The sequence below is a fragment of the Lissotriton vulgaris genome, chromosome 5, assembly GCF_964263255.1.
Source record: "Lissotriton vulgaris chromosome 5, aLisVul1.2, whole genome shotgun sequence".
Classification (NCBI taxonomy): domain Eukaryota; kingdom Metazoa; phylum Chordata; class Amphibia; order Caudata; family Salamandridae; genus Lissotriton; species Lissotriton vulgaris.
Genome location: NC_141693.1, coordinates 740,473,002 through 740,545,090, shown reverse-complemented (window position 1 = coordinate 740,545,090; position 72,089 = coordinate 740,473,002).

Here is a 72,089-nt window from a genome sequence, read left to right as displayed (position 1 = left end):
TTTTATAAGCATTTAATAAAAGTATTTAAAACATGGAAAAGTTGTTTCATTAAGTTAACTTTAGAAATGTTTAAACATTAAGCATTATTAGTAGTACATGTGTTTTTTATTATATACTTACCAAGTGTTGTTTCTTTGCACTTCAATTTTGATGTTCTTGTAATATGTTTCTGGTTAATTTCTTCAGTTGGCTGTGGAAAGAAAGTAATCTGTATTTTATGTGTTAAATTTTATTTTTAGATACTGTTAGCATTTTTTAAAGACTGGATTTATTTTATGTGTGTTTAAAAAATGTGTTAACATTTTTAGAACATATTAAAAGTCAGAATGGCATTTGTTTGAAAGTTGGAACATTTTAGCTGTTTAGTTGTCTTTTATTTAGTGTTTAAGGCATTGGAATAGTATACTTACTTTTTAAGTTTGTTGTTTTTGTAGGTAGAAAATGTTCATCTGTTTTTTGTAGTTGGGTTTGTTGAGGCTATATAGAGAGATAGAAATATGCATTTTATTTATGTTTTGATGATGAAAGGCAGGTTACAAGTACATTGTTAGTTTATTTATAACGTTTTATTTACTTACTTTTTGATATTTGTAGTTGTCTCGTTTTCACATTAGTCCTTAAAGTTGTAGCAGATGTGGTAGAGTTTCTCCTTGTTTCTTTCCTTGAAGGTGTGAGAGTTTTCAGTTTGGTTCTTTATATAGTGAGTATTTAATTAGTTGTTGATTTTTATTGGTTAGTTACATTTAAATGTGTTTCTATTGGTTAGTTAGAATTTTTTTAAGTTTGTTAATTATGTTAATTGTATGTGAATTTGTAAAGTCGAATTTTGCAGTGTTTTTGTCTTTTTATGAAAGGTTTATTTAAGGTATGTTATTGTTTAAAAGGTATTATATTGTTTATAATTGTTTTATGAATTAAGTGTGTTTATATAAAATGTTTTAGTTTATTTAGTATGTTTTTTTATTTTTATTGTGAATGTTTTCTTTTATTTGTGTTTCTTATGTTTATTTACATTTTTTATGAGTGTATATTTAAGTATTTACAATTATAATGTGTAAACGACGGATTTATTTGTATTTTATAGCTGTCAATATTTATGTATTGTCGATAATATTAATGTCTATATTTTTGTTAACGATACTTTTGATATGTGATATATTTATTTAAGACTGTCTATATAATTGATTTCGAAATGTGTGCTTACGATTTTTTTGTGGTCGATATTAGTGGTTAACGATATTGTTAACTCAATATTTATGTTGTTTGTTAGTTAAATATAGGAGGTTGATTTATTTGTCATCGATATTTAGTACTCGATTATTTAATAGGTCTATTTTTTTGGTTTTGGTATTTTGACATAGATCCGTTTTAGCAGGATAAGTAGTAAGGTATTGGAGCTTCTGAGGTCCCTGTTCTGACCTGCTTTATTGAGTTTGGATGCCAGATAATGGTGTTTGCCTGTGTGGAGGGCTTTTTGGGTGAGGCAGGCCGTTCTGAAGTTCGCCCGCATTTCTATGGATAGCCACTTAAGTTCTTTGAGGGCAGGAGAGATGTGGTCGAATTTCTTCAATCCTGTTACCATTCTAGCTGCCGTATTGAGGGTTGTTTTTAGCGGAGCAAGGTGTGTTTTCGCAATTCCAGATAGGACTGCGTTTCCATAATCCAGTCTTGACAGTACCAATGCTTGAGTGGCTTGTTTGAGGTCATTAGGGGGAATGAAAGGTTTTGTTTTGTTTAATAGCTTTAGATTAAGGAAGGCGCTCTTGGATGAAATCTTAATGTGTTTGGTCATGTCCAGTTTTGAGTCTAGCGTGATGCCTAGTGATTTGACAGAATCGGCTAAGGAGAGGTTCCTGTTGAGCGCATCCATCTCCTTTAGCCACTCCGCTACTTGAGGATTCTCTTCTTTGTTCGAGATGAGGAGTTTTTCGGGTTTGTCCGGGTTCAGTTTCAGATGGTTGCTTGAAAGCCAACGTTGCTCATCTCTGAGTGTTTCATTAAGTCTTTGTATGTCTTTGGCAGAGGAGATTTCCAGGTAGATTTGGGTGTCATCAGCATATAGGTGAAAAGGGATGTTAGCTTTCCTGAGTAAGGTGGCAAGGGGTTCCATATAGATGTTAAAGAGTATGGGGGAGAGCACTGATCCTTGGGGGACTCCTCTCACAACTGGTTGCAGGTCAGATTCAAAGCATTTGATTTTGATTTTCTGGGAGCGATTGAGAAGAAATGAAGAGAAACATTTAAGGACCACCTCGTTTAAACCCGCTCTTTCTTCGAGAGCTTTGATGAGAAGTTTGTGGTCAACTGTGTCGAATGCTGCTGATAGGTCTAGCAGAATAAGGAGGCAGCATTGGTCTGAGTCCAGTGATTTGTGAATATTGTCAATTATGTTGAGGATTGCGGTTTCAGTGCTACATCCTTTCCTGAAGCCTGACTGATGGGAGTCGAGGAGGTTGGTATTGTCAAGGTGTTGAGTTAGTTGATGGAGTACGCATCTTTCCAGGATTTTGGAGAGATGAGGACAGTTGGAGACAGGTCTGAAGTTGTTTAGGTCATTTATGTCAAGGCCTGGTTTTTTTAGCAGTGGGGTGACTTGACCCACTTTCAGACAGTCTAGAATGATTCCCGTTTTTAGGGGGCTATTAATAATCCTGCACCAGAGTGGAGCAAGGGAGAGTTTCAATTTTTTGGTGAGTTGAGCCGGGAGAGGGTCTAGGGTGTGAGATGAAGGTTTAGAGGTGGAAATAAGTTTTACTATCTCTTCCTCTGGAATGGGTTGGAAGAGTGACCAGGATTTGGTGTTGTGAGTGGGAGCGCATCTGAGCACCTCGGCTGGGCTGCTCAGGTGAGGGGAGGAGCAGTTGATGTCTAGTGAGCGCTCGATCTTGGAGATCTTGTCATTGAAGAAGGTTGCAAATTTGTCGCACCGTTCTTTGGAGGCTTGTCCCAGGGACGTATCAGGTTCGGAGGTTTGTTGTCTGATGATCTTGAAGAGCTCCTTGGGTCTGTTTTTTGCACCATCCAGTGCAGAGAGGAAATATACAGATTTTTTGTTATTCATATGTCTGTTATATTTCTAATCTTCCTGATAGATCTGAGTTGATCGTGGTGGGAGGAAGTGGGCATGCTCCTCCAACGTCTTTCTGAGGCCCTTAATTGTCTCCTTTGGTCGTTAATGTCAGAATCGAACCAGGATCAGGACAGGATGGCTCATTTTTTTTTATTTCAGGGGTGCTAGTTGGTCCAGCATGGATGCCATATTTGTGCTGTATAGGGAGGTGAGGTCATTTGTGGAGAGATCCTTGTCACTGGGTAGGATCAGCTTTAGCCTTTCTTCCATGATGTCCAGGGGGTTTGGGTGAGGTTTCTAGACCATTTGGGGGGATTTTGAACAGGCGGCAGGGATAGAGCTTTTTTGTTGATGTGGAACAGGATCATGTGATGATCTGACCAGTCCACTGGAAGAATGTCGTCAATTGTGATTCCGTCCTGATGGGCAATAATGGCATCTAGGGTTGCTCCTTTATTGTGACTTTCTTCTGAGCAGTGTTGGGCCAGGTTATTGTCGCAGAGGAGATTGTTGAGAGATTGAATTAGTGTATTGTTAGCTATGTTCCAGTGAAGGTTGAAATCACCTTCTTATGGATGATGGCCACGCCTCCACCTCGTTGGTTTTCTCTATTCTTGTTGATAATGGAGAAACCTGGGGGTACCTGCATATCCAAGCAGGAAGGGGAGATCTCGTTCAGCCACGTCTCCGTGATGAATGCAATATCTAAATTATGAGAGAGAATGGCTTCTGCTAACTCTGTTGCATGCTTGGGGGCTGATCTACAGTTAATGAGCATGCAGTTGGTGGATAATTTCCTGTTGCTCGGGTACTCCCCTTGTGGGGCCTTTGCAATTGAGGAAAGGGAGGGTGGAGGTCTTGTGCTTTTTGCAGGGGGGTGGTCTCTTCTGAAGCCTGTAATCACTTGCATATTAGAATTCAGGGAAGCTGAGAGAGGAGAGACATAGGAGGCTAGGTAAGACGCCTCTTCATCAGACATAGCTGCTTTCGTTCTGGAAGGTCTTGGTGACTGGTTCTCGGCCTCCTTACTAGGAGAGATCTGTACCTTAGATGTGGGGGCTTTGCTTCTAACGGGAGGCTGAAAATGAACCTCAGAGTCATTCCTGGTAGGATTCTGACGCTGGATCTTGTGAGTGAATGAGGGCCCGAGATGCGAGTTTCGAAGGAAAGGGTATGTTTGAGAGGAGGGCCTGGGTGGGGATTGCTGGGGCCTTCGAACTTTGTCTAGGTTGGATAGGACTTCTTCGAGGCCCCTGACTATTATTCCCAGTTGGCTTTCTAGTCGGGTTAGCCGTGGCACCAAATTTTACGGGTCTAGGGGCGAGCAGTTATGGGTCGGGTCCTCTCTCGGGATAGGAAGCAGGAATGGGATGAGAGGCCTAGGGATACGTTGTTCATCCCAGGTGACTTTACTAGCAACATTCGGTGTGGAGTCTAGTCGAGGGCTCTGTCTCTGTGACTCTGCGGGTGTGGTAGGGAGGTCAGTAAGTCCAGCTCGTGGGATGGAGGAGTGGTGATGACGCGATAGGTTTGAGGGGGTGGAGGGACTAGATTTATCCCGGAAGAATGAAGGTCACCATTCAGGGGGGCAGAGGAGTGGGAGGAGCTTCTGGGGGGGCAGCTGAAGGATCGCATTAGGGGAGCGGGAGTAGGCTCTTGGTTAGCTTGGTGGGGTATGTTGAATGGGGAGGGAGCTTGGAGTAGGGGTGGAGGAGGTTGGGGAGGGGCAGGTCTGGGAGAATGGAGCAGGGCGGCATGAAGCGTAAGAAAGAATGAGTCGAAGGCCTCTAGGAGCTCATTGTTAGCCTGTATCAGAACCGTGCCATTTGAGTAATTGGTCACAGATGTATTCCTTTTCTAGAAGCCTGATTGGGCAAGAGGTCGTCAGTTTACAGCTATGCGAGGTGGTTGTGGTTTTGGATATGTTGAGTTGCATTCTTAAGGTGGTGTTCCAGTTCTCAGGTCTGTTTGTGTGGCATATGAGGTCTATCTTTACCTGCCCTTTGGAGGTGCAGGGGTAAGTGTCCACAAAAAGCATTTCTGGGTGTTGTTTTATTAGATTTTTCTAGCTTTAAGAGAAAGACTAGGGGAGAAGTCAATAGCGAAGGTATTCGCGCCATGTAGTTTCATATGGACCGGCACGAGTGGATTGACGATGGTGGGAGTTCCCGGTGTCATTGTTGCCTACTAAATAGACAGGGGTTACCTAGTTGCTGTTAAAGAGGCAGTACTCCCGTGGTCTGGAAGTGGAGATTATGGGCCACTGAAGACAGCTCGTGATTTTGGCCAGTACGCCGGACACCTTTTTGCTATAGGAGCAGTGGCACTCCCTTGGGTGCTAAGCCGAAGCGTAGCGATGGTGGGAGTGGAACGCTGTGGGAACTGGTTGTCACAAAAGAACTCAGTTCTTTTCAATTGTGTAAATGGTGAATGTGTTTTTATTTTTTTCTAGCTTCGGTGTTATTATGTGCACCCATTGAGAAGCTTGCACAGGTACGTTCTATTTTACGTTATGTAATGTTTTTTTAATGGGTAACTGTTTAATGTTGATTATTTTTTCCATTTACGGATTTATTAAGTGCCCCATTGAGAAGCTTGCACAGGATAGCGGTGGCAGCAATGCAAAGGTATGTTGTATTTTGCGTTATGTTATGTTTGGTAGTGCAGAGTGCTTTTCAATTGTGTAATCGTTGAATGTGTTTTTCTTTTTTCCATTTCTGGTGTTATTAGGTGCCCCATTGAGAAGATTGCAAAAGGATGGCGGTGGCGGAGCGCAGCGATGCAAATGTATGTTCTCTTTTGCGTTATTTAATGTTTTTTGAAATGTATAACTGTTTCATGTTGTTTATTTTTTCCATATCGGGTGTTAGTACTAGCCCCATTGAGAAGCTTGCACAGGATGGTGGTGGCGGAGCGCAGCGATGTCAAGGTATGTTGTATTATGCGTTATGTTATGTTTGGTAGTGCAGAATTCTTTTTAATTGTGTAACTGTTGAATGTGTTTTTCTTTTTTCAATTTCCTGTGTTATTACGTCCCCCATTGAGAAGCTTGCACAGGATGGCGGTGGTGGAGCCCAGCAATGCCAAGGTATGTTGTATTTTGCTTTATGTTATGTTTTGTAGTGCTGAGTTCTTTTCAATTGTGTAACTGTTGCATGTCTTTTTCTTTGGGATTGAAGATGAGATTCTATCACTTTTGAACTCCTCCCTTGAAACTGGAGTGGTCCTGAGAGACTTCAAGGAGGCGCGTGTGATACCTCTCTTGAAAAAACCCGGGGCCAATATTAAAAACCGGAAGAACTTTTGGCCAATATCCCAGCTTCCATTCCTCTCTAAAGTCCTCTAACAGCATGTGCTCGCCTCAGTTGCATACCATCTAGAGACAAATCACCTGTTACAATTCAATCAGGCAGGTTTTCGAGCACACAATAGTACAGAATTATTTATGCTATCTGTACTAGACGGACTGAGACTGAGGGCCGACTCCAAGGAACCCCATGCCCTGATCCTTTTAGACTTATCTGCGGCTTTTGATACCGTAAACCACAAGCTTCTTCTGTCAAGGCTGTCTGGGTTTGGGGTTCAGGGCATGGCTCTGACTTGGCTTAAATCCTTCCTGAAAGACCACTCTCAGAGAGTGCAGCTGGGTGATGTGGTGTCCAGACCAGGCACACTCCCATGTGGAGTCCCGCAGGGATCAGCATTGTCTCCCCTCTTGTTTAATGCATAACTCCAACCCCTGATAGCTGCACTAAACCAGCTGGAGTGTCAAATATATAACTATGCTGATGACACCCAAATTATCATCCAGATCGATAACTCTCCCTCAGCTCACACCAGAGTTCAGAACATTCTTAAATTCAAAATCAATTGGATGTCGGACAACTTTCTTAAAATCAATCCAGACAAGACTAAGGTGCTGGCCGTCACCACGGACACCAACCCTTGGAACAGCCTTTTCTGGCCACAAGAGCTGTGCGAATACCCAGAGCCAGCCACGGCAGTTAAAAGCCTGGCCATCAAGATGGATAATAAACTTACTATGGCCCTACAAGTATCAACAATAGTAGGTGTCTGCTCAAGCCTACTGAGGCAGCTGCGGAAACTGCCCCCCCTCCTCACCTTCGAGACCCTCAAACGAGTGGTAGTTGCACTTATTATATCTAGGCTGGACTATGGAAACTCACTCCACCTAGGACTTCCAGACTACCAACTAGCCAGACTCCAGATCATTATGAATGACTCGGCCCGATTAGTGTTTAAGTTTCCCCGTCGCACCCATGCCTCTCCCCTCCTGCGCCAACTTCACTGACTCCCGATCAGGCAAAGGATAAAATTCAAGGGCCTCTGTATCGCATACAAAGCCATTTTCGGCCAGGCACCGAAATACATAAAAATAGCCTAGTCAAATATGCCCCAACTAGAGAACTCCGATCTTCGGAGGCTAGGATGCTTGTCTGCCCCCGCTCTCGCCTGGTCTCCTTCGGGGGCAGAGCATTCTCCACTATCATCCCACAGATCTGGAACAAACTACCTGATAAAACCCGAAAGGAACACTCCTCGTTTCCTTTCAGGAAACAACTAAAAACCATCCTTTTTAAGGAAGCATGGGGCACACAGTAAAGTACCTTCTCCTCGCCACCTATCCAAAGCAGGTCCCCTCTCTGTCAGCGCTTAGAGACCATTGGTGATAACGCGCTATATAAATATAAATTACAATTACAATTAGTACGTGACCCATTGAGAAGCTTGCACAGGATGGCTGTGGTGGAGCTCAGCGATGCCAATGTACATTGTATTTTGCGTTATGTTTGGTATTGCAGAATTCTTTTCAATTGTGTAACTGTTGAATGTGTTTTTCTTTTTTCCATTTCCGGTGTTATTATGTACCCCATTGAGAAGCTTGCACAGGATGGCGGTGGCAGAGCGCAGCAATGCCAAGGTATGTTTTTTTTGCGTTATGTTATGTTTTGTAGTGCCAAGTTCTATTCAATTGTGTAACTGTTGAATGTGTTTTTCTTTTTTTCTATCTCCGGTGTTTTTACCTGCCCCATTGAGAAGCTTGCACAGAATGGCAGTGGCAGAGCGCAGCAATGCAAAGGTACTTTGTATTTTGTGTTATGTTATATTTGGTAGTGCAGAGTTCTTTTCAATTGTGTAACTGTTGAATGTGTTTTTCCTTTTTCCATTTCGAGTGTTATTACGTCCCACATTGAGAAGCTTGCACGGGATGTTGGTGGCGGAGCGCAGCGATGCTAAGGTACGTTGTATTTTATGTTATGTAATTTTTTTTAAAATGTGTAACTGTTTCATGTTGTTTATTTTTTCCATTTCCGGTGTTATTACATGCCCCATTGAGAAGCGCACACAGGATGGCGGTGGCAGTGCGCAGCAATGCCAAGGTACGTTTTAGTTTGCATTATGTTATGTTTGGTATTGGAGAGTTCTTTTCAAATTGTGTAACTGTTGAATGTGTTTTTTTTTTTCCATTTCCGGTGTTATTACGTGCCCGATTGAGAAGCTTGCACAGGATGGCAGTGGCAAAGTGCAGCAATGCAAAGGTACGTTGTATTTTGTGTTCTGTTCTGTTTTGAGTTCTTTTCAATTGTTTAACTATTTCATGTGTTTTTCTTTTTTCTAGCTCTGGTGTTATTATGTGCCCCATTGAGAAGCTTGCACAGGTACATTATATTTTCTGTTATGTAACATTGTTTGAAATGTGTAACTGTTTAATGTTGTTTATTTTTTCCATTTCCGTTGCTATTATGTTCCCCATTGAGAAGCTTGCACAGGATGGCGGTGGCAGAACGCAGCGATGCAAAGGTACGTTGTATTTTGTGTTATGTGTTGTTTGGAAGTGCAAAATTCTTTTCAAATGTGTAACTGTTGAACGTTTTTTTTTCTTTTTTCCATTTCCGGTGTTATTATGTACCCCATTGAAAAGCTTCCACAGGATTGGGGTGGCGAAGCGCAGCGATGCCAAGATACGTTGTATTTTGCATTATGTTATGTTTTGTAGTGCTGAGTTCTTTTCAATTATGTAACTGTTGAAGGTGTTTTTTTTTCTTCTAGCTCCTGTGCTATTACGTGCCAAATTGAGAACGCTTGCACAGGATGGCGGTGGCGGCGCGCAGCAATGCAAAGGTACGTTCTATATTGTGTTATGTAATGTTTTTTGAAATTTGTAACTGTGTCATGTTGTTTATTTGTTCCATTTCCAGTGTTATTACGTGCCCCCTTGAGAGGTTTGCATAGGGTGGCGGTGGCGGAGCGCAGCGATGCCAAGGTATGTTCTATTTTATGGTATTTTATGTTTGGTAGTGTAGAGCTCTTTTCAATTGTGTAACTGTCGAATGTGTTTTTCTTTTTTCCATTTCCGGTGGTATTACGTGTCCCATTGAGAAGCTTGCACAGGATGGCAGTGGCGGAGCGCATCGATGCAAAGGTACGTTCTATTTTGTGTCATTTCATGTTTTTTGAAATGTGTAACTGTTTCCTGTTGTTTATTTTTTCAATTTCCGGTGTTATTACGTGCCCCATTTAGAAGCTTGCACAGGTACGTTCCATTTTCTGTTATGTAACGTTGTTTGACGTGTGTAACTGTTTAATGTTGTTAATTTTTTCCATTTCCGGTGCTATTACATGCCCCATTGAGAAGCTTCCACAGGATGGGGGTGGCGAACCGCAGCGATGCCAAGGTACGTTGTATTTTGCGTTATGCTATGTTTTGTAGTGCAGAGTTCTTTTCAATTGTGTAACTGTTGAATGTGTTTTTTTCTCTTCTAGCTCCTGTTCTATTACGTGCCAAATTGAGAACGCTTGCACAGGATGGCGGTGGCGGTGCGCAGCAATGCAAAGGTACGTTCTAATTTGAGTTATGTAATGTTTTTTGAAATTTTTAACTGTTTCATGTTTTTATTTGTTCCATTTCGGGTGTTATTATGTTGCCATTAAAAAGTTTGCACAGGGTGGCAGTGGCGGAGCGCAGCGATGCCAAGGTACGTTCTATTTTATGCTATGTTATGTTTGGTATTGTAGAGTTCTTTCAATTGTGAAACTGTCCAATGTGTTTTTCTTTTTTCCATTTCCGGTGTTATTACGTGTCCCATTGAGAAGATTGCACAGGATGGCGGTGGCGGAGCGCAGCGATGCAAAGGTACATTGTATTTTGTTATGTTTTGGAGTGCTGAGTTCTTTTTAATTGTGTAACTGTTGAATGTGTTTTTCTTTTTTTCTACCTCTGGTGTTCTTATGTGCCCCATTGAGAAGCTTGCAGAGGATGGCGGTGGCGGAGTGCAGCGATGCAAAGGTTCATTGTAGTTTGTGTTATGTAATGTTTGGTAGTGCAGAGTTCTTTTCAATTGTGTAACTGTTGAATGTGTTTTTCTTTTTTCCATTCCCGGTGTTATTACGTACCTCATTGAGAAGCTTCCACAGGATGGGGGTGGTGAAGCTCTGCGATGCCAAGATACGTTGTATTTTGCGTTATGTTATGTTTTGTAGTGCTGAGTTCTTTTCAATTGTGTAACTGTTGAATGTGTTTTTTTTCTTCTAGCTCCTGTGTTATTACGTGCCAAATTGAGTATGCTTGCACAGGATGGCGGTGGCGGAGCGCAGCATTAGAAAGGTACGTTCTATTTTGTGTTATGTAATGTTTTTTTCAAATTTGTAACTGTTTCATGTTGTTTCTTTGTTCCATTTCCGGTGTTATTATGTGCCCCATTGAGAAGTTTGCACAGGATAGCAGTGGCGGAGTGCTGCAATGCCAGATACGTTCTATTTTATGTTATGTTATGTTTGGTAGTGTAGAGTTCTTTTCAATTGTGTAACTGTTGAATGTGGTTTTCTTTTTTCCGTTTCCAGTGATATCACGTGCCCCATTGAGAAGCTTGCACAGGATGGCGGTGCCAGAGCGTATCGATGCAAAGGTACGATCTATTTTGTGTTATGTAATGTTTTTTGAATTGTGTAACTGTTTCATGTTGTTTTTTTTTTCCATTTCCGGTGGTATTACGTGCCCCATTGGGAAGCTTGCACAGGTACGTTCTATTTTCTGTTATGTAATGTTGTTTGAAATGTTAACTGTTTCATGTCTTTTATTTTTCCATTTCCGGTGATATTACGAGCCCCATTGGGAAGCTTGCACAGGTACGTTCTATTTTCTGTTATGTAATGTTGTTTGAAATGTTAACTGTTTATTGTTGTTTATTTTTTCTATTTCCTGTGTTATTACTTGCCTCATTGAGAAGCTTGAACAGGATGGCGGTGGCGGAGCGCAGCGATGCAAAGGTACGTTGTATTTTGTGTTATGTTCTGTTTTGTAGTTCAGAGTACTTTTCAATTGTGTAACTGATGAATGTGCATTTCTTTTTTCCATTTCCGGTGTTATTAAGTTCCCCATTGAGAAGCTTGCACAGGATGGCGGTGGCAAAGCGCAGCGATGCCAAGGTACCTTCTATTTTACGTTATGTTATGTTTGGTAGTGTAGAGTTCTTTTCAATTGTGCAACTGTTGAATGTGTTTTTCTTTTTTTCATTTCCGCTGTGATTACGTGCCCCATTGAGAAGCTTGCACAGGATAGCGGTGGCAGAGCGCAGCAATGCAAAAGTACATTGTATTTTGTTTTATGTTCGGTTTTGTAGTTCTGAGTTCTTTTTAATTGGGTAACTGTTGAATGTGGTTTTTTTTCTAGCTCCGGTGTTATTATGTGCCCCATTGAGAAGCTTGCAGAGGATGGCGGTGGCGGAGCGCAGCGATGCAAAGGTACATTGTAGTTTGTGTTATGTAATGTTTGGTAGTGCAGAGTTCTTTTCAATTGTATAACTGTTTGTAATGACTGGATTTTTCATACCAAGTCACAGTTCATCAGTTATAGCAAACCCAGTCACCACGTACCACAACCCTCCTCAGGAGCTACAGAACACGACATCTAAAATACCTACCTGAGAATGGGGAAAATAGCAGTAAACAGGCTTGCACAGATAGAAACACTATTATAATCTGGAGGAATCCTTACTATAATATTACAGTCACCTCAAGGTGACTATACTGTACTTATTTATAGTCTTCCGACTTCCTTATTTAACGTCTTCCGACGGTACTTACTTATTTATTGTCTTCCGACAGTACTTACTTATTTATCGTCTTCCGACTGTCCTTATTTACTGTCTTCCGACGGTACTTACTTATTTATAGTCTTCCGACTGTCCCTATAATTTGAGCATCCCTGATGAGAGCCGATTTCCCTTCTGTGGAGAAAAGGGGCCGACCTTCCCAAGCAAGAGCTGTTAAGCCAAATCACTCCCATCTGCAATTATCTCTAATCATTAGTCATGCATCTTTCTGTCATCAGTTACCTGTAAGAAGGGAATCATGCATCCTTCTATACGTCAGCACCTGGCTAAAAAGACACTGGGGCTCCGTCTTAGAAACAACATACAAATGAAACTAATGCACACTGGGGTTTCTTTATTACATAATGATGGAATGACAAGGAAAAAGAATAATTAGATAGAGATCATTTGCATATACAGATACATATACATAACCAAGAAGCAAAAATAAATGGTTAAATATTATAGGCCAACTTGGAACACCTCACCAATATTCTTCCCATTCCAGCATAGGCAGTTGAGCTGATCCCTCTCTCTCTCTTTGGTTCATTCAGGGCTCTGCTCTGCAATCACTGTCACCCCCCTGCACCGCTCTGCTTTATTAGACTGCCACCACTTGAACTACAACTCGAACTTCCAAAGACAGGCTCACACTCAAGTTCCCTGCTCTTCGTTAATATAGTAGGCTCTGCTCTCATGGTAATTTCCAGCAAGCAACCCGCCTCCCACCAGATTCCTGTACCAAGCTCCGTGCTCCCTACGCACCCCCAGTGGACAGCTGCTGGTGCATCTGGAGCATAGAGAATAAGCACATTCCTCCGATAAGAGCCGGTCCTCATCGGTTTCTATCTAGCGAATAACAAGCCGTAACTAAAACCTTACCCTTCACCTACAAGCGCTTCAGAGTGTCAGGGCAGGAAAAAGGAATGGTGTCTCTCTAGTCTGGGCCTCTAGGCCAGGAGAAAGGCAAAAGAGACATAGAATCATGTCAAAGCAAGTAGATAAGCCTTGCAAATAGGTAAAGTAAAGTTGGAAATAAAGGACTTATCATCATATACTGACATGGCGGTGGACAACGATCACCACCAGCCCAATAGGTACAAATTATCCTTTCACTACACTGTTGAATGTGTTTTTGTAGCTCCGGTGTTATTATATGCCCCCTTGAGAAGCTTGAACAGGTACGTTCTATTTTCTGTTTTGTGATGTTGTTTGAAATGTGTAACTGTTTAATGTTGTTTATTTTTTCCATTTCCGTTGTTATTACGTGCTCCATTGAGAAGCTTGCTCAGGATGGCGGTGGCAGAACGCAGCGATGCAAAGGTACATTGTATTTTGTGTTATGTTATGTTTGGTAGTGCAGAATTCTTTTCAATTGTGTAACTGTTGAATGTGTATTTCTTTTTTTCTAACTCTGGTGTTATTATGCCCCATTGAGAAGCTTGCAGAAGATTGCAGTGGCGGAGTGCAGCGATGGCATGGTACGTTGTATTTTGTGTTATGTTATGTTTTGTAGTGCTGAGTTCTTTTGAATTGTCTATCTGTTGATTTTAGTTTTTCTTTTTTTCTAGCTCCGGTGTTATTATGCGCCACATTGAGAAGCTTGTACAGGTAAGTTCTATTTTCTGTTATGTAACGTTGTTTGAAATGTGTAACTGTTTAATGTTGTTTAGTTTTTTCCATTTCCGTTGTTATTACGTGCCCAATTGAGAAGCTTTCACAGGATGGCGGTGGCAGAATGCAGCGATGCAAAGGTACGTTGTATTTTGCGTTATGTTATGTTTGCTAGTGCAGAATTCTTTTCAATTGTTTAACTGTTAAATGTGTTTTTCTTTTTTCCATTCCTGGTGTTATTACGTAACCCAATGAGAAGCTTCCACAGGATGGGGGTGGCGAAGCGCTGCGATGCCAAGATACGTTGTATTTTGCGTTATGTTATGTTTTGTAGTGCTGAGTTCTTTTCAATTGTGTAACTGTTGAATGTGTTTTTTTTCTTCTAGCTCCTGTGTTATTACGTGCCAAATTGAGTACACTTGCAGAGGATGGCGGTGGCGGAGCGCATCAATACAAAGGTACATTCTTTTTTGTGTTATGTAATGTTTTTTAAAATTTGTAACTGTTTCATGTTGTTTATTTGTTCCATTTCCGGTGTTATTACGTACCCCATTGAGAAGTTTGCACAGGATGGCGGTGGCGGAGCACAGCAATGCCCAAGTACTTTTTATTTTACATTATGTTATGTTTGGTAGTGTAGAGTTTTTTCAATTGTGTAACTGTTGAATGTGTTTTTCTTTTTTACATTTCCGGTGTTATTACGTGCCCCATTGAGAAGCTTGCACAGGATGGCGGTGGTGGAGCGCAGCGATGCCAAGGAACCTTTTTTTGCATTATGGTATGTTTTGTAGTGCTGATTTATTTTTAATCGTGTAACTGTTGAATGTGTTTTTCTTTTTTTTAGCTCCGGTGTTATTCTGTGCCCTATTGAGAAGCTTGCATAGGATGGCGGTGGCGGAGCGCAGCGATGCAAATGTACTTTGTATTTTGCGTTATCTTATGTTTGGTAGTGCGGAGTTCTTTTCAATTCTGTAACTGTTGAATGTGTTTTTCTTTTTTTTTTCTAGCTCCGGTGGTATTAAGTGCCCATTGAGGAGCATGCACAGGTACCTTCTATTTTGCATTATGTAAGGTTTTTTGAAATGTGTGATTGTTTAATGTTGATTATTTCTTCCATTTCCAGTGTTAGTACGTGCCCCATCGAGAAGCATGCACAAGATAGCGGTGGCGGAGCCCAACGATGCGAAGGTATGTTGTATTTTGTGTTATGCTTTGTTTTGTAGTGCTGCGTTCTCTTCAATTGTGTAACTGTTGAATGTGTTTTTCTATTTTTCTAGCTCCGTTGTGTATTACGTGCACAATTGAGAAGCTTCCACAGGATGGCGACCGTCCTGCCCTGTGCAGAAGCGGTCGCTCCCCTCACCTCCTCTGACCCTGGTATTGCATCGCACTGCCTCCTTGGAAGACGCTTTGTGTATTTGGTATTGTAGCGCTTTACCTCCTTTTTATAAGCTTTGTGCCCCATTCAGTAGCGCTTTACCTCCTGTTTATAAGCTCTGTGCCCCATTAAGTAGCGCTTTACCTCCTGTTTATAAGCTCTGTGCAGAGAAGAAAATTATTAGGACGGGTCCTTGGGCTTGTTTAACGACCCACCAGGTACATGCCCTACTGACACTTGAAAAACTAGAAAAAGTACCGGGGAGTCAGAGAGAATACGTAACTACTTTGGAAGCAACAAAACACTATACTGTGTGATATTTAAAGTGACGTGACTATGTGTCATACTGCACTCAAATAGCCTTTTTGGAAAAAAGTGCCCATCAGTTCCCGCCTGATTCCGCCCTACATCATTTGGGCTCTCCTTACCCAGGCATTTAATATGTGGCTAATCAATTAACGATTGCCTTCTTACGTTTCTACTTTGCTTTCCATTTGTGTGTATAATTGTTTTTTTGTTCACCAACAATAGTGGAGAAGATTGAATAAGGTTGAAAAATATACAGGTGATATTTTTCCTTTATTTCTTACACAGTAGCCAATAAAATCTAGGTCCTGATGAAAGCAGTGACATATCAAGTCACAATTGCTGAAACATGTTGACCATACTGAATAACAGATATTATGTTAAATATGTTTGATTTTTCACATTTTAATATTGGGAGTTTTGAGGGAACTGATTAAAATTGTTTGCATCCACTCGATAGCTACCCAATTTTAACATCACAGTTTTTCACTTATTTAATTTGGCACTGTATTTCAGTAACCCACATTAATACTCTGACATCCCTACCAGTGACATTCTTTGAAGTTAATCTATCACTACTACACTGATAGATATACTGCCTCCTCTCCTGGGTAAGGAGAGCCCAAATGATGTAGGGCGGAATCAGGCGGGAACTGATGGGCACTTTGTTCCAAAAAGGCAATTTGAGTGCAGTATGACACATAGTCACGTCACTTTAACTATCACACAGTATAGTGTTTTGTTGCTTCCAAAGTAGTTACGTTTGCCCTCTTAACTCCCCGGTACTTTTCTAGTTTTTCAAGTATAAGCTCTGTGCCCCATTCAGTAGCGCTTGGCCTCCTCCTGATAAGCTTTGTGCCCCATTTTAGCAGCGCTTTGCCTCCTTTAATTCGCCTTATGCCCCATGTTAATTTCGTAGCGCTTTGAATCCTCTAAACACGCTTTGTGCCTGCACCGCTGATCACGCGCTCGACTGCACGTTATCTTATTGCATTGTGGTTGGTTTTGCAGAGTGTTACACTGTTCGACTGCTGCTTTGCTTTTAGCGCGACACCACTGCTGCCTAGAATTAATAGTCACCCATAGCGCTCCATTGTTTGTTTTTGTTGCTGCCATTTTGTTTGTTGTGCCGTCCCAGACCGTCCCTCCACCACGCTCCCGCCTCCCAGCTGCCCCTCCCACGCTCCGCCCCTTCCACTCTCCATTTAGGACAGATGGACCTACGCGCAGCGTCCACGCGCAGCGGTCGCGCCGAAGGTGTGCCAAAGGTAAGCCCGTCTACGCCCGTCCGTGCCTGGACCACGCCCAGCGCAAGACCCCCTGGCCCCCGCAATCCCATCACCTCCCGCATCACATACGACGCCTCTACCCTCTCAGCCCTTAACCCTGGCCGTCCTCCAAAGTGCCACCAAGCCGCCCCAGGTCACACCCATGGACCATTCACCTGCCACTCCTGCAAGTTCAACTCCCTCAGGACCCACACCAAATCCACAAACCCCAAACAGAGCCCCAACACTAACCACCTACAATGCATCCTTCTCAACACCCGCTCGGTTCACAAACACGCCATCGACCTTTGGAATCTACTCGACACCATTTCTCCGGACGTCGCCTTCCTAACAGAAACCTGGATGAATGCCTCATCAGCCCCAGACATCACCATAGCCATCCCGGACAGCTACAAGATCATCCGAAAGGACCGCACCAACCAAACAGGAGGAGGCATCGCCATCGTCCACAAGAACTCCATCCGCGTCACGACCAGTTCAGACGATAACCTCACTATCGCCGAACACCTTCACTTCCAGATCCACACTGACCCCAAGACCACACTCAGAGGCACCCTCCTCTACAGACCACCAGGACCCGCACACAATTCAGTGAAGACATCACTGACTTCATCACCCCACACGCCCTCCCCTCCGAGGAATACATTCTACTGGGAGACCTTAATTTCCACCTGGAAAAGAGCAACGACAGCAACACCACCGCCCTTCTGGACAATCTCGCCAATCTCGGACTCAAACAACTCATGAACACCCCCACCCACTATGCAGGGCACACGCTAGACCCTATCTTCACCTCCAGCAAGCACATCTCCTTCAACCACACCACAACTCTCCACTGGATGGACCACAGCTGCGTTCACTTCAACTACAAAAAGACCACGATCCACAACCACCCTCAACCTGTTCTGCGAAGAAACTGGAACAAAATCACCACGGACCAGATCTTCACATCGCTTCTTCAAAACCCTCCTGCCAAGTCATCGAACCCTAACCAAGCAGCCATCAACCTCACACAATGGATCACCCACAGCGCCGACGAACTAGCACCCATGAAAAACCATCAAACCAAACAAGGCAGCAAAAATGCCCCCTGGTTCAACGATGACCTTAAAGAATCCAAAAAGCTCTGTCGTACCCTTGAGAAAGCCTGGAAAAAAGACCCAAACACTATAACCCGAGCTGCTTTCAAAAACGCCACTCGCAAACACCACCAACTAATCCGGACAACCAAGAAGTCAGCATTCAAAGACCGACTAGACAACAACACCCACAACAGCAAGGAACTATTCAACATCGTCAAAGAATTTACCAACCCCACCGCCAGCACCAACGACATCACTCCCTCCCAAGTCCTCTGTGACTCCCTTGCTTCATTCTTCCACGACAAAATCGCCGACATCCACAACAGCTTTGACAACCAACCCGGAGTCCAACCCACCCCACCCACCTCCGAACCTAAACCCCCCTCGAACATCCTTAACGACTGGAACCCAATCACCACTGATGACACCATTCGCCTGATGAACTCCATCCACTCAGGATCCCCAACAGACCCATGTCCCCACCACATCTTCAACAAAGCAGACTCCATTATCGTACCCCACCTCCGAGACGTCATCAACTGCTCCCTCAACTCCACCACCTTCCGGGAAAGCTGGAAACACGTCGAACTCCGCGCCCTTCTTAAAAAAAACCATAGCAGACCCCACCGAACTCAAAACTACCGCCCCATCTCGCTCCTCCCATTCCCTGCCAAAGTCATTGAGAAAGCAGTCAATAGCCAGCTCCCCGCCTTCCTCGAATCCAACAAATCCCTCGATTCTTCACAGGCTTCCGAGCCAAACACAGCACCAAGACCGCCCTCATCGCAGCAACAGACGACATTCGAACACTTCTAGACAACGGAGACACAGTCGCCCTCATCCTACTTGACCTCTCCGCAGCCTTCGACACAGTCTGTCATAGCACCCTCATACAACGACTCAGCAAAGTCAGAATTCAAGGAAAAGCATTGGACTGGATCATCTCGTTCCTCGCCGGAAGAACGCAAAGAGTCCGCCTTCCCCTTTTTAGATCAGAGGCCACAGAAGTCATCTGCGGCGTACCACAAGGATCTTCACTCAGCCCCACCCTCTTCAACATTTACATGAGTCCCCTCGCATCCATCGCGCGCCAATACAACCTCAACATCATCTCCTACGCAGATGACACACAGTTGATCCTCTCCCTCACCAAAGACCCAAACACCGCCAAAACCAACCTACATGAAGGAATGAAAGAAGTAGCCGAATGGATGAAGAACAGCTGTCTAAAATTGAACTCGGACAAGACAGAAGTCCTCATCTTAGGTACATCCCCCTCCGCCTGGGACGACTCATGGTGGCCACCGGCCCTGGGAAACGCACCCGTACCTACGGACCATGCACGTAACCTGGGCTTCATCCTGGATTCCTCGCTCTCGATGACCAGACAAGTCAATGCCGTATCATCATCATGCTTCAACATCCTACGCATGCTCAAAAAAACATTCCGTTGGATCCCCACCGTAACGAGAAAAACTGTCAGCCACGCACTGGTCACAAGCCGGCTGGACTACGGAAATACCCTGTACGCAGGAACCACTGCCAAACTTCAGAAAAAACTCCAACGCATCCAAAACGCCTCAGCCAGACTCATATTAGACATTCCCCGCAAAGATCACATATCCGGTCACCTGAAAGACCTTCACTGGCTCCCCGTCAACAAGAGGATAACGTTCCGTCTCCTCCCCCACGCACACAAAGCCCTTTACGAACTTAGACCCGAATGCCTCAACACACGCCTATCCTTTTATTCCCCCACCTGCCAGCTGCAATCGTCCAATCAAGCCCTCGCAGCTGTTCCACGCATCCACAAAGCCACCATGGGAGGAAGATCCTTCTCCTACTTAGCGGCCAAAACCTGGAATTCCCTTCCCATTCACCTCCGCCTTACACAAAACCACTTATCCTGCAGAAAACAACTAAAAACTTGTATATTCGATAAATACATTTCCCCCCTCCCTCAAGCGCCTTGAGACCCTCTGGGTATGTAGCGCGCTATATAAATGTTGACTTGACTTGACTTGACTTGATGGAGATGGCAGAGTGCAGGGATGCAAAGGGACATTCTATTTTGCATTATGTAATGGTTTTTTAAATGTGTAACTGTTTAATGTTGTTTATTTTTTCCGTCTCTGATGTGATTACGTGCCCCATTGAGAAGCTTGCACAGGATGGTGGTGGCGGAGCGCAGCGATGTAAAGGTATGTTGTATTTTCAGTTATGTTATGTTTCGCAGTGCTGAGGTCTTTTCAATTGTGTAAATGTTGAATGTGATTTTCTTTTTTTCTAGCTTCTGTGTTATTACGAGCCCCAGTGAGAAACTTGCTCAGGAATGCGGTGGCGGAGCGCAGCAATGCAAAGGTATGTTCTATTTTGGGATATGTAATGTTTTTTAAAATGTGTAACTGGATAATGTTGTTTATTTTTTCCATTTCCGGTGTTATTACGTGCCCCATTGAGAAGCTTGCACAGGATGGCGGTGGCGGAGCGCAGCGATGCAAAGTTATGTGGTATTTTGCGTTATGTTATGTTTCACAGTGCTGAGTTCTTTTCAATTGTGTAAATGTTGAATATGATTTTCTTTTTTTCTAGCTCCCGTGTTATTACGAGCCCCATTGAGAAACTTGCACAGGAATGCGGTGGCGGAGCGCAGAGATGCAAAGGTATGTTCTATTTCGAGTTATGTAATACTTTTTTAAATGTGTAACTGGATAATGTTGTTTATTTTTTCCATTTCCAGTGTTATTACGTGCCCCATTGAGAAGCTTGCACAGGATGGCAGTGACGGAGCGCAGCGATGCCAAGGAACCTTTTTTGCATTATGGTATGTTTTGTAGTGCTGATTTATTTTTAATTGTGTAACTGTTAAATCTTTTTTTATAGCTCCGGTGTCATTATGTGCCCCATTGAGAAGCTTGCATAGGATTGCGGTGGCGTAGCGCAGAAATGCCAAGGTACGGTGTATTTTACTTTATGTTATGTTTTGTATTGCAGAGTTCTTTTCAATTATGTCACTGTTTAATATGTTTTTCTTTCTTCCATTTCCAGTGTTATTACGTGCCCCATTGAGAAGCATGCTCTGGATGTCGGTGGCGGAGCCCAACGATGCCAAGGTACGTTGTATTTTGCTTTGTTTTATTTTTTATAGTGGTGAGTTCTTTTCAATTGTGTACCTGTTGAATGTGTTTTTCTTTTTCTAGCTCCGTTGTTATTACGTGCCCCATTGAGAAGCTTCCAGAGGATGGCGATCGATATTGTAGCACAGCAATGCAAAGGTACGTTCTATTTTGCGTTATGTTATGTTTTTTGAAATGTGTAACTGTTTATTGTTGCTTATTTTTTCCATTTCCGGTGCTTTTACGTGTCCCATTGAGAAGCTTGCACAGGATGGAGGTGGCGGAGCACAGCGATAAAGAGGTATGTTGTATTTTGCATTGTTATTTCTTTTTGTACTGCAGAGTTCTTTTCAATTGTGTAACTGTTGAATGTGTTTTTCTTTTTTTCTAGCTCCCATGTTATTACGAGCCCCATTGAGAAACTTGCACAGGAATGTAGTGGTGGAGCGCAGCATTGCAAAGGTACGTTCTTTTTTGGGTTATTGAATGTTTTTTCAATTGTGTAAATGTTGAATGTGTTTTTCTGTTTTTCTATCTCTGGTGTTATTATGTGCCCCATTGGGAAGCTTGCACAGGATGGCGGTGGCGGAGCACATTGATGCAAAGGTATGTTGTATTTTGCGTTATGTTATGTTTTGCAGTGCAGAGTTCTGGAGAGGTGTGGCTCACTGGTTAGAGGCGGCAGACCCGAGTGCAGAGAACGGCCCGGGACCAGGGTTCGATTCCCGACGCGGCAGGGTCTTGGACCAGGATCAGCGGACTGATAATTCTCGCATCGGTGCCTACTCCGACCAGGGAGCACACTCGGCAACTCTGGGCATTAGCTTGCCTCATCTCCACAACGGCCCCACACAAACGCCGGGGATGCCTGGTTTCACCCTTGGAGACCCCCAGGAGGGACTATCTCACAGGGAAAGCCAGGACGGGTTCCCCAGCGGTCTATAGCGCTACGAGGCCTCCGGGTAGCAGTGCGCTTTACAAGACACAACAATTTACAATTTACAATTTTAAATTGTGTAAATGTTGAATGCCTTTTTCTATCTCCTGTGTTATTACGTGCCCCATTGAGAAGCTTGCACAGGATGGCGGTGGCGAAGCGCAGCGATGCAAAGGAACCATTTTTACTTTATGGTATGTTTTGTAGTGCTGATTTATTTTGAGTTGTGTAACTGTTGAATGTGTTTTTTTTTCTAGCTCTGGTGTTATTATGTGCCCCATTGAGAAGCTTGCATAGGATGGCGGTGGGGAAGCGCAGCGATGCAAAGGTACATTCTATTTTGTGTTATGTAATGGTTTTTAAATGTGTAACTATTTAATATTGTTTATTTTTTCCGCATCCGGAGTTATTACGTGCCGCATTGAGAAGCTTGCACAGGATGGCGGTGCCGGAGCGCTGCGATGCAAAGGTACGTTCTATATTGGGTTATGTAATGTTTTTTAAAATGTGTAACTGTTTAATGTTGTGTATTTTTTCCATCTCCGGTGTTATTACGTGCCCCATTGAGAAGCTTGCACAGGATGGCGGTGGCGGAGCGCAGTGATGCAAAGGTACGTTATTTTTGCGTTATGTTATGTTTCACAGTGCTGAGTTCTTTTCAATTGTGTAAATGTTGAATGCGATTTTCTTTTTTTTTCCAGCTCCCGTGTATTTATTTGCCCCATTGAGTAGCTTGCACAGGATTGTGGTGGCAGGATGCAGCGATGCAAAGGAACCTTTTTTTTGCATTATGGTATTTTTGTAGTGCTGATTTATTTTTAATTGTGTAACTGTTGAATGTGTTTTTCTTTTTTTATAGCTCCGGTGTTATTATGTGCCCCATTGAGAAGCTTGCATAGGATAGCGGTGGCTTAGCGCAGAATTGCCAAGGTACGCTGTATTTTACCTTATGTTACATTTTGTAGTGCAGAGTTATTTTCAATCATGCAACTGTTGAATGTGTTTTTCTTTCTTCCATTTCCGGTGGTATTACGTGCCCCATTGAGAAGCATGCTCAGGATGGCGGTGGCGGAGCCCAACGATGCCAAGGTACGTTGTATTTTGCGTTGTGTGTTTTTTTTATATTGGTGGGTTCTTTTCAATTGTGTACCTGTTGAATGTGTTTTTATTTTTTCTAGCTCTGTTTTTATACCGTGCCCCAATGAGAAGTTCCACAGGATGGCGATCGATGGCGTAGCACAGCGATGCAAAGGTAAGTTCTATTTTGCGTTATGTAAAGTTTTTTGAAATGTTTAACTGTTTATTGTTGTTTATTTTTTCCATTTCCGGTGTTTTTACGTGTCTCATTGAGAAGCTTGCACAGGATGGCGGTGGCAGAGCACAGCGATGCAAAGGTACGTTGTATTTTGCGTTGTTATGTTTTGTAGTGCAGAGTTCTTTTCAATTGTGTAACTGTTGAATGTGTTTTTCTTTTTTTCTAGCTCTCGTGTTATTACGAGCCCCATTGAGAAACTTGCACAGGAATGAAGTGGTGGAGCGCAGCGATGCAAAGGTACATTCTTTTTTAGGTTATGTAATGTTTTTTGAAATGTGTAACTGTTTAATGTTGCTTATTTTTTCCATTTCCGGTGTTATTATGTACTCCATTAAGAAGCTTGCACAGGATGGCGGTGGCAGAGCGCAGCGATGCAAAGGTATGTTGTATTTTGCGTTATGTTATGTTTGGTAGTGCAGAGTTCTTCTTAATTGTGTAACTGTTGAATGTGTTTTTCTTTTTTCTATCTCCGGTGTTATTATGTACCTTATTGAGAAGCTTGCATAGGATGGCGGTGGCGGAGTGCAGCGATGCAAATGTACGTTGTATTTTGCATTATGTAATGTTTGGTAGTACAGAGTTCTTTTCAATTGTGTACATGTTGGATGCCTTTTTCTCTTTTTCTATCTCCTGTGTTATTACGTGCCCCATTGAGTAGCTTGCACAGGATGGGGGTGGCGGAGTGCAGCGATGCCAAGGAACCTTTTTTTTATATTATGTTATGTTTTGTAGTGCTGATTTATTTTTAATTGTGTAACTGTTGAATGTGTTTTTCTTTTTTTCTAGCTCTGGTGTTATTATGTGCCCCATTGAGAAGCTTGCATAGGATGGCGGTGGCGGAATGCAGCTATGCAAAGGTACATTCTATTTTGTGTTATGTAATGGTTTTTAAATGTGTAACTATTTAATATTGTTTATTTTTTCCGCACCCGGAGTTATTACGTGCCCTATTGAGAAGCTTGCACAGGATGGCGGTGCCGGAGCGCTGCGATGCAAAGGTACGTTCTATATTGGGTTATGTAATGTTTTTTAAAATGTGTAACTGTTTTATGTTGTTTATTTTTTTCATCTCCGGTGTTATTACGTGCCCCATTGAGAAGCTTGCACAGGATGGCGGTGGCGGAGCGCAGTGATGCAAAGGTACGTTGGATTTTGCATTCTGTTATGTTTCGCAGTGCTGAGTTCTTTTCAATTGTGTAAATGTCGAATGCGTTTCTTTTTTTCTAGCTCCCGTGTAATTACGAGCCCCATTGAGAAACTTGCACAGGAATGCGGTGGCGGAGCACAGTGATGCAAAGGTATGTTCTATTTTGGGTTATGTAATATGTTTTAAAATATGTAACTGGATAATGTTGTTTATTTTTTCCATTTCCGGTGGTATTACGTGCCCCATTGAGAAGCTTGCACAGGATGGCGGTGGCAGAGCGCAGCGATGCAAAGGTACGTTGTATTTTCTGTTGTGTTATGTTTGGTAGTGCAGAGTTCTTCTCAATTGTGTAACTGTTAAATGTGTTTTTCTTTTTTTCTAGCTCTGGTGTTATTACGTGCCCCATTGAGAAACTTGCACAGGAATGCGGTGGCGGAGCACAGCGATGCAAAGGTATGTTCTATTTTGGGTTATGTAATGTTTTTTAAAATGTGTAACTGGATAATGTTGTTTATTTTTTACATTTCCAGGTGCTATTACGTGCCCCATTGAGAAGCTTGCACAGGATGGCGTTGGCAGAGCGCAGCGATGCAAAGGTATGTTGTATTTTGCGTTATGTTATGTTTGGTAGTGCAGAGTTCTTCTTAAATGTGTAACTGTTGAATGTGTTTTTCTTTTTTCTATCTCCGGTGTTACTACGTGCCCCATTGGGAAACTTGCACAGGATGGCGGTGGCGGAGCGCATTGATGCAAAGGTATGTTGTATTTTGCGTTATGTTATGTTTTGCAGTGCAGAGTTCTTTCGAATTGTGTAACAGTTGAATGCCTTTTTTCTCTTTTTCTATCTCTGGTTTTATTACGTGCCCCATTGAGAAGCTTGCACAGGATGGCGGTGGCGGAGCGCAGCGATGCCAAGGAAACTTTTTTTGCATTATGGTATGTTTTGTAGTGCTGATTCATTTTTAATTGTGTAACTGTTAAATGTGTTTTTCTTTTTTTTAGCTCCGGTGTTACTATGTGCCCCATTGAGAAGCTTGCATAGGATGGTGGTGGCGGAGCGCAGCGATGCAAATGTACATTGTATTTTGCATTATCTTATGTTTGGTAGTGTGGAGTTCTTTTCAATTCTATAACTGTTGAGTGTGTTTGTCTTTTTTCTAGCTCCGGTGGTATTAAGTGCCCCATTGAGGAGCTTGCACAGGTACCTTCTATTTTGCGTTATGTAAGGTGTTTTTTAAATGTGTGATTGTTTAATGTTGATTATTTCTTCCATTTCCGGTATTATTACGTGCCCCATTGAGAAGCTTGCACAGGATGGTGGTGGCGTAGCGTAAAAAGTGCCAAGGTACGTAGTGTTTTGTGTTACGTTATGTTTGGTAGTGCAGAGTCCTTTTCAATTGTGTAACTGTTGAATCTGTTTTTCTTTTTTCCATTTCCAGTGTTAATACATGCCCCATTGAGAAGGATGCACAAGATGGTGGTGGTGGAGCACAACGATGCCAAGGTACGTTGTATTTTGTGTTATGCTTTGTTTTGTAGTGCTGAGTTTTTTTCGATTGTGTAACCGTTGAATGTGTTTTTCTATTTTTCTAGCTCCATTGTTATTACGTGCCCAATTGAGAAGCTTCCATTTGCGTTATGTAATGGTTTTTTAAATGTGTAACTGTTTAATGTTGTTTATTTTTTCCGTCTCTGGTGTTACTACGTGCCCCATTGGGAAGCTTGCACAGGATGGCGGTGGCGGAGCGCAGTGATGTAAAGGTACGTTGTATTTTCAGTTATGTTATGTTTCGTTGTGCTGAGTTCTTTTCAATTGTGTAAATGTTAAATGTGATTTTCTTTTTTCTAGCTCCAGTGTTATTACGAGCCCCATTGAGAAACTTGCACAGGAATGCGGTGTCGGAGCGCAGCGATGCAAAGGTATGTTCTATTTGGGGTTATGTAATGTTTTTAAAAATTTGTAACCAGATACTGTTGTTTATTTTTTCCATTTCCGGTGTTATTACGTGCCCCATTGAGAAGCTTGCACTGGATGGCGGTGGCAGGGCGCAGTGATGCAAAGGTATGTTGTATTTTACGTTGTGTTATGTTTGGTAGTGCAGAGTTCTTCTCAATTGTGAAACTGTTGAATGTGTTTTTCTTTTTTTCTAGCTCTGGTGTTATTACGTGATCCATTTAGCTTGCACAGGATGGCAGTGGCAGAGCGCAGCGATGCAAGGTATGTTCTATTTTGGGTTATGTAATGTTTTTTAAAATGTGTAACTGGATAATGTTGTTTATTTTTTACATTTCCAGGTGTTATTACGTGCCCCATTGAGAAGCTTGCACAGGATGGCGGTGGCGGAGCGCAGCGATGCCAAGGAACCTTTTTTTGCATTATGGTGTGTTTTGTAGTGCTGATTTACTTTGTAACTGTTGAACGTTTTTTTCTTTTTTTCTAGCTCCGGTGTTATTATGTGCCCCATTGAGAAGCTTGAATAGGATGGCGGTGGCGGAGTGCAGCAATGCAAATGTACGTTGTATTTTGCGCTATGTTATGTTTTGTAGTACAGAGTTCTTTTCAATTGTGTAACTGTTGAATGTGTTTTTCTTTTTTTTCTAGCTCCGGTGTATTTATTTGCCCCATTGAGTAGCTTGCACAGGATGGCGGTGGCAGGGTGCAGCGATGCAAAGGAACCTTTTTTTGCATTATGGTATTTTTGTAGTGCTGATTTATTTTTAATTGTGTAACTGTTGAATGTGTTTTTCTTTTTTTATAGCTCCGGTGTTATTATGTGCCCCATTGAGAAGCTTGCATAGGATAGCGGTGGCTTAGCGCAGAATTGCCAAGGTACGTTGTATTTTACCCTATGTTACATTTTGTAGTGCAGAGTTCTTTTCAATTATGCAACTGTTGAATGTGTTTTTCTTTCTTGCATTTCCGGTGGTATTACGTGCCCCATTGAGAAGCATGCTCAGGATGGCGGTGGCGGAGCCCACCGATGCCAAGGTACGTTGTATTTTGCGTTGTGTTTTTTTTATATTGGTGGGTTCTTTTCAATTGTGTACCTGTTGAATGTGTTTTTATTTTTTCTAGCTCCGTTTTTATTACGTGCCCCAATGAGAAGCTTCCACAGGATGGCGATCGATGGCGTAGCACAGCGATGCAAAGGTAAGTTCTATTTTGCGTTATGTAAAGTTTTTTTGAAATGTTTAACTGTTTATTGTTGTTTATTTTTTCCATTTCCGGTGTTATTATGTACTCCATTGAGAAGCTTGCACAGGATGGCGGTGGCAGAGCGCAGCGATGCAAAGGTATGTTGTATTTTGCGTTATGTTATGTTTGGTAGTGCAGAGTTTTTCTTAATTGTGTAACTGTTGAATGTGTTTTTCTTTTTTTCTAGCTCCTGTGTTATTACGAGCTCCATTGAGAAACATGCACAGGAATGCAGTGGTGGAGCACAGCGATGCAAAGGTACATTCTTTTTTAGGCTATGTGATGTTTTTTGAAATGTGTAACTGTTTAATGTTGCTTATTTTTTCCATTTCCGGTGTTATTATGTACTCCATTGAGAAGCTTGCACAGGATGGCGGTGGCAGAGCGCAGCGATGCAAAGGTATGTTGTTTTTTGCGTTATGTTATGTTTGGTAGTGCAGAGTTCTTCTTAATTGTGTAACTGTATAATGTGTTTTTTCTTTTTTCTATCTCCCGTGTTATTATGTACCCCACTGAGAAGCTTGCATAGGATGGTGGTGGCGGAGTGCAGCAATGCAAATGTACGTTGTATTTTGCGTTATGTAATGTTTGGTAGTACAGAGTTCTTTTCAATTGTGTAAATGTTGAATGCCTTTTTCTCTTTTTCTATCTCCTGTGTTATTACGTGCCCCTTTGAGTAGCTTGCACAGGATGGCGGTGGCGGAGTGCAGCAATGCCAAGGAACCTCTTTTTTACATTATGGTATGTTTTGTAGTGCTGATTCATTTTTAATTGTGTAACTGTTGAATGTGTTTTTCTTTTTTTCTAGCTTTGGTGTTATTATGTGCCCCATTGAGAAGCTTGCATAGGATGGCGGTGGCGGAGCACAGCTATGCAAAGGTACATTCTATTTTGTGTTATGTAATGGTTTTTAAATGTGTAACTATTTAATATTGTTTATTTTTTCCGCATCCGGAGTTATTACGTGCCCCATTGAGAAGCTTGCACAGGATGGCTGTGCCGGAGCGCTGCGATGCAAAGGTACGTTCTATATTGGGTTATGTAATGTTTTTTAAAATGTGTAACTGTTTTATGTTGTTTATTTTTTCCATCTCCGGTGTTATTACGTGCCCCATTGAGAAGCTTGCACAGGATTGCGGTGGCGGAGCGCATCGATGCAAAGGTATGTTGGATTTTGTGTCTGTTATGTTTCGCAGTGCTGAGTTCTTTTCAATTGTGTAAATGTTGAATGCAAATTTTTTATTTCTAGCTCCCGTGTAATTACGAGCCCCATTGAGAAACTTGCACAGGAATGCGGTGGCGGAGCTCAGTGATGCAAAGTATGTTCTATTTTGGGTTATGTAATATGTTTTAAAATGTGTAACTGGATAATGTTGTTTATTTTTTCCATTTCGGGTGTTATTACGTGCCCCATTGAGAAGCTTGCACAGGAAGGCGTTGGCAGAGCGCAGCGATGCAAAGGTACGTTGTATTTTCCGTTGTGTTATGTTTGGTAGTGCAGAGTTGTACTCAATTGTTTAACTGTTGAATGTGTTTTTCTTTTTTTCTAGCTCTGGTGTTATTACGTGCCCCATTGAGAAGCTTGCACAGGAGGGCAATGGCAGAGCGCAGCGATGCAAAGGTATGTTCTATTTTGGTTTTGTAATGTTTTTTAAAATGGGTAACTGGATAATGTTGTTTACTTTTTTACATTTCCAGGTGTTATTACGTGCCCCATTGAGAAGCTTGCACAGGATGGCGGTGGCAGAGCGCAGCGATGCAAAGGTATGTTGTATTTTGCGTTAGGTTATGTTTTGCAGTGCAGAGTTCTTTTGAATTGTGTAACTGTTGAATGCCTTTTTTCTCTTTTTCTATCTTTGGTGTTACTACCTGCCCCATTGAGAAGCTTGCACAGGATGGCGGTGGCGGAGCGCAGCGATGCCAATGAAACTTTTTTTGCATTATGGTATGTTTTGTAGTGCTGATTCATTTTTAATTGTGTAACTGTTAAATGTGTTTTTCTTTTTTTTAGCTCCGGTGTTACTATGTGCCCCATTGAGAAGCTTGCACAGGAAGGCGTTGGCAGAGCGCAGCGATGCAAAGGTACGTTGTATTTTCCGTTGTGTTATGTTTGGTAGTGCAGAGTTGTACTCAATTGTTTAACTGTTGAATGTGTTTTTCTTTTTTTCTAGCTCTGGTGTTATTACGTGCCCCATTGAGAAGCTTGCACAGGAGGGCAATGGCAGAGCGCAGCGATGCAAAGGTATGTTCTATTTTGGTTTTGTAATGTTTTTTAAAATGGGTAACTGGATAATGTTGTTTACTTTTTTACATTTCCAGGTGTTATTACGTGCCCCATTGAGAAGCTTGCACAGGATGGCGGTGGCAGAGCGCAGCGATGCAAAGGTATGTTGTATTTTGCGTTAGGTTATGTTTTGCAGTGCAGAGTTCTTTTGAATTGTGTAACTGTTGAATGCCTTTTTTCTCTTTTTCTATCTTTGGTGTTACTACCTGCCCCATTGAGAAGCTTGCACAGGATGGCGGTGGCGGAGCGCAGCGATGCCAATGAAACTTTTTTTGCATTATGGTATGTTTTGTAGTGCTGATTCATTTTTAATTGTGTAACTGTTAAATGTGTTTTTCTTTTTTTTAGCTCCGGTGTTACTATGTGCCCCATTGAGAAGCATGCATAGGATGGTGGTGGCGGAGCGCAGTGATGCAAATGTACATTGTATTTTGCATTATCTTATGTTTGGTAGTGCGGAGTTCTTTTCAATTCTGTAACTGTTGAATGTGTTCGTCTTTTTTCTAGCTCCCGTGGTATTAAGTGCCCCATTAAGGAGCTTGCACAGGTACCTTCTATTTTGCGTTATGTAAGGTGTTTTTGAAATGTGTGATTGTTTAATGTTGATTATTTCTTCCATTTACGGTGTTATTACGTGCCCCATTGAGAAGCTTGCACAGGATGGTGGTGGCGTAGCGTAAAAAGTGCCAAGGTACGTAGTGTTTTGTGTTATGTTATGTTTGGTAGTGCAGAGTCCTTTTTAATTGTGTAACTGTTAAATCTGTTTTTCTTTTTTCCATTTCCATTGTTAATACGTGCCCCATTGAGAAGCATGCACAAGATGGCGGTGGCGGAGCCCAACGATGCCAAGGTACGTTGTATTTTGTGTTATGCTTTGTTTTGTAGTGCTGAGTTTTTTTCGATTGTGTAACCGTTGAATGTATTTTTCTATTTTTCTAGCTCCGTTGTTATTACGTGCCCAATTGAGAAGCTTCCACAGGATGGAGATGGCAGAGTGCAACGATGCAAACATACATTCTATTTTGCGTTATGTAATGGTTTTTTAAATGTGTAACTGTTTAATGTTGTTTATTTTTTCCGTCTCTGGTGTTACTACGTGCCCTATTGAGAAGCTTGCACAGGATGGCGGTGGCGAAGCGCAGTGATGTAAAGGTATGTTGTATTTTCAGTTATGTCATGTTTCGCTGTGCTGAGTTCTTTTCAATTGTGTAAATGTTGAAGGTGATTTTCTTTTTTTCTAGCTCCAGTGTTATTACGAGCCCCATTGAGAAACTTGCACAGGAATGCGGTGTCGGAGCGCAGCGATGCAAAGGTATGTTCTATTTGAGGTTATGTAATGCTTTTAAAAATGTGTAACCAGATACTGTTGTTTATTTTTTCCATTTCCGGTGTTATTACGTGCCCCATTGAGAAGCTTGCACTGGATGGCAGTGGCGGTGGCGGTGGCGGAGAGCAGCGATGCAAAGGTATGTTGTATTTTATGTTATGTTATGTTTCACAGTGCTGAGTTCTGTTCAATTGTGTAAATGTTGAATAAAATGTTCTTTTTTTCCAGCTCCCGTGTAATTACGAGCCCCATTGAGAAACTTGCACAGGAATGTGGTGGCGGAGCGCAGTGATGCAAAGGTATGTTCTATTTTGGGTTAGGTAATGTTTTTTAAAATGTGTAACTGGATAATGTTGTTTATTTTTTCCATTTCCGGTGTTATTACGTGCCCCATTGAGAAGCTTGCACAGGATGGCGGTGGCAGATCGCAGCGATGCAAAGGTACGTTGTATTTTCCGTAGTGTTATGTTTGGTAGTGCAGAGTTCTTCTCAATTGTGTAACTGTTGAATGTGTTTTTCTTTTTTTCTATCTCTGGTGTTATTACGTGCCCCATTGAGAAGCTTGCACAGGATGGCAGTGGCAGAGCGCAGCGATGCAAGGTATGTATGGCTGAGATACCCGCCACCCCCCTCTCAACACAATCCCCAAGAATGGGAAACCGGAAACGGTTCTGAACTTTTGGAAGACGGGAGGGAGTGACCCTCCCGGCCGTATTTATTAAAATATGAAACAAAATTAAAACATTAAAATAACAGTTTCATATTAATGTACAATTTCATTTCCACATTGCGATGTTTGGCTAACCTTAACATATTCTCTAATACAAAGGTTCTCCTAGCCGAACTAACATCCTACAAAACGTTTAACTTGAAATTGTACATCCTAACATTTACGGGCCAACGGCAAGGTCGTAACCGGTGTCAAGATCCCTAAAGCAGACATATCCCCCTCACTTGTGAGGGGCGACCGCACAGAGGTGTACCTCAAGTGCATTTACCAATTTCCCTTGACTTGACGGGGGCCCCAATAAACTCGACGCCATTTAAAGGTCGTCCGAGGACTCGTGTGAGGTATCTAGAAGGTAGCGTAGACCCCCTCCCAAACCCCACACAACTTACCACATCTGCCGTCGCAGATGTCCAGGCCCCGGGTAATTCCCCAGGAGGGGGCTGTAGCCCCTCCTACCCAGGAAGGGGCCTTGACCGCCTTTCCTTTCCTTTCGGCGGCCCATCCTTAGAAGGGACCGCCTCCCCGTTGAGGGGCCAATGGCCACCTCCCTCGAGCGCTCCCATCCGTAATGGGTGACGCCCACCCATAGGGATCTTCCAATTACTGCTCACCGATCATGACCTTACCGCCCGACCAAAATAAATACGACAATTCTAACTAAATTACTAAATGACTAAATTACTAAAAGACAGTAACAATTACCACTTTATTAAAAGGAATGATTACTGATCAACACTAGTGCATAATTACTTTATTTGCAAAACATATTACAATTCGACCATTCTTTATTGCATATCCAAAGTTATCACGATAGTCATCACAACCTGCAAAAATTAGTGTTACCACATCAAACTTTATTCGAAACCACTTGCTGTCCTCAGGGGCTGGTGGGTGGGTCAAAATTGGCTCTTCGTTCCGTCTCGAGCTCACGTGCAGCGAGGAGGTGCAGCTTCAGAGCACAGGAACAAGAGGATGCTTTCTTGGCTTGTTGCTCCTTTTATCCGTCTTCAGGGCGGGCGTAAACCCGCCCCTGCCTGCCCCAAAGGGCGTGGCCGGCCGCGTCAGTGTCTAGGCCAGCCCACTCCAGGGCGGGAAAAAGCGCGCCCCGGCTACGCCGCTTCGGGCATACCAGCCGAGACTCGCCTCCCGCCCAAGATGGCTTCCCGGGGGGATCGTGGTACTCCGCCATACGTTCGGGGGGACCAAATGGTCGCCCCTTTCCATATGGCTGAGATACCCGCCACCCCCTCTCAACACAATCCCCAAGAATGGGAAACCGGAAACGGTTCTGAACTTTTGGAAGACGGGAGGGAGTGACCCTCCCGGCCGTATTTATTAAAATATGAAACAAAATTAAAACATTAAAATAACAGTTTCATATTAATGTACAATTTCATTTCCACATTGCGATGTTTGGCTAACCTTAACATATTCTCTAATACAAAGGTTCTCCTAGCCGAACTAACATCCTACAAAACGTTTAACTTGAAATTGTACATCCTAACGTTTACGGGCCAACGGCAAGGTCGTAACCGGTGTCAAGATCCCTAAAGCAGACATATCCCCCTCACTTGTGAGGGGCGACCGCACAGAGGTGTACCTCAAGTGCATTTACCAATTTCCCCTGACTTGACGGGGGCCCCAATAAACTCGACGCCATTTAAAGGTCGTCCGAGGACTCGTGTGAGGTATCTAGAAGGTAGCGTAGACCCCCTCCCAAACCCCACACAACTTACCACATCTGCCGTCGCAGATGTCCAGGCCCCGGGAAATTCCCCAGGAGGGGGCTGTAGCCCCTCCTACCCAGGAAGGGGCCTTGACCGCCTTTCCTTTCCTTTCGGCGGCCCATCCTTAGAAGGGACCGCCTCCCCGTTGAGGGGCCAATGGCCACCTCCCTCGAGCGCTCCCATCCGTAATGGGTGACGCCCACCCATAGGGATCTTCCAATTACTGCTCACCGATCATGACCTTACCGCCACAGGCCGGATAGTTGACCGGCTATCCGGACCCCCCTCAACACTCCTGCCTAAAGGTCATGTCATAAAGTCTTTAGCCAAGCTATCAGGTCTCCTATGAGTAATTTGTTCCCCATCCGGGACAAATGAACACCATCCCCCAAATACATACTGTCCCCTTTAATACAACCATGCGAAATAGAATGCAGTGTACTTGAACGGAACAATCTACTCATTTTATTATTAATTTTCCTTACTGAATGGTTCAGAGCAGAAACCGAAATAGCCCCCCACCACACTTTCCGTGGGATCATATGGGACCATGCAATTGTGCACCCTGGAACTCTTCTTGCCAACCAACTTACCGTGGAAAGCATTGCCTCAAGAAGAAGTCGTCTACCAGTGGTCACCAAATCATTGCCCCCAAGATGTACTATGACTACAGACGGCGGTGACCTCGTCCGCCCTAACAAACCCTCAAAAAATGATCGAAACTGGTCAATACAGAGCCCGCCCTTTCCGCAGAAGGACACACTGTACCCGTATTCCCCAGCCACGTGAATCATGTCACCTGCTTTGAATACGTCCGCGGCACGCCTCACGTATGAGTGGCCCACGACCCACACCTCCTTTTTCACAGCCGGTGATGTCTGACCGCTGGCCCCCCGGTGTCGGGTCGACTGCACAGTCCGCCCCGCCTCGTAGGCTTGCGCAACTGAAAACCAAACAAAAACAAGAAGCGTGAGTACATCATTACAGCTTCACAACATGTGCAACCGCACATACCTCTTATAACAGTTCGAGGACCAACGCCCCACACGTTTTACTTGTTCAACATTCAGACCCCTGGCTGTAGCCTCTGTAGCAGCCCCTATCCGGAAGGAATGGGTCCCAAACTCGCCGGGGTTCAAGCCCGCGGCCGAAGTTGACATCGCAAGCACCCGCTGAAACTGAAACCTCGTCAGTGGGGTGGCGTCAGCGTGTCTCAACAAGGTCCCCCCCCATGATGCCACCCTCTGTGCTAAATATTCCTCCACGCACACCACAGGGCACATGGGAGACCCGGGAATCCTTCGTATGATTATGCAGTCCCCAATCGCACCCTGATCGGTCTTGGACCTGACAAACGAGACAGTCATTGTCTCCCCCCTGACCTGAACGTGCTCTCGGCACAGTCCCCCCATGGTATCCTGCTTGTTTTTTGCCACTAGTTCGCTTACCCGCATAGCCCCATGGAATGCTAGCACAAAAGCGGCTCGGAATAACCCCGTTTCGTACCGGGATGAACATGTTGCAGGAAGTACAGATAACAAAAGAGCCAACCTATCTAAACCTATCGGGCGCCTCCCATCTACTCTGCGACCCTCAAGGCGTTGCCACCCACGTAGCGCTTTTTGCACCACAAAAGACGCAGTCGGGTCCTGGATCCCATGAGCCCTTGCCATAAAGGAAATGGCGGCCCGATGCCTCTGGGCCGTAGCCACTGATTTGCCTGCCTGATGTAAAGACAGCAGAAATTTTACTACTAGCTCTTCCTCGCCCCAAAGCTCTCCCCTAGCAGTCCCCAAAAAGGCCCAATAGGATCGGAACGCCCCTTCATATGCCTTCCTTGTCCTGGGTGCTAAACTCTCTCCCACGAGGTTCTGTAGTTCGGGGCACCGAGAGACCAGAGAGCTTCGGGAAAGGGTGCCGCCACCGGGTCCGCTGTGGGCAGAAAACCCCAGAAGGCCTGCATACGAAAACGAGAAAGCGCATCAGCCGCTTGATTCATTACCCCCGGCACATGTCTTGCCCTAAATAGCACGTTCAATTGCATACACAATAACACAATTTCTTTGAGCAATCTCAGAATCCATTTGCATCGTGCTGCCTGGCTATTGATACACTCAACCACGGTCATGTTATCAGACCAAAACACCACAGAGTGATCTCTGAATCCCTCAGGCCAAGTTTTTAGGGCCACCAGAATGGGAAAAAGTTCAAGAAAGGCAATGTTACTTGTCAGCCCACACTCATGCCACCATAACGGCCATTTTTGAGCCGACCATTGTGTGCCGAATATGGCACCAAAACCAATGCTCCCAGCCGAATCTGTCCACAGCCCCAGCTCTTCGGAGGACACCGCAGGTTTATTCCAGACAATTCGACCATTGAACTCCGCCAGAAATGCCAACCAAATGCGCATGTCCTGGCGAACCTCTGCCGATAGCCTCATGCGATGATGACCCTCCTTCAGTCCGACCATAGCTTGAGCGATCGAGCGGGAAAAGGGGCGGGCCATCGGCATTACTCTCAGGGCAAAATTCAGCTGGCCCACCAATTGTTGTAATTGATGCAGTCTGACTTTAGACTCACTAATACACGTTTCCAGGGAAGCCCTGAATCTTAACACCTTTTCTCTTGGTAATCGAAAACAACCTTCCTCTGAATCGAGCTCGATCCCCAGGAACTCGAGGCAAGTCGAGGGACCCACAGTCTTACCTGGTGCCAGTGGCACACCAAAATGCTTCATTAAGACACAAAAGTCATTCAAAGCCTGTCCACATTCCGGATCCCCGGCCGCCCCCAGAAACAAAAAGTCATCGAGATAATGCATGACATGTTGAACACCCGTCCTCTTTGTGAAGACCCATTGCAGAAAACAACTGAACTTTTCAAAATAGGCACAAGATATAGAGCATCCCATCGGCATACATCTATCCATGTAATAGTGACCCTGAAACTTGAAACCAAGGAGACGCTGATCGTCTGGGTGTACCGGGAGCAACCAGAACGCTGACTCAATATCTGATTTTGCCATCAGCGCACCGGGCCCTAGGCGATTCAACATGGCGACGGCCTCATCGAAAGATGCGTACCGCACCAAACACACTTCCGGGTCTATCGCATCATTCACGGAAAGACCACGTGGGGCTGATAAATTATGTATCAGTCGGAACTCACCCGGGTCCTTCTTAGGGACCACCCCCAAAGGGGAACAAACAAAGTTAGCACATGGTGGCTCATCAAATGGACCGGCGACTCGACCTCGAGTAACCTCCTTCCCAATCTTCTCCTGTACCACGGTCGTATGTTGCAAGACCGACAGTTGGTTTTTACATTTTGCTACACCCTGAAAATCCCCCACTGGGATGCGGAAACCATATGAAAACCCGTTCCGCAACACCCCAGCGGAAGCATGATCTGGGTATTTGCTGAGCCAAGGAATCATTGCCATGGTATCAATCGGAGTAGGTAAAGGCGCCCCTCGGACTATTTCAGACCTGTTTGGCGCCTCCCCTACCGCCGTTATCACCCGTTTTGGCTCTGCACATGGACTCAGGATGGGATGGCTGCCCACACCCTCCACATTCATGTCTAAACTTGCATGACCCCTGGGGCCTCGTACATTTACCCCTGTTAAAGTTCCAACAAATCCCCCTTTTTCCTGCGTTGCCGTTCGGCTTCGAGTGGTAGTCATTACCTGTATTTGATTGAAAGGGTGTCCCAGCATATTGGCGGGAGGATTCACCCCCGCTACTCCCTACCAATGGTAACTTCAACATACCAGTACTCTCCATTTTTGACCATGAAACAGAGTCGTAACAATCCCAAGTCAAGTTTTTGTCGTGTTCTTTCGCTTTTCTAAAAATATTATCGTAACAGAACCACTGATTGCCCCCATATGATCCATAATATTCCATGATCCGTGACTGATAAATAGGCAATTCGGTCAGCAACTCGGGCCTACGTTCGCCCATGATGGAGGTAAAGATTCCCCATGCTCTGCCCCAAGTGCCAATGTTTTCGTCAACCTTAAAGGCGGCCATCTTTGCGCGCCAAACACTCGGATGCATGAGCTCCTTTTGGCTCTTAACATGCTCCATCTCATAATGGTCGGTAAGCAACGAAAAAATGTTTACATACTCATCCGCCCACATCTTTTCCTTAATTGCCAGAGGGACATGCTGACCCAACTTTTCCCTTCGTGAAGGTGCGGACTCCTCCCTCGCAATCGGCAATGGCCGCTTACCTGAACCAGAAGCTGCATCCGCCGCTGGACCTGCTCCTGTTGTTTTATCCACCGCCGGAGACAGCGGGGTAACTGGCGATGGTGCCTTCGCCGCCTCCCTAGTTTCACGCAGTTGCTTTATCAACACCCGTGCGTCGTCAGCCGTGGCGCCCTCGCTATCTTTCCCCAACCACGCTGCCTATTGTGCTGCTAACTCAGGCGGCATGTCCTCTCCGGACACGGGAGTGACCACCACGGGAATCGGATTCCCCTCCCTCGGCACCGGAGTTGGCTCCTCGAGTGGGGTATCGGGAACCGGGATGTCCCCCCCCAGATGCCCCCCTTCTGGGCCTCTTGCCTTTTCCTCCAGGAGCTGCTCCCGCCAAAGGTCGTTTCGGTCCCCCTTCGCCGTCTTTAGCCGCCATCTGCTTTTTCAGATCGGTTACTTCTTTCATGAGCATACGGAGCATCTGATCGGTAGTAACTCGCTTTCCGACTTTCTTAGGCATTCTCACAAAAAGAAAGATTACCACGCTCAAAATTGGCTCTTCGTTCCGTCTCGAGCTCACGTGCAGCGAGGAGGTGCAGCTTCAGAGCACAGGAACAAGAGGATGCTTTCTTGGCTTGTTGCTCCTTTTATCCGTCTTCAGGGCGGGCGTAAACCCGCCCCTGCCTGCCCCAAAGGGCGTGGCCGGCCGCGTCAGTGTCTAGGCCAGCCCACTCCAGGGCGGGAAAAAGCGCGCCCCGGCTACGCCGCTTCGGGCATACCAGCCGAGACTCGCCTCCCGCCCAAGATGGCTTCCCGGGGGGATCGTGGTACTCCGCCATACGTTCGGGGGGACCGAATGGTCGCCCCTTTCCATTCTTTTTTGGGTTATGTAATGTTTTTTAAAATGTGTAACTGGATAATGTTGTTTATTTTTTACATTTCCAGGTGTTATTACGTGCCCCATTGAGAAGCTTGCACAGGATGGCGGTGGCGGAGCGCAGCGATGCCAAGGAACCTTTTTTTGCATTATGGTGTGTTTTGTAGTGCTGATTTACTTTGTAACTGTTGAACGTTTTTTTCTTTTTTTCTAGCTCCGGTGTTATTATGTGCCCCATTGAGAAGCTTGAATAGGATGGCTGTGGCGGAGTGCAGCAATGCAAACGTACGTTGTATTTTGCGCTATGTTATGTTTTGTAGTACAGAGTTCTTTTCAATTGTGTAACTGTTGAATGTGTTTTTCTTTTTTTTCTAGCTCCGGTGTATTTATTTGCCCCATTGAGTAGCTTGCACAGGATGGCGGTGGCAGGGTGCAGCGATGCAAAGGAACCTTTTTTTGCATTATGGTATTTCTGTAGTGCTGATTTATTTTTAATTGTGTAACTGTTGAATGTGTTTTTCTTTTTTTATAGCTCCGGTGTTATTATGTGCCCCATTGAGAAGCTTGCATAGGATAGCGGTGGCTTAGCGCAGAATTGCCAAGGTACGTTGTATTTTACCCTATGTTACATTTTGTAGTGCAGAGTTCTTTTCAATTATGCAACTGTTGAATGTGTTTTTCTTTCTTGCATTTCCAGTGGTATTACGTGCCCCATTGAGAAGCATGCTCAGGATGGCGGTGGCGGAGCCCACCGATGCCAAGGTACATTGTATTTTGCGTTGTGTTTTTTTTTTATATTGGTGGGTTCTTTTCAATTGTGTACCTGTTGAATGTGTTTTTATTTTTTCTAGCTCCGTTTTTATTACATGCCCCAATGAGAAGCTTCCACAGGATGGCGATCGATGGCGTAGCACAGCGATGCAAAGGTAAGTTTTATTTTGCGTTATGTAAAGTTTTTTTGAAATGTTTAACTGTTTATTGTTGTTTATTTTTTCCATTTCCGGTGTTATTATGTACTCCATTGAGAAGCTTGCACAGGATGGCGGTGGCAGAGCGCAGCGATGCAAAGGTATATTATATTTTGCGTTATGTTATGTTTGGTAGTGCAGAGTTTTTCTTAATTGTGTAACTGTTGAATGTGTTTTTCTTTTTTTCTAGCTCCCGTGTTATTACGAGCTCCATTGAGAAACATGCACAGGAATGCAGTGGTGGAGCACAGCGATGCAAAGGTACATTCTTTTTTAGGTTATGTGATGTTTTTTGAAATGTGTAACTGTTTAATGTTGCTTATTTTTTCCATTTCCGGTGTTATTATGTGCTCCATTGAGAAGCTTGCACAGGATGGCGGTGGCAGAGCGCAGCGATGCAAAGGTATGTTGTATTTTGCGTTATGTTATGTTTGGTAGTGCAGAGTTCTTCTTAATTGTGTAACTGTTGAATGTGTTTTTTCTTTTTTCTATCTCCCGTGTTATTATGTACCCCACTGAGAAGCTTGCATAGGATGGTGGTGGCGGAGTGCAGCAATGCAAATGTACGTTGTATTTTGCGTTATGTAATGTTTGGTAGTACAGGGTTCTTTTCAATTGTGTAAATGTTGAATGCCTTTTTCTCTTTTTCTATCTCCTGTGTTATTACGTGCCCCATTGAGTAGCTTGCACAGGATGGCGGTGGCGGAGTGCAGCGATGCCAAGGAACCTTTTTTTTACATTATGGTATGTTTTGTAGTGCTGATTCATTTTTAATTGTGTAACTGTTGAATGTGTTTTTCTTTTTTTCTAGCTTTGGTGTTATTATGTGCCCCATTGAGAAGCTTGCATAGGATGGCGGTGGCGGAGCACAGCTATGCAAAGGTACATTCTATTTTGTGTTATGTAATGGTTTTTAAATGTGTAACTATTTAATATTGTTTATTTTTTCCGCATCCGGAGTTATTACGTGCCCCATTGAGAAGCTTGCACAGGATGGCTGTGCCGGAGCGCTGCGATGCAAAGGTACGTTCTATATTGGGTTATGTAATGTTTTTTAAAATGTGTAACTGTTTTATGTTGTTTATTTTTTCCATCTTCGGTGTTATTACGTGCCCCATTGAGAAGCTTGCACAGGATGGCGGTGGCGGAGCGCAGCGATGCAAAGGTATGTTGGATTTTGTGTCTGTTATGTTTCGCAGTGCTGAGTTCTTTTCAATTGTGTAAATGTTGAATGCAAATTTTTTATTTCTAGCTCCCGTGTAATTACGAGCCCCATTGAGAAACTTGCACAGGAATGCGGTGGCGGAGATCAGTGATGCAAAGTATGTTCTATTTTGGGTAATGTAATATGTTTTAAAATGTGTAACTGGATAATGTTGTTTATTTTTTCCATTTCGGGTGTTATTACGTGCCCCATTGAGAAGCTTGCACAGGAAGGCGTTGGCAGAGCGCAGCGATGCAAAGGTACGTTGTATTTTCCGTTGTGTTATGTTTGGTAGTGCAGAGTTGTACTCAATTGTTTAACTGTTGAATGTGTTTTTCTTTTTTTCTAGCTCTGGTGTTATTACGTGCCCCATTGAGAAGCTTGCACAGGAGGGCAATGGCAGAGCGCAGCGATGCAAAGGTATGTTCTATTTTGGTTTTGTAATGTTTTTTAAAATGTGTAACTGGATAATGTTGTTTACTTTTTTACATTTCCAGGTGTTATTACGTGCCCCATTGAGAAGCTTGCACAGGATGGCGGTGGCAGAGCACAGCGATGCAAAGGTATGTTGTATTTTGCGTTAGGTTATGTTTTGCAGTGCAGAGTTCTTTTGAATTGTGTAACTGTTGAATGCCTTTTTTCTCTTTTTCTATCTCTGGTGTTACTACCTGCCCCATTGAGAAGCTTGCACAGAATGGCGATGCCAATGAAACTTTTTTTGCATTATGGTATGTTTTGTAGTGCTGATTCATTTTTAATTGTGTAACTGTTAAATGCGTTTTTCTTTTTTTTAGCTCCGGTGTTACTATGTGCCCCATTTAGAAGCTTGCATAGGATGGTGGTGGCGGAGCGCAGCGATACAAATGTACATTGTATTTTGCATTATCTTATGTTTGGTAGTGCGGAGTTCTTTTCAATTCTGTAACTGTTGAATGTGTTTGTCTTTTTTCTAGCTCCCGTGGTATTAAGAGCCCTATTGAGGAGCTTGCACAGGTACCTTCTATTTTGCGTTATGTAAGGTGTTTTTTAAATGTGTGATTGTTTAATGTTGATTATTTCTTCCATTTACGGTGTTATTATGTGCCCCATTGAGAAGCTTGCACATGGATGGTGGTGGCGTAGCGTAAAAAGTGGCAAGGTACGTAGTGTTTTGTGTTACGTTATGTTTGGTAGTGCAGAGTCCTTTTTAATTGTGTATCTGTTGAATCTGTTTTTCTTTTTTCCATTTCCAGTGTTAATACGTGCCCCATTGAGAAGCATGCACAAGATGGCGGTGGCGGAGCCCAACGATTCCAAGGTACGTTGTATTTTGTGTTATGCTTTGTTTTGTAGTGCTGAGTTTTTTTCGATTGTGTAACCGTTGAATGTGTTTTTCTATTTTTCTAGCTCCGTTGTTATTACGTGCCCAATTGAGAAGCTTCCACAGGATGGAGATGGCAGAGTGCAGCGATGCAAACGTACATTCTATTTTGCGTTATGTAATGGTTTTTTAAATGTGTAACTGTTTAATGTTGTTTATTTTTTCCGTCTCTGGTGTTACTACGAGCCCTATTGAGAAGCTTGCACAGGATAGCGGTGGCGAAGCGCAGTGATGTAAAGGTAAGTTGTAGTTTCAGTTATGTTATGTTTCGCTGTGCTGAGTTCTTTTCAATTGTGTAAATGTTGAATGTGATTTTCTTTTTTTCTAGCTCCAGTGTTATTACGAGCCCCATTGAGAAACTTGCACAGGAATGCGGTGTTGGAGCGCAGCGATGCAAAGGTATGTTCTATTTGGGGTTATGTAATGTTTTTAAAAATGTGTAACCAGATACTGTTGTTTATTTTTTCCATTTCCGGTGTTATTAGGTGCCCCATTGAGAAGCTTGCGCTGGATGGCGGTGGAGGAGCGCAGCGATGCCAAGGAACCTTTTTTTGCATTATGGTATGTTTTGTAGTGCTGATTTATTTTTAATTGTGTAACTGTTGAACGTGTTTTTCTTTTTTTCTAGCTCCGGTGTTATTATGTGCCACATTGAGAAGCTTGCATAGGATGGGGTTGGCGGAGTGCAGCGATGCAAATGTACGTTGTATTTTGCGTTATGTTATGTTTGGTAGTACAGAGTTTTTTTCAATTGTGTAACTGTTGAATGTGTTTTTCTTTTTTTCTAGCTCCGGTGCATTTACTTGTCCCATTGAGTAGCTTGCACAGGATGGCGGTGGCGGAGTGCAGCGATGCCAAGGAACCTTTTTTTTGCATTATGGTATGTTTTGTAGTGATGATTTGTTTTTAATTGTGTAACTGTTGAATGTGTTTTTCTTTTTAATAGCTCCCGTGTTATTATGTGCCCCATTGAGAAGCTTGCATAGGATGGCGATGGCATAGCGCAGAAATGCCAAGGTACTTTGTATTTTGCCTTATGTTATGTTTTGTAGTGCAGAGTTCTTTTCAATTTGAATAGCCCCCGTATTATTATGTGCCCCATTGAGAAGCTTGCATAGGATGGAGATGGCATAGCGCAGAAATGCCAAGGTACGTTGTATTTTGCCTTATGTTATGTTTTGTAGTGCAGAGTTCTTTTCAATTGTGTAACTGTTGAATATGTTTTACTTTCTTCCATTTCCCGTGTTATTACGTGCCCCATTGAGAAGCATGTACAGGATGGCGGTGGCGGAGCCCAACGATGCCAAGTTACGTTGTTATTTGCGTTGTGTTAAGTTTTTTATAGTAGTGAGTTCTTTTCAATTGTGTAACTGTTAAATGTTTTTTTTTTTTCTAGCTCCATTATTATTATGTGCCCCATTTAGAAGCTTCCACACAATGGCGAACGATGGCGTAGCGCAGCGATGCAAAGGTGCTTTTTTTTATTTTGCGTAATGTAATTTTTTTGAAATGTGTAACAGTTTATTGTTGTTTATTTTTTACTTTTCCAGTGTTTTTACGTGTCCCATTGGGAACTTTGCCGGGATGGCAGTGGCGGAGCACAGCAATGCAAAGGTACATTGTATTTTGCGTTGTTATGTTTTGTAGTGCAGAGTTCTTTTCAATTGTGTAACTGTAGAATGTGTTTTACTTTTTTTCTAGCTCCCGTGTTAAAACCAGCCCCATTGAGAAACTTGCACAGGAATGCAGTGGTGGAGCGCAGCGATGCAAAGGTACATTCTTTTTTGGGTTATGTAATGGTTTTTGAAATGTGTAACTGTTTAATGTTGTTTATTTTTTCCATTTCCGGTGTTATTATTATTTGCCCCATTGAGAAGCTTGCACAGGATGACGGTGGAAGAGCGCAGCGATGCAAAGGTATGTTGTATTTTGCATTATGTTATGTTTGGTAGTGCAGAGTTCTTTTTAATTGTGTAACTGTTGAATGCGTTTTTCTTTTTTCTATCTCCGGTGTTACTACGTGCCCCATTGGGAAGCTTGCACAGGATGGCGGTGGCGGAGCGTATTGATGCAAAGGTATGTTGTATTTTGCGTTATGTTATGTTTTGCAGTGCAGAGTTCTTTTCAATTGTGTAACTGTTGAATGCCTTTTTCTCTTTTTCTATCTCTGGTGTTATTACATGCCCCATTGAGAAGCTTGCACAGGATGGTGGTGGTGGAGCGCAGCGATGCCAAGGAACCTTTTTTTGCATTATGGTATGTTTTGTAGTGCTGATTTACTTTTTAATTGTGTAACTGTTGAATTTGTTTTTCTTTTTTTTAGCTCCGGTGTTAATATGTGCCCCATTGAGAAGCTTGCATAGGATGGTGGTGGCAGAGCGCAGCGATGCAAATGTACATTGTATTTTGCATTATCTTATGTTTGGTAGTGCGGAGTTCTTTTCAATTCTGTTCCGATTGAATTCTATAAAACATTCATTTCAGTTCTTAGATCGGAGTTATTGGATACACTCATTCAAGCTCAGAGTGAAATTTCAATTCCTAACTCATGGGGTGGCACTGAAATCATAGTTATACTGAAAAAAGGTAAACCTCCCACAGCCCCTGGGTCTTATAGACCTATTGCTTTAATGAATGCAGATGTGAAGCTGTATTCAAAAATCCTGGCAACTAGGTTGACCACCGTTATAGATAAATTAGTCTCCTCAGTGCAACATGGTTTTATCCCGGGGAAGGGTACTACAGAACATGTTAGGACAGTGATTAACTGCTTTGACGCTATGGAGGTTGCTGGCGACCCTGTCGCAGCTTTATTTTTGGATGCTGAGAAAGCTTTCGACAGGGTCGCATGGGAGTACTTGTGGGAGTTAATGAGAATTTTTGGTTTTGGTGAAAACTATATAAGAGCAATTCAGGTTCTTTACAGGGCTCCAACGGCTAGAATTAAAATTAATCGGGAACTAACTGCGGCAGTACAGATAAAAAGAGGAACAAGGCAAGGCTGTCCCAGCTCCCCTCTTCTCTTTGCACTTTATATGGATCCGTATCTACGCTACCTTAATCTCAATCCCAGTATTCCCCCCTTGTGCGCAAATGGGCTAGAAGTTAATGTGCTGGCGTACTCAGATGATGTCGCTATAATTACCCCTGATCCATCAAAGGCAATTGGAGAGATAGAGCAAGAGGCCCTTAAATTTGGCATAATCTCTGGATATAGACTTAACAGAGCAAAAACACAGATTATAAAAAATGTAATAGTTCGATGCAATGACTCACGCGTGGTCTCTGCAGCAGTTTACCTAGGGGTTGAAATCTCACCTAATTTAGAGACAGTGGTAGAACGAAACATCTCCCCCTTAATGAGGAAAGTAAGTCTAGATTTGGCTAGGCTAAACAATCTTAGACTCATGTTAGTGGGCCGCACTAACGTCATCAAAATGCTTATACTCCCCAAATTTCTTTATTTTTTTCGAACGATACCTCTTATGTTTGAGTCGATCTAGTTCAATAAGCTGGAGTCGATTCTTAATAAATTCATCTGGTCATATGGAAAGACCAGACGGGCTTATAAATTTATGACTTTACCAAGGGATAGGGGAGGATGGGGGGTTCCTGATTTTAGGTTATATTACTGGGCTTCTGTACTTCATTATACTCAGGGTCTGATTGGAGCAAGCAAAGTGGATTTGAACGTCAAAGCTTTCTCAACTTTGATATATTCTATTGTACTGGGCTCAGATACTGGGAATGCTTTTTTAAACTGCACTGACTCTTCATACTATAAACGTACACGCTTCAAGACAGTTGCTGCGGCACATAACATTTGGTCAGCTGTAGCAAAAAACTGTGGATTGGGAAGATATAACAGGTACACCAGATTATATAGGAACAAGACTCTACCATCTTTAATTTTTGCCTATGCTACTATGGCAGAATGGGATAGAAACGGTATTAAAAAATAGGAGATCTGCTGGGCTTAGATGAAAAGATATTGCAATTCTCAGATTTGATGGCAAGATTCAATATAGCAAGACAAAGCTTTTTTAAGTATCTGCAGATCAGGAGCTTTTTCAATAGGAAAAAAGGAGGTGAGGGTGGATTCGGTAAAAATAATATTATGGAAGCAATAGCGCAAGGTGGGGTGTGCTCCATCCGCTATTTCTATGCCAATTTGGCAGCATTGAAGAAAGATGATACTGAAAAATTTGGCAATAAATGGGCTGGGAAATTAGGGATACAGAGTCAGTTTTTCCTGGATTCGTTGGAGTTAGGATGCTCTGTTTTTCACTCTGCCTCGCTCCAATCCCAACATTTTAAAACGCTATACCAACTCTACCATACTCCGGATCGCATTGCACAGTGGGGCGGTACTACAGGGACCACTTGTTGGCGCTGCAATGCACCGGCAGCAGATAGCATCCATATATTTGCGTTATGCCCTAAATTAAGAATGGTATTGAAGGGTATTGAAGAATTTATGGTTCGTACACTTGATCTGAATGTGATTTTAACACCAACGGTAATTATGTTAGGGGTCAGGGGATTTGATGGCGACCATTGTGAATTTTTATTTGTAGCAATGGCGGTGTATAGATTGTTGATTGCTAGAGTTTGGCTGGATCCCTCACCTCCCGTAACACAACAGTGGATTGCTTTGTTATTGGGGACGTTCAATCTCGAAAAGGGCATATATGCTAGGAAAGGCAAAAGGGCAAGGAGGTTGGGTAGGAAAATATGGGAACCTGTACATCGTTGGAAAGAAAGGCTAAATGGAAGCCTTGTCTGATTTAATAATATTTTTTTCCCTTTTCTATGCTTTGATGGTTATGTGGAAGAAAAAAGTTTTTGTTCACCGTTATATAGCTTTTCTTGATAGTAACTTTGGTTTAATATTTGTATTAATATTCTATATTCTGTGCTATGTGTGTGCCAAAAAACATTTCTTTTTACAATAAAAATATTTAAAAAAAAAAAAAAAGAGAGAAGCTTGCATAGGATGGCGGTGGCGGAGCGCAGCGATGCAAATGTACGTTGTATTTTGCGTTATCTTATGTTTGGTAGTGCGGAGTTCCTTTCAATTCTGTAACTGTTAAATGTGTTTTTCTTTTTTTTCTAGCTCCGGTGGTATTAAGTGCCCTATTGAGGAGCTTGCACAGGTACCTTCTATATTGCATTATGTAAGGTTTTTTGAAATGTGTGATTGTTTAATGTTTATTATTTCTTCCATTTCCAGTGTTAGTACGTGCCCCATTGAGAAGCATGCACAAGATGGCGGTGGCGGAGCCCAACGATGCCAAGGCATGTTGTATTTAGTGTTATGCTTTGTTTTGTAGTGCTGAGTTCTTTTCAATTGTGTAACTGTAGAATGTGTTTTTCTATTTTTCTAGCTCCGTTGTTATTACGTGCCCAATTGAGTAGCTTCCACAGGATGGAGATGGCAGAGTGCAGGGATGCAAAAGGACATTCTATTTTGCGTTATGTCATGATTTTTTAAATGTGTAACTGTTTAATGTTGTTTATTTTTTCCGTCTCTGGTGTGATTACGTGCCCCATTGAGAAGCTTGCACAGGATGGCGGTGGCGGAGCCCAGCGATGTAGAGGTACGTTGTATTTTCAGTTATGTTATGTTTCGCAGTTCTTTTCAATTGTGTAAATGTTGAATGTGATTTTATTTTTTTCTAGCTCCTGTGTTATTACGAGCCCCAGTGAGAAACTTGCTCAGGAATGCGGTGGCGGAGCGCAGCAATGCAAAGGTATGTTCTATTTTGGGATATGTAATGTTTTTTAAAATGTGTAACTGGATAATGTTGTTTATTTTTTCAATTTCCGGTGTTATTACGTGCCCCATTGAGAAGCTTGCACAGGATGGCAGTGGCGGAGAGCAGCGATGCAAAGTTATGTGGTATTTTGCGTTATGGTATGTTTCACAGTGCTGAGTTCTTTTCAATTGTGTAAATGTTGAATATGATTTTCTTTTTTTCTAGCTCCCGTGTTATTACGAGCCCCATTGAGAAACGTGCACAAGAATGCGGTGTCGGAGCGCAGCGATGCAAAGGTATGTTCTATTTTGGGTTATGTAATATTTTTTAAAATGTGTAACTGGATAATGTTGTTTATTTTTTCCATTTCCGGTGTATATGAGAAGTTTGCACAGGATGGCAGTGGCGGAGTGCAGCGATGCCAAGGAACCTTTTTTTGCATTATGGTATGTTTTGTAGTGCTGATTTATTTTTAATTGTGTAACTGTTGAACATGTTTTTCTTTTTTTCTAGCTCCGGTTTTATTATGTGCCCCATTGAGAAGATTTCATAGGATGGTGGTGGCAGACTGCAGCGTTGCAAATGTACGTTGTATTTTGCGTTATGTTATGTTTGGTAGAACAGAGTTCTTTTCAATTGTGTAACTGTTGAATGCCTTTTTCTCTTTTTCTATCTCCTGTGTTATTACGGGCCTCATTGAGAAGCTTGCACAGGATGGCGGTGGCGGAGCGCAGCGATGTAAAGGTACGTTGTATTTTGCGTTGTGTTATTTTTTATAGTGGTGAGTTCTTTTCAATTGTGTACCTGTTGAATGTGTCCCCATTCAGAAGCTTGCACAGGATGGCGGTGGCGGAGCGCAGCGATGTGAAGGTACGTTGTATTTTCCGTTATGTTATGTTTCGCAGTGCTGAGTTCTTTTCAGTTGTGTAAATGTTGAATGGGATTTTCTTTTTTTCTAGCTCCCGTGTTATTACGAGCCCCATTGAAAAACTTGCACAGGAATGCTGTGGCGGAGCGCAGCGATGCAAAGGTATGTTCTATTTTGGGTTATGTAATGTTTTTTGAAATGTGTAACTGTTTAATGTTGTTTATTTTTTCCATTTCCGGTGTTATTACGTGCTCCATTGAGAAGCTTGCACAGGATGGCGTTGGAAGAGCGCAGCGATGCAAAGGTATGCTGTATTTTGAGTTATGTTATGTTTGGTAGTGCAGAGTTCTTCTTAATTGTGTAACTGTTGAATGTGTTTTTCTTTTTTCTATCTCCGGTGTTACTACGTGCCCCATTGGGAAGCTTGCACAGGATGGCGGTGGCGGAGCGCATTGATGCAAAGGTATGTTGTATTTTGCGTTATGTTATGTTTTGCAGTGCAGAGTTCTTTTCAATTGTGTAACTGTTGAATGCCTTTTTCTCTTTTTCTATCTCCTGTGTTATTAGGGGCCTCATTGAGAAGCTTGCACAGGGTGGCGGTGGCGGAGCGCAGCGATGCCAAGGAACCTTTTTTGTCATTGTGGTATGTTTTGTAGTGCTGATTTTTTTTATTTGAGTAACTGTTGAATGTAATTTTCTTTTTTTCTAGCTCCAGTGTTATTACGTGCCCCATTCAGAAGCTTGCACAGGATGGCGGTGGCGGAGCGCAGCGATGTAAAGGTATGTTGTATTTTGCGTTGTGTTATTTTTTATAGTGGTGAGTTCTTTTCAATTGTGTACCTGTTGAATGTGTCCCCATTCAGAAGCTTGCACAGGATGGCGGTGGCGGAGCGCGGCGATGTGAAAGTACGTTGTATTTTCAGTTATGTCATGTTTCGCAGTGCTGAGTTCTTTTCAATTGTGTAAATGTTGAATGGGATTTTCTTTTTTTCTAGCTCCCGTGTTATTACGAGCTCCATTGATAAACTTGCACAGGAATGCGGTGGCGGAGCGCAGCGATGCAAAGGTATGTTCTATTTTGGGTTATGTAATGTTTTTTTAAATGTGTAACTGTTTAATGTTGTTTATTTTTTCCATTTCCGGTGTTATTACGTGCCCCATTGAGAAGCTTGCACAGGATGGCGTTGGAAGAGCGCAGCGATGCAAAGGTATGTTGTATTTTGCGTTATGTTATGTGTGGTAGTGCAGAGTTCTTCTTAATTATGTAACTGTCGAATGCCTTTTTCTCTTTTTCAATCTCTGGTGTTATTACGTGCCCCATTGAGAAGCTTGCACAGGATGGCGGTGGCGGAGCGCATTGATGCAAAGGTATGTTGTATTTTGCATTATGTTAGGTTTTGCAGTGCCGAGTTCTTTTCAATTGTGTAACTGTTGAATGCCTTTTTCTCTTTTTCTATCTCTTGTGTTAATACGTGCCCCATTGAAAAGCTTGCACAGGATGGCGGTGGTGGAGCGCAGCGATGCAAATGTAAGTTGTATTTTGCGTTATCTTATGTTTGGTAGTGCGGAGTTCTTTTCAATTCTGTAACTGTTGAATGTGTTTTTCTTTTTTTCTTGCTCGGGTGGTATTAAGTGCCCCATTGAGGAGCTTACACAGGTACCTTCTATTTTGCGTTATGTAAGGTTTTTTGAAATGTGTGATTGTTTAATGTTGAATATTTCTTCCATTTCCGGTGTTATTACGTGCCCCATTGAGAAGATTGCACAGGATGGTGGTAGCGTAGCGTAAAAATGCCAAGGTACGTTGTGTTTTGCGTTACGTTATGTTTGGTAGTGCAGAGTTCTTTTCAATTGTGTAACTGTTGAATCTGTTTTTCTTTTTTCCATAGATGGCAGACAAAGTGTATTCTCCCCCTTCCACACTGCATGCTTTACATGGACCCAATTCAACATCAAACTCTGGAGTCGTGCTTGATTTTCTGCAGTGTGCTTGTTTATTAAAATTAAGTTCACAGGTCAATTACTTCATTGACCCACCATTCTCTTTATTTATTCGTAAAAATATTCCATCACAGTATTTAAGAGTAAACTTGCACTTATATACAATATACACACATTTACCGCCCATTCTCCAATGGGCCCTTCATTTGACTTCAGGGTTGCGCCAGCAGGCCACAATCCAGATCACCTGCTCCCTTAACGTTAACCCCCTTCCGGTCAACAGAGCCGCAGGTGAGGAATGCGCCCACTTGGGCAACCAGCGGCCTCTGGGGTAGGGCTGAAGAGCCAAGGCCACCAGCAGGTCAGCCCCAGCTCTCCCGCCAGCCCAGAGTCCATAATGATTTATCAAACCTGTTCAGAGGTAAAAACTGTCACTAGACAAGAAGTTCCCGTGGTATTCTTGTCCGGAACCCCGCCACAGGGCGAGGAGCTTACTGGCGGACTCGACCTCCCCCCCCTGCGCTCAAGGGCTTCGGAGATGGCCCCTAGGACTGTTTCTATAAATATCTCAATACCCGCCTCTGACAGGTGCACTCCGTCCTCCGCGTATAACTCCGGCCTGTCTGTCTGTATCAACTTGTGACGAATCGTTTTAATACTAGATTTTTGTAGGATTTCCGCCACCGACTGGTTCAACCTTTTAATAGATCTGTTCACTGCTTTCATAGGTGCGCCCCGTGCCCACACGAGCCTCGGAATCACTTCCGACCATAGTACTATGGCTTCCGGAAAAATGCTTTTGACTGCTGCTAGAGTGGAGAACAGGGACTCCTTCACTTCTCTCCTTCCGCCCGGAATCATATCGTTGCCCCCGCAGTGCAACACGAAGACGTCCGGGAAAGGCATGCCTCTGGCCAAAGCCGTTTTAACATCCCTCGGGACGTCCGCTAGGCGCTGCCCGCCTATTCCCACCCAATGATGGTCACAACCTCGCATCATGGTCACCCTGTCCCTGAGTGTCTTTTCGAAGTGCGCCCCGGCCCTGCGAATGAAGGAGTGGCCACACCAACATATTTGGGTTCTCTTAGGGGAGGTACCTAAAGTAAACATAAGAGATACAATGAGACCGAGTCTAAACAAAGGGGACGGAAAGCTAATGATACAGATTTGTTAAACTAATTGCGGGCGGACATAACGTTCATAACATGCTGATTTCCAGCGACCCAATCTCTTGATTACCTGTTCGGGTAGGCCTAAGCCAGCAGCTGTTGTCGCTGCTCCAATTCGGAACGAAATGGGATGTAAAATCGGCCGGATCAACTCCGATCTTAGCCAGGGTCATTTTTACTACTCTGTGAACTGGAACCTGGTAAGGGGTAGACCACTCTCGTGAATTAACAATCTATCATCCGTTCCCTGAGGCCAGTTGACTGGACAGAAGGGCTCTCCCTCTACTCTACCTAGTTGTAACCAGGTCCCTTTATCGATCTCCGAACTCTAAGCCTCAGGACACCTTTGGACTCAATTATATCCGAGCATCTTAGACCCCCTTCCCTATCCGTCTTGGACGCCGGGAGTAACTCTGAGATTCGTAACGCCCCGCAAAAAGCTAAGGTATAGGCCACCCGGAATAATTGCGTCTCATACGGGGAAAAACAAACGAGCGGTAGCGCCTCTAAGATTTTTATCAATTTCCCTACGTCTATCGGTCTCCTGGAATCTTTTTCCCCAGGTGTCAAGCGCTCCCAACCTCTCATTGCTCTTCTAACCCTCTGATCCTTGGTCGGATCAGACACCCCCTGTAGGCCTGCATAAAATGCTAACGCCGACAACTGTCTTTTCATGAATGCTACCGACTTCTCCTTCTCTTTTTGCTGTACAATGAAGCCTAACACGCTCTGAGGAGCAAAGATGTCCACTACGCCCACACCCTTCAGGTATGCCATATAACAATCCCACGACTTTTGATACATACTCTTAGCCTTGGGGGCCAAGGATGCAGATATCAACTCGGCAGCTGTGGGGCACCAAACTTCCATAGCTCCGCTGGGAAGGCTGACATTGACGTCTCCGCTTGGGGCCAATGCTCCCGGAATTCTGTTAACTTAAAACGAGACAATGCATCAGCCGCTTTGTTTTCCACACCTGGAACATGTTTAGCAGTGAATTGGACATTATGGCTCAGGCACTGCAAAACTAATTCTTTCAACAGCCTGAGTACCCAAGTACAGGTAGCCCTCTGGGTATTAATTACCATGGCTACAGACATGCTGTCCGACCAGAATACTATACTCCTGTTTGCCAGCAAATCCCCCCACAAGTGCAAGGCTACCACTATGGGGAACAACTCAAGAAAGGAAATGTTATTAGTCAGACCTCGCTCTATCCAATCGTCTGGCCAGCGCTGCATGCACCATTTTTGGCCGAATATAGCTCCGAAGCCAATACTCCCTGCAGCATCAGTGAAAAGCTCAAGATCAGTATTAGAGGAGCAGGCTGCTCGCCACAACACCGTGCCATTGAAATCTTGCAAAAAACTTCTCCAAATCAGAAGATCCTCTCTTACCTCGGCTGAAAGCCTCACCCTGTGGTGTTTAGCCCGCAGCCCGGACATTGCCCTCGCTATACTCCTGGAGAAGGCCCTGCCCATTGGTATGACCCGCAGAGCAAAGTTCAGTTGACCCAAAAGAACTTGCAGCTGATGTAAGGTTACCTTCCTCGCTCCCAGGCAGCTATCAATAGCGGCCCTAAAGGCATCTACCTTAGCCTCTGGCAACCTGCACATCCCTGCCGTTGTATCAATTTCTATGCCCAGGAAGGTCAAACACGTGGTCGGGCCTTCGGTTTTTTCCGCCGCCAGAGGTACCCCCAGCGCCCCAGCCAAGCGCTGGAAGCCCAGAAGGGCCTTCCTGCACGACTGGGAACCCTCGGGACCCATGAATAGAAAATCATCCAGGTAGTGCACTACTGAATGTGATTTGTCCGAGGTCAGAAACTGCTCTACCGCCCATTCCAGGAACCTTGCAAATGTCTCGACAACTGCACATGCAATGGAACACCCCATAGGCATGAATAAATCTACGAAGTAGCTACCATCAAATGTGAAGCCCAAGAACCTGGTATCTTCAGGGTGAACAGGCAATAGCCTAAAAGCCGATTCAATATCCGCTTTAGCCATTAATGCTCCTTCCCCAAATGCCTGCAATTTTTCAATAGCCGTGTCAAACTTGGTATACTTCACCGTGCATAGGTCTGGGTCTAGCTTATCGTTGACCGATAACCCTGGAGGACTTGATAGATTATGAATCAGACGGAATTTACCTTCCTCTTTTTTCGGAACTAAACCCAACGGGGAGCAAACCAGATTATGGGTAGGTGGCTCTTTGAAAGGACCCCCGACCCGTCCCAATGATACCTCCTTCATGATTTTTCCTCGCGCTGCCTCCATATTTTGTAACACTGAGCTTTGATTACGGGGCGGGACATTAGAAGGGGGGGCTGAAGACGGGATACGGAAGCCAACTGTAAAACCATGGAGTAGGAACTGAGCTTCCTCGAGGTTATCGTATTTACGGAGGAGGTGTGTCAGGACATGCCGTTTAATGGGAGTTGGTAGCTTTGTCGGAAGTTTTAGTTGGTTTTCCCTTTGGGGTGACGTGGCTGGACTGCTCTTTGGGGTTTCCTGTTTTCTTAAAACATCTGACCTCAGGATGAGAGGTTCCACCGCAATACGAACAGCAGTGTTTGAATCTACACGAGACCCCCCTGGTACACTCATTTCTATTAAACTGCCAGCAGGCCTGTTTTTTCTCACCGACACCTTTGTCACTCCGAAAGGACTGACTCTGAGTAGGGGGAGCAGGGTTAGGCGTTGAAGGGGCGGAATAGAACACTGTGTGCCACAAATTGATCTCACGCTGGTCCCATGATATACCCGGGTGTACTGCTTTCATCTGTTTAAACATTTTATCATATTTCAGCCACCCCTGGCCCGGAAACTCTGTTGCCGCGCCATGTATCAGGGATATATAGCTCATCATTTGTGGGCCTAGCACCGGATACTTTTCTAACATAACAGCGGCATATATCGCAAATCCCGTGATCCAATTTTTCATCGACCACTCTACCCACAATTTCTTTTGGTTGTATTCTCCTTCTTTCCCGCCCTTGGGCTTTCCCGCCGCCACCCCTGCATTGATAAGGTCAAACACTTCTACATATTCACCTCTGAGTATTCTTTCCTTCATATCTGCTGGCACGTGCCAAGTGATCCCCGTGGATGGCGATAAGGTCATTGAGGACGAACCAAACATTAACGGGCTGAATGCTAGCAAAGGGTGACCTGTTGGTTGCCCCCCAGCCCCCCCTTGCATCTGGCCATTAGAGGGACCAGCCACATCAACCACGGTGTTCGCCATTGAGCCCTGTGCTGGGCCCCCTAAACTAGAGTAAGCATTCATCATTAAGGGGGACCCATTTGTCGGGTAGGCCATGGCAGGAAGCATTGAGCTTATGGAGCCGTTACCTATCGCTTGACCATGCGACCCATATAATTGCATCCCTGGTAATTGGGCGACCCCCCCGGGCTGGACCCAAACTTGAGACACTCTGCTACCCGGTTGAGCCACCACTGGCGGTAACATACCCTGCGGACCGGACCCCCCCACAGAAGTGACGGGGAACCCTCCTATTTGCGTGGGCCTAGCCACTTCGTGCTGCCCTTCAGTATCATCTGCGTCTTTATCCGCGCCTGAATTCGAGTCAATTGTCTCTGGCACTTCCCCCTCACCTGGTGATGCTGGTCGCGAATCCGCCGGCCTAGGCCGCTTGCCTTTTGCCGCACTTTTAAGCTTTTCTGGGGTACGCTTCGCTCTTTTGCCTCTCCCCCTTTCTTCCTGAGAATTCGCATCTGCTCTAGCCCCGTCTCTCATATTCTTTAGTACCCAATCCATGCCTTTTTCTCTCGTAAACTCCAGCAGCTCCGTAAAGGCGAGGTATTCGTCATTTTTGGCCGCGGGTTCTTTGCCCTTCGGTGCCCTCTTCGGCGGCATCCTGCACTTAAAGAAAACAACGTTAAAACTTATCATAGATATTAGACGCCTTTAGGCCCACCGCGCCGCGGTTGAGCCTGGACCCGGGGAATCAGATTGAGCTGAATGCGCCAGCGCTCTCCCCCCCCCTGGACATGTGGACCCGATCCCGAGCCCCCACCCTGGTCAACCTCAGAATTAATTCAGTCCCTTAGGGGTCCCACTCACCGCGACTGCCACACACCCGCTCGGCTAGATCCTGCGTGCGCGTGACTCGAGATGCCTGCGATCCCCCCAACAACAAATGTGTAAATCAAGAAAATAAGCAAGAAAAGCTTAATGCAATCTATAACACACTGCACGGCCCGCTAACCTAGATCACGAGTCGGATTAACTCTCGCTGTACACTCCTACGCGATGGTCCCGCGATGTCTTCTCTAGGAGGCGTCCGACTCCTGGGCGGTCAGCGGACAAAAAGGGGGCCTCTAAGCTGGTCGCGGGCTTTTATGCCTCGCGCCCTACCACTACTTCCGGGGCGCTCCGCCGTCCCTTGTTCCTATTGGTCCTGGCGCCGTGTCCACTTCCGGGTCGCCTGACTCGGAAGTGAACCTACTCCGGGTCGGCCCTTTGGCTGCCACTAACGACGCCATTCCCCGAGGGGGTTGGCGCCTTGCATTTCCAGTGTTAATACGTGCCCCATTGAGAAGCATGCACAAGATGGCGGTGGCGGAGCCCAACAATGCCAAGGTATGTTGTATTTTGTGCTATGCTTTGTTTTGTAGTGCTGAGTTCTTTTCAATTGTGTAAATGTTGAATGTGTTTTTCTATTTTTCTAGCTCCGTTGTTATTATGTGCCCAATTGAGAAGATTCCACAGGATGAAGATGGCAGAGTGCAGGGATGCAAAGGGACATTCTATTTTGCGTTATGTAATGTTTTTTTAAATGTGTAACTGTTTAATGTTGTTTATTTTTTCCGTCTCTGGTGTGATTACGTTCCCCATTGAGAAGCTTGCACAGGATGGCAGTGGCGGAGCGCAGCGATGTAAAGGTACGTTGTATTTTCAGCTTTGTTATGTTTCGCAGTGCTGAGTTCTTTTCAATTGTGTAAATGTTGAATGTGATTTTCTTTTTTTCTAGCTCCAATGTTATTACGAGCCCCAGTGAGAAACTTGCTCAGGAATGGGGTGGCGGAGCGCAGCAATGCAAAGGTATGTTCTATTTTGGGTTATGTAATGTTTTTTAAAATGTGTAACTGGATAATGTTGTTTATTTTTTCCATTTCTGGTGTTATTATGTGCCCCATTGAGAAGCTTGCACAGGATGGCGGTGGCCGAGCGCAGCGATGCCAAGGAACCTTTTTTTCCATTATGGTATGTTTTGTAGTGCTGATTTATTTTTAATTGTGTAACTGTTGAACGCGTTGTTCTTTTTTTCTAGCTCCGGTGTTATTATGTGCCACATTGAGAAGCTTTCATAGGATGGTGGTGGCGGAGTGCAGCGATGCAAATGTACGTTGCATTTTGCGTTATGTTATGTTTGGTAGTACAGAGTTCTTTTCAATTGTGTAACTGTTGAATGTGTTTTTCTTTCCTCTAGCTCCGGTGTAGTTACTTGTCCCATTGAGTAGCTTGCACAGGATGGCGGTGGCGGTGTGCAGTGATGCCAAGGAACCTTTTTTTGCATTATGGTATGTTTTGTAGTGCTGATTTATTTTTAATTGTGTAACTCTTGAATGTGTTTTTCTTTTTAATAGCTCCCGTATTATTACGTGCCCCATTGAGAAGCATGCAGAGGATGGCGGTGGCGGACCCCAATGATGCCAAGGTACGTTGTATTTTGCGTTGTGTTATGTTTTTTATAGTGGTGAGTTCTTTTCAATTGTGTACCTGTTGAATGTGTTTTTATTTTTTCTAGCACCGTTTTTATTACGTGGCCCAATGAGAAGCTTCCACAGGATGGCGATCGATGGCGTAGCACAGCGATGCAAAGTTAAGTTCTATTTTGCGTTATGTAAAGTTTTTTTGAAATGTTTAACTGTTTATTGTTGTTTATTTTTTCCATTTCCGGTGTTTTTACGTGTCTCATTGAGAAGCTTGCACAGGATGGCGGTGGCAGAGCACAGCGATGCAAAAGTACGTTGTATTTTGCGTTGTTATGTTTTGTAGTGCAGAGTTCTTTTCAATTGTGTAACTGTTGAATGTGTTTTTCTTTTTTTCTAGCTCCCGTGTTATTACAAGCCCCATTGAGAAACTTGCACAGGAATGCAGTGGTGGAGCGCAGCGATGCAAAGATACATTCTTTTTTAGGTTATGTAATGTTTTTTTAAATGTGTAACTGTTTAATGTTGCTTATTTTTTCCATTTCCGGTGTTATTATGTACTCCTTTGAGAAGCTTGCACAGGATGGCGGTGGCAGAGCGCAGCGATGCAAAGGTATGTTGTATTTTGCGTTATGTAATGTTTGGTAGTACAGAGTTATTTTCAATTGCGTAACTGTTAAATGTGTTTTTATTTTTTTCTGGCTCCGGTGTATTTAGTTGCCCCATTGAGTAGCTTGCACAGGATGGCGGTGGCGGAGTGCAGCGATGCCAAGGAACCTTTTTTTTTACATTATGGTATGTTTTGTAGTGCTGATTCATTTTTAATTGTGTAACTGTTAAATGTTTTTTTCTTTTTTTATAACTCCGGTGTTATTATGTGCCCCATTGAGAAGCTTGCATAGGATAGCGGTGGCTTAGCGCAGAAATGCCAAGGTACGTTGTATTTTACCTTATGTTACGTTTTGTAGTGCAGAGTTCTTTTCAATTATGCAACTGTTGAATGTGTTTTTCTTTCTTCCATTTCTGGTGTTATTACGTGCCCCATTGAGAAGCATGCTCAGGATGGTGGTGGCGGAGCCCAACGATGCCAAGGTACGTTGTATTTTGCGTTGTGTTTTTTTTTATAGTGGTGAGTTCTTTTCAATTGTGTACCTGTTGAATGTGTTTTTATTTTTTCTATATCCGGTTTTATTATGTACCCCATTGAGAAGCTTGCATAGGATGGCGGTGGCGGAGTGCAGCGATGCAATTGTACGTTGTATTTTGCGTTATGTAATGTTTGGTAGTACAGAGTTATTTTCAATTGCGTAACTGTTAAATGTGTTTTTATTTTTTTCTGGCTCCGGTGTATTTAGTTGCCCCATTGAGTAGCTTGCACAGGATGGCGGTGGCGGAGTGCAGCGATGCCAAGGAACCTTTTTTTTTTACATTATGGTATGTTTTGTAGTGCTGATTCATTTTTAATTGTGTAACTGTTAAATGTTTTTTTCTTTTTTTATAACTCCGGTGTTATTATGTGCCCCATTGAGAAGCTTGCATAGGATAGCGGTGGCTTAGCGCAGAAATGCCAAGGTACGTTGTATTTTACCTTATGTTACGTTTTGTAGTGCAGAGTTCTTTTCAATTATGCAACTGTTGAATGTGTTTTTCTTTCTTCCATTTCTGGTGTTATTACGTGCCCCATTGAGAAGCATGCTCAGGATGGCGGTGGCGGAGCCCAACGATGCCAAGGTACGTTGTATTTTGCGTTGTGTTTTTTTTTATAGTGGTGAGTTCTTTTCAATTGTGTACCTGTTGAATGTGTTTTTATTTTTTCTAGCTCCGTTTTTATTACGTTCCCCAATGAGAAGCTTTCACAGGATGGCGATCGATGGCGTAGCACAGCGATGCAAAGGTAAGTTCTATTTTGCGTTATGTAAAGTTTTTTGAAATGTTTAACTGTTTATTGTTGTTTATTTTTTCTATTTCCGGTGTTTTTACGTGTCTCATTGAGAAGCTTGCACAGGATGGCGGTGGCAGAGCACAGCGATGCAAAGGTACGTTGTATTTTGCGTTGTTATGTTTTGTAGTGCAGAGTTCTTTTCAATTGTGCAACTGTTGAATATGTTTTTCTTTTTTCCATCTCCAGTGTTACTACGTGCCCCGTTGGGAAGCTTGCACAGGATGGTGGTGGCGGAGCGCATTGATGCAAAGGTATGTTGTATTTTGCGATATGTTATGTTTTGTAGTGCAGAGTTCTTTTCAATTGTGTAAATGTTGAATGCCTTTTTCTCTTTTTCTAGCTCCCGTGTTATTACGAGCCCCATTGAGAAACTTGCACAGGATGGCGGTGGCGGAGTGCAGCGATGCAAAGGTAAATTCTTTTTTAGGTTATGTAATGTTTTTTGAAATGTGTAACTGTTTAATGTTGCTTATTTTTTCCATTTCCGGTGTTATTATGTGCTCCATTGAGAAGCTTGCACAGGATGGCGGTGGCAGAGCGCAGCGATGCAAAGGTATGTTGTATTTTGTGTTATGTTATGTTTGGTAGTGCAGAGTTCTTCTTAATTGTATAACTGTTGAATGTGTTTTTCTTTTTTCATCTCCGGTGTTACTACGTGCCCCATTGGGAAGCTTGCACAGGATGGTGGTAGCGGAGCGCATTGATGCAAAGGTATCTTGTATTTTGCGTTATGTTATCTTTTGTAGTGCAGAGTTATTTTCAATTGTGTAAATGTTGAATGCCTTTTTCTCTTTTTCTATCTCCTGTGTTATTACGTGCCCCATTGAGAAGCTTGCACAGGATGGCGGTGGCGGAGCGCAGCGATGCCAAGGAACCTTTTTTTGCTTTATGGTATGTTTTGTAGTGCTGATTTATTTTTAATTGTGTAACTGTTGAATGTGTTTTTCTTTTTTTCTAGCTCTGGTGTTATTATGTGCCCCGTTGAGAAGCTTGCATAGGATGGTGGTGGCGGAGCGCAGTGATGCAAAGGTACATTCTATTTTGTGTTATGTAATGGTTTTTAAATGTGTAACTATTTAATATTGTTTAATTTTTCCATCTCCAGTGTTATTACGTGCCCCATTGAGAAGCTTGCACAGGATGGTGGTGGCGGAGCGCAGCGATGCAAAGGTACGTTGGATTTTTATTTTTTTTATTTTTTTTTTCTTTCTTTTTATTTTTTTTATCCTCATATTGCGGTTGAGAGAAAAGAATGACAGGCATTTGGGAGACCAGCATCCAACGAGCCAAGTGTTTAACTTGGGCTGCCCCTGATCGTCTAACGGGAGGTACAAGGGGTAGGCCTCGTTCTTGGTCTGATCCACTGCATACCTCCATCTTATTCAATAATTCCATCGTTTCGGTAGATCTTTGACCCATTAGATAATTGGCAGACTTCAAGTCATGCCAGGAATTATTGTCCGCTTAATCATTGGAATCAAAAAGAAAAAAAAGAAAAAGAAAAAAAGAAAAAACACAGCAAAGGGGCCTCTGGTAAAGAAAGATGAGTTATTGTCTAGATTCGATATACTTTTCCAAGATCTCCCAGTGTTCATATTTTTGTTTTGTTTCCTTTTTCTATCTAGGTTACTAATTCTTATTGCAGTGTTTAACCAGCTTTCATGTGTTGGGGGAGATGGTTTTATCCAATTAATACATGTCTCTCTACGTGCTAAGAGAATCATAACAAATAATAAATTTTCTTGATGTTTATCTAGCTTTGTCTGGTTAAATTGAGTATTGCAGTGTATCCCAAAAATAATTAAAATAATACTCACAGTTATTGGAGTTGCCAGCATTGCAGTTAGAGTCTTACCAATTTCTTGCCAATATGGTGTAAGCGAAGGGCACCCACCGAACATATGTATATCATCCGCTTTTACGTTGGATTTTGCGTTATGTTATGTTTCACAGTGCTGAGTTCTTTTCAATTGTGTAAATGTTGAATGCGATTTTCTTTTTTTTTCTAGCTCCAGTGTAATTAAGAGCCCCATTGAGAAACTTGCACAGGAATGCGGTGGCGGAGCGCAGCGATGCAAAGGTATGTTCTATTTTGGGTTATGTAATGTTTTTTAAAATGTGTAACTGGATAATGTTGTTCATTTTTTCAATTTTCGATGTAATTACATGCCCCATTGAGAAGCTTGCACAGGATGGCGGTGGCAGAGCGCAGCGATGCAAAGGTACGTTGTATTTTCCGTTGTGTTATGTTTGGTAGTACAGAGTTCTTTTCAATTGTGTAACTGTTGAATGTGTTTTTCTTTTTTTCTAGCTTCGGTGTAGTTACTTGTCCCATTGAGTAGCTTGCACAGGATGGCGGTGGCGGAGTTCAGCGATGCCAAGGAACCTTTTTTTTTGCATTATGGTATGTTTTGTAGTGATGATTTTTTTAATTGTGTAACTGTTGAATGTGTTTTTCTTTTTTATAGCTCCGGTGATATTATGTGCCCCATTGAGAAGCTTCCATAGGATGGCGGTGGCGTAGCGCAGAAATGCCAAGGTACGTTCCATTTTGCCTTATGTTATGTTTTGTAGTGTAGAGTTCTTTTCAATTGTGTAACTGTTGAATTTGTTTTTCTTTCTTCCATTTCCGGTGTTATTACGTGCCCAATTGAGAAGCATGCACAGGATGGCGGTGGCGGAGCCCAACGATGCCAAGGTACGTTGTATTTTGCGTTGTGTTAAGTTTTTTATAGTAGTGAGTTCTTTTTAATTGTGTAACTGTTGAATGTTTTTTTCTTGTTTTTCAAGCTCCCGTGTTATTACGTGCCCATTGAGAAACTTGCACAGGAATGCAGTGGTGGAGCACAGCGATGCAAAGGTACATTCTTTTTTGGGTTATGTAATGTTTTTTGAAATGTGTAACTGTTTACTGTTGTTTATTATTTCCATTTCCGGTGTTATTACGTTTCCCATTGAGAAGCTTGCACAGGATGGCGGTGGGAGAGCGCAGCGATTCAAAGGTATGTTGTATTTTGCGTTATGTTATGTTTGGTAGTGCAGAGTTCTTCTTAATTGTTTAACTGTTGAATGTTTTTTTCTTTTTTCTATCTCCTGTGTTATTACGGGCCCCATTGAGAAGCTTGCACACGAATGCAGTGGTGGAGCGCAGCGATGCAAAGGTACATTCTTTTTTGGGTTATGTAATGTTTTTTGAAATGTGTAACTTTTTAATGTTGTTTATTTTTTCCATTTCCGGTGTTATTACGTGCCCCATTGAGAAGCTTGTACAGGATGGCGGTGGCAGAGCGCAGCGATGCAAAGGTATGTTGTATTTTGCGTTATGTTATGTTTGGTAGTGATTAACGGGGCGAAGTCAGGTACAACAATATATCGCCCGCATAAAGCGAAATACGGTCCTTGAGGTCAGGGGCCCACCGGCTACCCTTCATCGACGGTTCCCATCTAATCCATGCAGCAAGGGGCTCAAGAGCAAGAGCAAACAAGAGCGGAGATAATGGACAACCCTGTCTTGTGCCCCTTCCAAGAACGAAGGGCTCTAAGACCCGACCGTTCACCACCACTTGTGCCAACGGTTCCTCATACAGGAGCCTGACCCAGCCAATAAAGCCAGGACCAAAACCAAACTTGGCAAGTACAGCCCATAAATACGGCCACTCCACCATATCAAACGCCATTGTGGCATCCAAGGAGGCCAAGATGGCCGGCTCACACAATGATGAAGCCCTCGCGAGAACACCATGTAAACGTGTCAGATTCAGGGCCGTATTCCGATGCGGAATGAAACCGGACTGGTCTGGATGAATCAAGTCACCAATTACCTTTATTACACGATTGGCCAATAGCTTAGCAAGAATCTTGGGTTCCGCATTAAGGAGTGATATAGGCCTATAGGAGGCACAGCGGTCCCTTGGTTTCCCTTCCTTATGAATCACCATAATGGTCACAAGTCGCTGATCACGGGGAAGAGAGCCACCATCTCGCGATTCCAGGAACATGTCACGAAGATATGGCGCGATTTTATCGGTGCGCAGTTTATAGAGTTCAATGGGGGGACCAATAGGTCCCATCGCCTTACCTGAACGAATAGAGCGAATAGCAAGAGCCACCTCGGCCCCAGTTATTGCGGCATCTAGCAACTCTCTATCCAAATCAGATAAGCTGGGTAATGCAATGTCGCGCAACAATAAATGGGAATCTTCTTCCGGCCTATCAGATACAGGCGAATACACTTCTCGGAAATGTTCAGCAAAACTCTGGACAATCTCCTCTGGTTCAGTCACACGCGGACCATTTACTTTCTCAATCACAGGAACCACACGACTGGCCCTCTCTTTTTTGTCTAACCACGCTATCAGCTTGCCAGCTTTATCCCCGACATGGCACAATCGACCCTGCTGCTCCCTGCCCATAACTTTTGCGGCATCCATAACCAGCGCCCTATAGTCAAGCTGCTTAAGACGCATAACATGTATCTTCTCACGGGTGACGCCCAATTCCAGATCACGCTCCAGTTCGGTGATCTCTGTCTCGAGCCTAACTACCTCCTCGTGGCTACTCTTCTTCGATTCAGCAATCAATGATAGCGCCTGTCCCCGGATGACCGTCTTAAAGGCCTCCCAGAGCGATACTGCAGAGGGGACCGATCCCAAATTCTCAACAAAATACTGTTCAAGAGATTTGACCAACTCCGAGCGGGTCTTAGGGTTACGGAGATACCACGGATTAATCAGGGCTACCCGTCCCTCTGACCCAACACTCACGTCTATCCGAATCCACAGTGGAGAGTGGGCGGATATTCCCCGTGCCAGATGTTGTACTTCAGCTATGGAGGAAGCATGTGCAGCTGGTATTAAAAGGTAGTCAATCCTGGAAAGACTTCCATGTGCACCCGAGTGGAAAGTGTATTGATTCTGAGATGGGTGTAACTATCTCCAACAGTCCACCAACCCCAGTGTGTCAATAAAGCCACTAAGCCAATTCTGCAACCCAGTAAGGTCTCTGGGTGAGTGCTGATCTTCCCTGCCAGAGACACCCGAGTTAAAATCTCCGCCCATGACCAGAATTCCCTCAGGAAGTCCCAACACCATTCGTACCATGTCAGCAAAAGTTGTCGACTGTAGACCCGGGGGGACGTAAACTGAGATCAAGGATATAGTTCTACCCTCCCACCGTCCAGTAAGGGCTACATAACGCCCCCTATCATCCAGGTCTGTTGCATCTATTTCTAAGGGGAGAGATCTCCTAACTAGGATACCCACCCCTCCGGTTCCCGAGGTGAACCCCGCATGGGCAAACATGTGATATCCTCTCCGGTTCATGGCACAACAAGTGTTACCGATCAAATGCGTTTCTTGCAACAATACCACATCAGGAGACAGTTGTTTCAACAGTTGTAACACAACCCCTCATTTTATCTTATCCCCCAACCCATTCACATTCCAACTCAGTAGTCTCAATCCCCTACCCCCCATCCCAAAAGTGAAAACAGATCCACCTCCCCTCGGAAATCAACATCCAAATCAGATGATAAAACAGTACATTGCCTTGCATTGAACCGAAACACACCCACTGAAACACCACCCCAGCTTCGAACCAAAATCCTGTTAAAACTCCCACCACCCTGTACCCCTGCGTGAAACTAATATCCACCCCAACTTGCAGTGTGCCTGTCGCCCTTATATCAAACAAATCTACAAAAAGAAACCCCCTAGGAGGAAGAGGGTCAACCCATCGCCCCGTCACTCCCAGACATGACACATTAAATCCTACAGCCAAAGTCATCGAACCATTTCAGAGTTATCAGTAAAGTTCAGGGTCCGGATACCATGTTCCTATACCTGCTCCATCGGGCCGCCTTCCGCTCCTCCAGAATGTTCCTCCTGGCCATGTTGGTGTGACAAAGTGTCGAGCCATTCTCCCGCATTCTCTGGACGATCAAAAAAATATGTACGTTCCTTGAATTCCACACGCAGTCTAGCTGAGAATAACATTGCGTATTCCAGTTCCATTTCCCTCAATCGTTGTTTGACGCCCAGAAATCCAAGTCTTTGTTTTTGGACTGCCTGTGTAAAATCCGGGTAGAAACTTACGGCCACATGCATCAAGGTATTTAGGAGTCGCAAACGGTGCAATTCGGTAAATTCGGCCGTTTGCAATTCCTAAATATCTTTTTAGTATGCATCAATCATTTTTGGCAAAATTGCTATTTTTAGCGATTTCCAAAAATGCGATTGCTTCTAAGGAATCGCAAATTTGGGATTCCTTAAAAGCAATGCATGATTGTTTTTAAAATTGGGAATTCGCAATTAGGGGGTGCAAATTACCACGAGGGTGAACCTCGTGGTAATTTGCGAAAAAGAATTAAAATGCTCAAATTAGCATTTTAAACACTGTCATGTTACAGACACACATGTCCTTAGGACATGTGTGTGTGAAACATCCACTTTAAAATACATTTCAGGGGTGCAGGGGGGGGTCCTTTGGACCCCCCCCTGCACCCATGGAATGCATTAACATTTTGCGAATTCTAATTTGCGAATTCGCAATTCCCATTTATTCCTATAGGCCTTTTGGCCCATAGGAATCAATGGGAAATGCAAAATCGCAAATTAGAATTTGCATAATATTTGCGATTCGGTAAAAATTGCGATTTTTACCGTATCGCAAATATTATGAGAAAATATACATGCATCCCATTTTGCGAATTCTAAATTGCGATTCCCTATTTTTTGCAATTTGGAATTCGCAAACGGCCGGGATGATGCATGTGGCTGTTACAGTGGTATTTTCATATTTTGTGGGTCCATTCATCCGTGAAGCCTGCAGGATAGCGTCTCTGTCCTGGAAGTTAAAGATTCTGGCGATGAGAGATCTCGGCGGGGCACCCACCTTCGGTTTACCACCCAGTACTCTGTGAGCTCTTTCAACTGCGAAGAACTTGCTCAGACCCTTAGGAGCAACTTGTTTAGTAATAAGATTGTTGAAGCTCAGTATTTAACTGCAAGAATAAAAGATCAATGACAACAGTAAAATAAACAATTTGCTCTCAGCATGTTTGAGTCTTGCAAGATTTATTGGGAACCCAATTAGAAAGTAATCACAATGCAATATACGTGCCGCACGGAGACCTCAGCAAAGCTCGCTGAGTGCCCAATTGGTATGACAGTGCAGAGACATTTTATAGGTATAAGCCCTCACGGAAAGGCCATCATAGCATACGTAATCTGGATCAGGCTATGACCTGTTAGACCAATCAGTGAAGTGCACATATGGTGTGATACCCTTTTAAGGACTGAAGTGTGCCTACACCCTAATATTGTTACCCACGTGTCATCTACAAGAGCAGATTTGGGTTTTTCCCTAAAGGTGAAATCTGCGTTTCTAGTGTACGTGGATTTTGGCACGTACTTGACCAGCTAGGGCAGGTCATGTCGACATCTTTTACTGGAGATATGAGGTTTAGCAATAGCAAGCTAAAAGCTGGAAGCTGGCATGTCATTTCTCGGAAGCCTTGCGTTTGCTCTGCACGTTGCAGCTGACTGAGACTGGCTTGACACACAGAATGGAGCGTGCGACCATTCTGTGGATTTCTGCTGGTGTCTTTCTTTAGTAGTTTAAAGAAGACTATAGGCCTGAAAACATATGTATTTGGTATCATATAAATGTCTGCTTCGTCATCCCCAAATCTGATACTAAATCATATGTTAATCAGAAGTCATTCATCTTTATCATCTCCTGTCCCTCATCCTCATCCTCATCCTTATGAGTGTGGTGTGGTGAACCACCTTTCCTGAATATGCAGTTGGCACAGGACCTGAAAATTGCTGCACAACAAGATGGGCATATTCTTATCAGGAGGCACAGTGTCAAAAGAGCTGCTTCCACTATTATAACTGCCTCAAGTATCCATGAGCCCCAGCCTGTGAACCATTTCATCACATCTTCCCATAGACTACCTGTGTGTATCGCGTGTGCCTAATCACTTATATCTTTAATTTTTTTAGTGGCTTTTATTATATTCCCACTGTTATCCGGAATGAATACACAGCATTGGCTCTGAGCCAGGGAAGATGCTGGGGAAGATGCCTCATGGAGGACGGAACAGACTCCTCCCTCCTTGGCCAGAATCATATCGAGAGCAATCCGGTTTTGAATTACGACAGCCCTCATTAAGGTGAGCTCTTCTGTTATATTTCCTAAGGCATCAGAAGTAGAGTCCGCTAGATCTTCAATCATCCTGGACAACTGGTGTATCCGTTCTGAAGTATAGATATTGCCTAGTATTGGAACCATTGCCCCAACACCTGTTAACACGTGGTCTACCCAAGCAGCCATTCTCTTGGCCCTCACCAGTGTCATCTTTGTTTTTTCTGTTGGCACTAATTTTGTGAAGTGGGTCATCTGTGGGATGATGGATGCTAAGTAGCAACTTCCATACCATCCTGCGGGCAGGTAGAAGTATGCCCATGGACCACAAACAAAGAAAAGGCCTTTGTAACCTACCAGACCTGGTGACGGCTTGTCACGACTCCTAACTCAAGTTAGTCTGGTTGTGTGGTTACAGCTGCTCATTCCCATGTAAATCTGGGGAACTGCCTTTATGGGTGGTATGCCTTTTATCTTGTTTATCCTGTCCTCGCAATCAAATAGGCCCTGCTCTCCTTGAGCGACCTCCTCGAAGGTACATCCAAATGAGATGCACTCCTTCCAGTTGTCTTTGGACAGCAGTTCTGAAAGAGGGCATGTTCTGGTAGCTCCCTTTGGAAGAACCGGCACTCTTTTGGGTGTTACTACTTCTTCCTTGAGGATGCAGGAGGGGGCTGGAACTTCCCCTACCCTGAACCTTGGTATTTTCAAGTGGCCTGTTTCTATGTCATCCCAACCTGCCCTGCCCCTCCATTCCTTATTTCTAGAAGCCTTGTCAAATCCTTTCAGCATCTCTAAGTCTCCCTTAGTTGGCTGCATATTCATACAAGGGATCCTCTTAGGTCTGGGAGGGGGGTCTGTTGTCCTTCTGCTATAGCTATAGCCATTGCTACCGCTGGGATCAACAGTCAGTATTTCAGATGAGGGTGTACCTATCGATACTGACACAGACATGCCGTGTTGACTTTGTAACATGTCTCGCAAAAGGACACAGCCTACATATTTGGATAATGGCAGGACGTTGTACTTTAAACTATGTGTGGTGTCTGTGGGTAGGTGTGTGCAGACATAGCAGTCAGATATATTCAAAATTGTCACATACAGTTTCAACATTTCCACATATTGGTTCCCTTCGTAGGTATCCCACAATCCTTCTTGGTCCCCTTTATTCACATCCACCCCCACACCAGTAATGCTCATTGTTATATTTTGTTCATAGTCTCTTGTTGTTTTTGTTGGCTCAGTTCCATCCCTACCATCCCCCACCCTTCCATTGAGGTGTGGTATTTCAAGCTCAGCAGAATATGCTATTATAATTGCTGTTACTATAACCGCTGGAACTGGTAACAATATTGTAAGAATCACTGCTCTCCAGTTACATGTGTGTCTCTCAGTGGACTGCATGACTCTGTACAAATCATTCCCTTCCCTATGCTATGCAATCTTCTTGTGAATAGGCCCTACATTTATTCTTGATCCACTCAGGCTTGTGAATAGGCCCTAAATTTATTCTTGGTCCACTTGGCGCTATGCTAGCTGACCCTTAGAGTCAAGCATTTAACCACTGCTCTTCTCTCAATTTTCAATGTCTCGAACAGGTCTAGGACCAGTGACTTCTGTTGCAAAAGCGGCACAATGGATGGTGTTCAAGGTTTTGAATAATGCTAGAACCAGTACTCTGTATCGCAAAAATAGAACTATTGAGAATGTCAAAACGTAAGTCTGTTAACTCTTGCTCAGGAATTTGCTCTTGGCCCGCGGGAAAGGCAATGTCATTGAAAATCAAACGTATTAGCTCACTGAGCAATAGGGGCCTCGGTACCAGCAGGGTCAGAGTTGCAGTTATGTATTTTCCCGGGCATAAAATGGGTAATTGTATCCTGGACCGTTGTCCGCAGGCTTGTATTGACACAGATCAAAGTCTATTTGTCAGGAGCATTGCATTTAGCCAGCAATCCGTTGATCATTAACTTCCTTGATCATGTTTCTGTTTGCTGTGGGAGCGAAGGTGGTATCCTTTGCTGGGCTCGGCGGCTGATATCTGAATCGGCTGCGTCCTTTCTCCGTCCGTTACTTTCTTCGTGTGTGACGCGTGAATCCATGAAGCTATGCCGTCACACTTCACAGCTGTGGCCGTCGTGAGGATGACCTGTCTTGGCCCCTTCCATCTCGGCTGCAATCAATTCCTCCGTGTGTGGGCCTTGACCCAAATCAGGTCACCAGCTTTTAGGTCGTGGGCTGGTGGCGTCGTGGCCTCTGGAAGGGACGTCAGCACCTGGCAGTGAAGGTAGCGTAAGACATGGGTTAACTCTTTACAGTAACACAACAATAAGTCGTCCATTACTGACAGGGGGGCTGTTGACATATGGCCTGGTATTTGCATTGGTCTGCCAAATACTATTTCGTGGGGACTTAACTTTGTTACTCTGTCTGGTGTACATCTCATTGCTAGAAGCGCTAGAGGCAGCGCATCTACCCATGAGAGGTCAGTTGACGCACAGATCTTTGCGATTTTATTTTTCAGAATTCCATTTCTCCGTTCGACAGCCCCTGCTGCCGACGGGTGATAGGCGCAATGTAGCCTTTGTTTTATAGCCAATCCCTTGCACAGTCCCTTTATGACATTGGAAATGAATGCAGGCCCATTGTCGGATGCCAGGAGGGAAGGTACCCCAAATCTTGGCAATAGCTCCTTAAGTAGACACTTGGCCACGCTATGTGCATCACAATGTTTGGTGGGGTAGACCTCTATCCATTTGCTAAACATACAAACGATGACCAAAACAAATCTATATGACTGGGTGGGGGGCATGTCTATAAAATCAAGCTGAAGGCTTTCAAATGGTCCATGGGGGGGTGGGAAGTGGCCAGGCGCAGTTGGGATACCTTTTCCAGTGTTGTACTGCGCACAGACAGCACACTGCTTGCACAGCCTTTCTGCTGTCTGGCGGAATTTCGTGTTGTACCAACACTGGGAGAATAACCTGACCATACCATCACGCCCCACGTGTGAGGGTCCATGGAACAACCTACTCATTGAAGGGAGCATGGTCGAAGGCAAGCATATCCTGCCATTAGGTCCTACCCATAGCCCCTCTTGGGGTTTGTTTGCATCCCTGTTGCTTCCACTCCTCTCTTTCATTTTTAGCGGCCTCCCTCTGAATACGTATTGGATCAAAATGCAGTGAACCCTTACCCTCTTCTGTGTCTGTCTTGTTGCCTACTAGTTGTACCATAGCTCGCTCGCAGCCTGTAAGCGCTATTCTCTTTGCTTCTTGGTCAATGAAAGCATTGCCTCTGGAGATGGGGTCTTTTGATGAAGTGTGGGCAGCACATTTTATTATGGCCACCTTGAAAGGTAATAGCAGTGCTTGGAGGAGGTCACAAATCAATTGTGCATGCTGTATCTGCTGGCCTGCTGATGTAAGGAACCCCCTCATTGACCATAACTGGCCAAAATCGTGGACCACCCCAAAGGCGTACTGACTGTCCGTGTATATATTTACTTTCTTCCCTTCAGCCCATGCACATGCTCTTGTAAGTGCCACAAGTTCGGCTGCTTGTGCACTTTTTGCTGCTGTCAGTCTCCCTCCTTCCAACAATTTCGTTGCTGTGCCCACCGCATAGGATGCTTGTAGTACTCCTGTGTCATCCCTTAAACATGACCCATCTACAAATAGATCTCCTTGAGCATCTGGGAGTGGTGTGTCTTTAAGGTCTGGGCGTATCTTAGTATGCCTGTCTATGGCCAATGCACAATCATGATAGGAATCATCTGAAGCAAAATCCTCCAGCTCATGCTCCGTGGGTAGCAGGCATGCAGGGTTCAAAGTGGTACACCTCTTGATGATAATGTGTGGTGTCAGGAGTACCAACTCATACCTTGTGAGCCGTGCATTGGTGAGGTGCTGTGTCTTAGTGGATGTCAGAAGTGTGTCCACGGCGTGGGGCACATGTAGCACTAGTGTGTGTCCTAACACTAAGTTGTCTGACTGTTCCACGGCGAGTGCTGCAGCAGCTACTGCTTTCAGACACGGCGGGAGCCCTGCAGCCACTGGGTCTAGAGTGGCAGAATAGTATGCCACGGGGCGGTAGAAAGCTCCATGTTTCTGAGCCAAGACCTCCATTGAGCACCCCCCTTCTCGTGGCAGAACAAATGAAAGTCTTTTCCATAGTCTGGTATGCCTAATGCTGGTGCTTCTTCCAGTCCCCTTTTTAGCGCATTGAAGGCTGCCTTGCATTCTTGTGACCAGGGTACAGTGTCAGGTATGCCTTTGTGTGTCAGTGCCTTTAGGGGTTTTGCAATGAGAGAGAAGTTTGGTATCCAGTGAC